The sequence below is a fragment of the Botryllus schlosseri genome, chromosome 15 (genome assembly GCF_051294905.1).
Source record: "Botryllus schlosseri isolate E-star chromosome 15, Bs_hap1, whole genome shotgun sequence".
In the NCBI taxonomy this organism is placed as follows: Eukaryota; Metazoa; Chordata; class Ascidiacea; order Stolidobranchia; family Styelidae; genus Botryllus; species Botryllus schlosseri.
In genome coordinates this window covers 3,323,148-3,384,095 of record NC_137250.1, presented here as the reverse complement: position 1 = coordinate 3,384,095, position 60,948 = coordinate 3,323,148, and the positions used below count along the sequence as shown (strand labels likewise).

The following is a 60,948-nucleotide window of genomic DNA, read 5'->3' as shown; positions in this document are numbered from 1 at the left end:
TTCGTTATACCTTTTTGCTTTGAGTGAACCTAGTCCAACTGGTTTCCCGGTACATTGGCAACCACTCGATGCTGAGTGCACTAAATTCAAACCTGTAAAGACCGCGCCGAAATGGGGGGAGACAGCAGCTCAATGGCTAAACTGGTATTCGCACATTCACAATGTACATGTCCACCATGCTTTTAATGGACCTGAAATCCGTGTAGGAGCTCGTAATTATCCGGCTGACGGGTTCTATCGTAATTCAGCTGGTCAAGGGGTAATCTTGTCTTTTCTTGGGTGTTATTTTCACGCGCATCAATGCAGATTTGGCTGTGATGACTTGGAACGGCGAGAACGAACTAAACGTGTTCATGATTATTACAAAAGCCTCAATTACCAAGTCATATGTAAATGGGAATGTGACTGGCGCACAGAGAAACAGGAAAATCCTGATATTGTGCGATATCTTAATGGTATTCAACCGCAATTGACTCGAACCAAGTCGGTCACCGCGCATAAATTGATGGAGATGGTAATGACCGGTACATTCTTTGGGTGTTTATCAGTCGATATTTTTACGCCAAAGCATTTGCAAAGGAAGTTTGTTGAACTATGTCCGATATTCAAAAATACGATGGTGTCTCGCGAGCATTTGTCAGGTCACATGAAACAGTTCGCCATTGATCGTAAATTACTCACCAAACCCACGCGCATGTTAGTTGCTTCATACTGGGGCAAGAAAATCTTGTTGACCTCTGACTTGATCAAGTGGTATGTTAAACACGGGTTGATTATATCAAAAATTCACGAAGCAGTCGAATTCACCAAAAAGACATGTTTTGACAACTTTGCGAAAAATGTCTCGGATTGTCGACGTGCTGGGGACCGTGACCCTAACCTTGAGATTATTGCCCTGACACAAAAATTAGCCGGAAACAGCAGCTATGGCCGCGTCTTGATGAATCCACGTAAATTCAAACGAACCTCCTTCTGTGATAAAAGTGAATTGGACGTCAACGTGAAGGATCGTTTTTTTGTGAAATATGATGAATTGCATGCTGATCTATTTGAAATAACGAAGCGGCCTAAAACGATCAAGTGGGGTAACTGTATTCAAGTGGGATTCTGGGTTTATAACAATGCTAAGCTCAAGATGCTCTCGTTTTTTTATGACTGCTTGTGTAAATATTTCCGTGACGAGTGCTTCATGCTATTAATGATGGACACAGACTCCCTCTATCTTTCGCATTCAGCCTCATTCGATGATATTCTTATCCCCGAGAAAAGGGATGAATTTTATCTTGAATACGAGAAATGGTTTCCGCGTTATTTTTGTGATGAGCACCGAACTGAGTTTTTGGCTGATCCGGTTTCTTTTGACCGATCGAGACAGTGTTGCAAAGACACGTATGCCTATTACCTTCGTCAACCGGGTTTGATGAAAGTGGAGTACGAAGGTGGTACATCCTTCTGCGGACTCCAATCCAAAAATTACTTTTGCGATGGGCCAAAGAAAAAACTGGCTTCCAAAGGCCTCCAGACATCCGCTCAAATCGACTTCAACACTTTTCTGGAAGTCTTGACATCTAAGGAAGCTGCGGGGGGAGTGAACAAGGGGTTTCGCTGCAGAGATGGGGGTGTCTATACGTACGAACAGCAGCGTAAAACATTATCCTATTTCTACGCCAAACGCCGAGTGCTTGAGGACGGTGTGTCGACCCTACCATTAAATGTGTAATTGTATATTTTGTGTGCTATTGTATTTTATCTGTGTCTGCTATTATTATGATTTATTTGTATTTTTTATGTGTTGATGTGTCTTTTGTTTTCCAGATGGATAACGCTATTTCATATATTGAGTCAGTAATGTCAGAATTGGATTTAAATAGTTTGCACAAAGAGACGCTTGAACTGGAGCAGGAATTAACACAGCTCTCGATTCACGGTACCGACGACAACTCACAAGACCGCACGATACCCGATCGATCCAAGGCGCGCCGTCGGGAACTTGACGAGAAATGGACCCGTGTCCGAGGTGTCTGCATAGAAGCGCTACTTCAACTACAATTTCCCGATCGAAAGATGCCGAGTGATAACCACATCCTATTCAACAGAGCAAAGCTGACAAATTATGTGGTCTTGGGAAAAAATTGTTCGTGGATACCGCTTTTCGGTCACGAAGAGAGACGAGCCTACTTGAGAACCCGCAAGCGACATCGAAAATTCCAATTTTTCCTTGATCAACATAGAGTCGCAAACAGTTTGAAACGACCTCGTTCTGACTCTGAAAGTAGCGATGCTACAACCGATGATTTTTGCAAGCATGATTCTCTTGGTCATTGTGAACATAATCTGTGGTGAACACTGATAGTTTTAGGTGAAACTTTGTTTACAATCTGTGGGTGTTTTCGAAATGTCAACTTGCAATGGAAACATTTTAGTAACAATATTTTCTGATATCTGTGTCTTGTTTTTACAGATGTCTAGTGATTACATAATAGCTGTTCTGGAACAAGCAGGTCTGACTCGGTTACACGAAAAGACGCTTGTACAACGCCGCGATCATGTACACCTCGTGGAGCTGTATTTGAATCGAGAGATATCGCATGAATTATACGAACAACGCGTATCGACACAACATGAAGATTTAAGAGAGTGTTCAAAAGGTGAGATCTATAGTAACACTGTTAGATTTTAAAGCGCTATGAACGTGTTATGAATCCTCTTATGTGATTTATTATTTTGCAGATTGGGATCAGCTGCTTGACAACCTGAATAAAGCGTTTGTAACACTACAACTTCCACTGACGAAATTACGAGGGACAGATGAAGATTTCATAACCCGGGGAAAATTGTTAAATCGAACTCTACTGGGTTTATATATTCCACTAGAGCAAGATGACTACAACAGCGGATATTCCCAACCTTGTTGATATATAAACACATGCACTTTATCGAGTTTTCAATAAACAACAAATGATGGAATTGATCCACCCATTCGCGTGTATTGTGAGTGGTCCTTCAAGAAGTGGGAAGACTACTTTTGTTGCAAAGCTGATTAGGCATGCGACATCAATGATTAAACCTAGTGTATCCAGGGTCGTATATTGTTACAATAATTATCAGGAGGTTTTCAAGACGATGCGTAATGTAGAATTCCACGCGGGTCTAGATATTTTAGAAGAGTTGAAGGTTTGTTCTGAAGACACCTTGATTATAGTGGACGATTTCATGACCGAGACCGCGAAAATTGCAGACTACTTTACAAGATTTTCTCATCATTCAGCCAAGTCAATTTGTTACGTCACACAGAACCTGTACCACAAGGGTAAAGGAGCACGTGACTTGAGTCTTTCAAGCTCGTATATGGTGATTTTCAAGAATCCGCGCGACCAACAGCAGATCAGTTTTCTTGGTCGACAAATGTACCCAAACTCTAGATTTTTAACAGAGGCTTATCGTGACGCTGCTAGACAACCTCATAGTTATTTATTCCTTGATCTCACGCAAGAAGCACCTGAAAATCGACGAGTTATGACCAATATATTTCCTGGTGAAACCATGGTGGTTTATAGCCCGATGGTATAAATAGCCAAGCGCAGAGACGACTTTAAACTCAAAATGACCAAGGTACCAGCTCGGACACGGCGGCATATACCCACACTAGAGTTCCTACATAAAAGTAAACCCGAGATACGCAAGCAAATTATATCGGGAGCCAGCAAAGAATTGATCGAGTGTATATGCGATTGTACAAAGAACATTTTAAACGGCAACATCCCTCTTTCAAAGTATAAAAGAAAGCGACTATCAGCTCATAAATGTAGTTTACGTCGACTTGTCAGGAAAGACATCCCTATTCGACATAAAAAACGTATGTTTAATCAGAATGGGGGTATGTTTATGACTCTATTATCAAGCATCCTACCCGTCGTCACTGGTTTACTTGGTAATCTTTTCAAAAAATGACTTCTTTTAAAAAAATCTTCATAAATCCGAGCCCGATCAACGGAGCTGACGTTCAGAAATTGAATTTGGATATCGACAAATGTATGAGTGACATATTACAGATGAACATACCCCAGGAACGAAAATTAGCCTTATATAACGACGCGCTAAATCGTTATCAAATAAAACACGACACGCTGAATCAACCGATGAAAATCGATATATCAGAACAAAGGAATCTATTTTCGGCTAGTGAGTTGGACGCGCTGCGACGTCTGATCAAGGGTGAACCATCAAGGATTCCTATACCATCACCGAGTAGCCAACGAAGCAAAGTAAAGACTCAGCATGCCCCGACGAAAAGTGGTCGTACACCCAAGACCCCGAGACGATACGGATGGGAGCCATACTAAGTATTTCACACCAGAGCTACCTGGTAGTTACCGCGGTGCATACGTATTCTCTAGAGGGCGGAATAGAGCCAAAGTCAAGGAGTTTCTTTCGAGCAAGGACGCGTACACGAAACATTTTCCATATCGAAAGAAATTTAAGAGACCTAGAGTGATTACGTCCGGTCTCGGTGTTCAGTATCAAACCGATCTCATGCATATGCAAAATCTTTCAAAAGAAAACGATAATTTTAAATATGTGTTGGTGACGATCGATTGTTTCAGTCGATTTTTATATCTGTATCCACTCAAGAACAAAACCTCGCAAGGTATTATTCGCGGATTCAAGGAAATATTTAAGGATCGTATACCTCATGTTATTCAAAGTGATCAGGGTTCTGAGTTTACTAATCGTGCGTTTCAGGCTTTCTTAAAAGAGAACAATGTGCGACATTTTCATACAAATAGTGAACTGAAAGCGTCGATATGCGAGCGTGTTATTCGTACTCTGAAGCAAGTGTTATACCGTTATTTCACGCATAATAAGACTTTGAATTATGTCAGTGTCCTGTCTGAGATATGCCAGGGGTATAACACTACTTTTCACGCGGCTATAGGGTGTCCTCCAGCGGATGTTAATTATTCGAACCAAGAACAAATTTTCCATAGGTTATACGGTGACATGACCCCCAAAAAACCCGAACTAGCTATAGGCACACCCGTCAGGATTTCGAAATCACGCGGTAATTTTGTAAAAAGTGCCTTGGCGAGTTGGACCGAAGAAATCTTTTTCGTATCTCAATGTCGTAAAGGTGACCCTCCTACTTATCAATTGAAAGACTACCACGGTGAAGTTATAGACGGTAGATTCCAACGTGAAGAGTTACAACCAATTACTAAAAATAATAATATTTACAATATCGAAAAAATCCTGTCTACTCGCAGAAAAGGAAGGAAAACGCAATATCTTGTAAAATGGTTGGGTTATCCGTCTAAATTTAATTCTTGGGTCTCGGATTTGTATAAATAGACACTGAAAATGTTGTTCAACCAAACTATGGATTCTGATTCCGTCTCATCTCGCATGGGTCAAGTCTCGAACAGTCTGAAAAACCAGATTGTGTTTATTGTACAGATTTGTATGTTAGTGTGTGTAATCGTGTTTTCATTATATCAAATTTCTGTCGGGGTGGATCGTGAAATATATTTAACGCTACTGTCTTCTTCACTTGGTTATTTATTACCGAATCCATCACCTCACCGTATATGTTGAAAGAAACAATAAAATGTTGTTGACTCTACCTTCGAATGCGAGTTTGGATAAATTTCCGAATACTAGCACAGATTTTCAAACAGAACTTTACAAAGAATTAGAAATGAATCGCCATGAGCTGGGATTATGTGAGCTGACCTTCCCCAATGACTTTCAGCCGCGAATTGAAGTGACAGCGAAAAGTATCGGTTTTGGATTTGTCGATGCAAATGGACACACCGAACGGTATTATATTCCCGAAGGCTCGTATTACAACATCGGTGAAATGTTAGAATCGTACGAGAAATATTACATGGGGGACATTTTCATTTTACAAGGATTCGGAGACTTTAGAATCACATTCAGAAGATTAGTCACGAGTAAAAAAAGACCCAAGCAGGGTGTACCCATAAATACCGACACCGCAGACTCTAGCGCCAGACACGTACCCCGTACCACACATGATTCACCCGAGCCTTACGGACTGACACCACTTGGTTCTGTGTTGGACACAATAACATTTAGACGCGTTGTATCTCGTCGCCGCGGTGTGGTAGAATTTATATTTACACCTGCGATAAAGTTGGAACGGATTGATAAGGTTTATGTGTATTGCGATCTGATACAACCAAGACCACATGGTAACAAGCTGCAACAACTTTTACGGGTGGTTACTGTAACCGCTAAACCGAATGAAAACCAAATCAACATATTCCCAAAACCATACTTCTTTGCTTTAGCGAGAAACAATTTTAGAACGATACGAATTTATCTACGTGATGCAGCTGGCAATCCTATTAAATTTCGAAAAGCACCAGTGACAGTAACCCTACGCTTCCGTCGTAGAGCTGTCGATTCAATATGAGTTACATCACGTTGTCTGGCACCCAAGGTGAATTCTCGGTGGTGTTACCGAATGAAATTATTTGTAATGAGCTTGCGCTGATGGATATGAGTTTTGTCAGTGAATCTCTTGATCGAATTATAATCAATCGTGATCAAGCACTCTGGGAGCTACATAATGAGAAAGATCGAATAGTAGAAGCGTACCTAACACCACTTGGGAATTATGCAAACAACCTCGAGTTGACGCGAAGAATATTATCTGACAGTTTCAAACACTGTTTCGCCGAAAGAATCAACGATGAACTTTTCCGAATTCGTTACTCGAAACGTATCACACTCCACCCCACGGATATATTCACGAATTATTTCAGTGTAGTTGATCAAGTGTCGACACCAGTATGTAATGTCACGTCGATCAAACCTAAACCAACTCAACCCCACCTCAGATATCTATTTGTGTATATGAATGTACTACGACATCATCCGGTGGGTGATTACATGAGTCAATTGCTTCGTGTGATCCAAGTAAATAACGAGACGTGTATGAGACAAGAAGTTGTATATGAAAAACCGTTTTATTTCCCAGTGTCGATTAACCACATCCGCGATATAAAAATCACCATCAGGGACCAATACGGTCAGTTAGTACATGATATAGAGACCACATTGACACTTCACGCGCGATGAAAATAGTGACGTTAACCACCTCTATGCTTGGTGCTGATTTTGAACACAGACTACTCACCATCAACAACATCCCGACGAGATATTGCGAATTAGCCCTCATGGAGATCGATTTCACTTTAACCGAACCGGCGATTGGGCAATATTTGTTTGTGTATTGTGATATTATTCACCCTCACTTACTTGGAGATGTGTTAGCGCGTTTATTACGAGTTATACCGCTGACACCTGGCGATGTCGCACATAATTGGATAGCGACAAATCCGTATTATTTCCCTGTTTCAAAAGATGTTGTAGATTCTGTCTGTCTTTACCTCAGGGATGAGTTTGGGGAGCCTATAAATATAATAAGTCGTTCATTGCAAGCTACATTTAACATTAGGAAGCGATTATGAAAGTTGTTTTCACGTGTGATCATCATTCTGTCCATCGTCATTATAACCAGACAGGTGATGGTTATGGATATTTTAGTGGTGGAGTTCAAGCCGGTTCCGGTATCGGGAGTTTGTTTAAATCACTTGGTCGTTTAGTGACACCTATTGCGAAATACGCTGGCGGTCAATTGTTACGGACTGGAGGTGAAATAGCGAGAGATCTATTACGGGGTAACTCGATCAAGTCTAGTGTTGTCAAGAGAAGTAAACAAGCTGGCGGTCGAGTGATTGATAAAATTTTAACCCCAAAAGCTATAAAAAGGAAAAAAACAAAGTCAAAGAACACTTCATCCAAACGTCGTCGTAAACAACAGGATATATTCGACTAAGAACTATGTTGATGCACGCGGGTTCCAGAGAATGTCATAACTCGGGATTAAACATATTTAGTATACCCCACACACAAACCAGTATTGAGGAATCGCAATATGTCGTCGTCAAACCCCATAGTTTAGGGAATGTCATGGAAGTACAATTACCAAGGACGGATCGATATATGGATCTACAAAACACGTTCTTGAGATTACGTTTGAAGCTCACTAAACGCGATGGAACTGATTTAGCAAACGATACACAAGTGGGTCTGGTCAATAACATGTTGGATTCTCTTTTCAAACAAATCGATGTAACAATTTCAAATGAGGTTATCACAAATTCGGATAATTGTCATGCGTACAAAGCTTATATCTCTCGGTTGTTGAATGATACACATGGTGCCTCGGAGAGTTTTGTGCAAGGACAAGGTTTTTATAAAGATGTCGCTGGATCTATGGATGTTCTTGGTGCAGCGAATACTGGATATGTTAAACGAAAAGACCTTACAAAAAACAGCACTCCGTTAGAGTTGATCGGAAAAATTCGAATGGGTCTTTTTGAACAGTCTAGATGTATGTTGGATAATGTCGACATGAAATTAAAATTTACACGTAACGAAGATAATTTCTGTCTGCTTGGTGACGCGGAAGATGTACAAATTGTTTTACTCGAAATGGAGGTGTATGTCAAACAGATGAAGATCGCTGAAAGTGTAAGCTTAGCACACAAGTCTGTATTACAGAAGAATACTGCCAAGTACCCCTGGATACGCTTACAAATGTCGACTCATACATTCGCCGCGGGTTTGTCGAAAATTGATAGAGAGTTAGTTAGCGGTACCATGCCAAAGAAGCTCGTAATTGGTTTAGTCGAGACCACGACATTTAACGGCGTTCGAGCCAAAAATCCATTCAACTTTAAACACTTTGATGTTCAAAATCTTTCGTTAAGTGTGGATGGGCGTCAAATTAACGGACGCGAATTTCATTTCGATTTTGATAAACATGGTGGACTCGAAGGTTATATGACACTATTCTCGCAGACAGGTCGCTGGGAATCCGAGGCACCTTTAAATATTTCTCGCAAAGATTATGTCAATGGGTACACTCTTTTTGTGTTTGATTTGACACCCGATAATAGTTTGGGATGTTATCAACTTCATAAGACAGGAACTGTGCATCTGGTTTTGACTACATCGAAGCCTTTACCAACCTCCGTAACCTTGTTATGTTTGAAGGAGTTTCAACATCTTCTACAGCTGAATCAAAAAAGACAAGTCGTCGAAATATGAATACGTCTGAGATCAACGATATTCTCTATAACCACCCTGACACACAAAGTCTATATCTAGGAACTTACCCAGTAGATCAGTTACCAAAGAAACCAACCAACGGAAAATTCGCTATCGTCATTAATTACGACGAATCGAGTTTGCCTGGATCTCACTGGGTGTGTATATACAGAGATGGCGATACTCATTTTCATGATTCGCTAGGTTTCGGACCACTAAAACCTCAGATAATCGAATTTCTGGAGCCGGATGAATTTTCCGTGACTGGGAAACAGCTACAGAGTAAAACTTCGGATGTGTGTGGAGATCATGCTATTGCATTTTTGATAAAAAGATCACAAGGATTTTCAGCCAAGGAATACTTGAATAATTTTGGGGCTGATAAAAAAGTGAATGATACGATTGTGCGTGCTTTTGTGAAGAGTTTGATTTCAGAGTAATAAATGAATGTATAATGTGTATACTTGTGATTCTTGTTGTAACTGTGAACAGCAGACTATTCTGTAGGTGCGAAACAGCGATATACAAGGTGTGAATAATCCGATCTGAAGTCTTATTCAGCTAGCGATCAATAGTGAGGAAAGACTTAGAACACGATCGGTCATTTGTCACGACTAAACTACATCATATATAATAATTTACGATATACACATTAACAAAGGTTCATTCACATGACTATTCATCTGGTACATATTCAACACCGTGCCACCGCAGCCTATACCCGAAAAGGTAACCATGCCACCACGAGTTTTCACGACACCGTGCCACCGCGGCCTATACCCGAAAAGGTAACCGTGCCACCGCGGCCTATACCCGAAAAGGTAACCGTGCCACCACGAGTTTTCACGACACCGTGCCACCGCGGCCTATACCCGAAAAGGTAACCGTGCCACCGCAGCCATAAGACACAATGGCACCGTGCGACCGCAGCCATAAGAGATAAGGGTCACCGTGCCACCACGAGTTTTCGCGGCACCGTGCCGCCGCACCCATAAGAGCCCATAGCCGCTCGCGACCGATCTATACTACTACTCACGACTCACACTATTTCACGATCCGACGTGATTGGTTGAACAAACGGAAGTTCTACTTCACTGCTCACGTGATTGCCGTACGCGTTACGATTGGTTTAAAAAACTTTCAGTGCTGGGAAGCCATTTCCCTCGGCGATCACTACGCGGCGAGCAAAGTTGGCGAAACTGAGTGTAGAGTTTATTACCGGCAGACGGTTATTGATCGGATTCGTCCAGTTAGTACAGGATGCATTTCACATCAGTTTTCACCGGGAAAAGTGTTTCCGATTCATATACGCGTCTACGGGGTGTGCATAGTTGGTGTGCTGCATTTGACTGCAGTACATGGTACCGTGTAGAAGCAGCAATCTACCAGTATCGTTTAGCACTTACCATACGGCTTCAGAGTGCATACAGTAACCAGTCGATTACAGTATATCATGTTGGGAATGTCTTCGCCTAACTATGTAAATGATGAACCCAAGAAAGTTGAGCCAGTTAACATATTGGGAGGATGTGTATACCAAGCCAATATGTTGCAGTTTGTCGAATGCAAGATATGGAAGGACAAGTTTGCTCTGTAAAATTATGTGACAAACACGGCAAAAGAGAATCTATGTTGTCAATCAGGATCAAGGTGGTCCAATATTTTTCTATGAAGATTTTGACGGGCACTGTCACATTTGTGGTATCCTCAAGACAGCAGGCTTTGGCCGATATTTACACTGTTATTCAGTGTGAGGCTGACAGAAACCGGTTTCCTTGGTGTTTTACAACCTGGTGAAATATTATACCAGAGACTCTTAAATTTACTGGTATACTGTATCGGTAAATTACATTATGGTGAGCAATGTTCCTCTAATTTTTGACGAGTCTGCTCAAAGCAGCACCCTAACAAACTCACTGTGCAGACCCTTAGACAACAGTGCGTAAAGACTAAAAAAAGGTCATCATATTGGATTTTTTGTGCACAACTTACATTTTCTGTGCGCAGAGACCGTGTTAGCCCTGCGCATTTGCGCATGGGCGCAGCTTAGAGGGAACATTGATGGTGAGATGGCTACATTAGACTGCATCATGGAATATGTTTCAAAGTTTATCAGGGAACTATATGCCGATGAAGAAAAGTACCAGTAATTAAAATTGCGTAGTTTTCAACATGGCGTTCTATTTTTCAGATTCATCAGACTGGTTAGCGATTTATTACTCTAGTCCTATTAAATATGAAAATGCTGATAATCCATGGTAATATTAGAAAGGTGATCACAGTTGATCACCTACCTGAGATTTATGATGTTGTGAGATGTGTAGTTCGTAGTACCATCCAGGACAGAAAATTCACTACGGAATATTACGACAAATCGCTTGAATGGAACGGCGATTTTTATGAATTGTCTGCCAAAGATATGGGAAAATATGACTGGTTTTGAAGATGTAAGTGAGTAATTATATTCTATGCATGACAACAGAATTATCATCGTAAAGCGATGACCATGGTGATCATACTGTACTAAAATTATCTTGTCTTGTTCGATATCTGTAATAGAAACGAATATAGATTTTTAGCCAAAATCACGCCGTGTTATATGCAGGGCTTTAGAGCAGCCGCAAATTTAAACTGCTCCTGCTCCAGCTGCTGCTCCGGCTCCGAAATTATCGCATTGGCCTGTATATATCAGGGGTGGCCAGCGAGAGGGTTTTGCGTGACCCGTTAGCTAATTTCCTATTATATTATCGAAAATGAATTGCTCTGATTGCGAACTTGCATTGCCAACAAAAAATTACAATTCTGACTGCGACGCTTGGGATGTTGATGACTAAAATATCAGTTCTGACGCATTGGCGGATCCAGGGTCCAGTCACATTTTCAGCAAACTGTCGTACATTACAATAAACTAGAATAGCAGCAAAATTTTTCTTCATGCTTCGCGTGTTTAATTGTCGCACGATTTCTTGCTTGGATAGCCTACCAGCTACTGAAAACGAAAAAAACGCCTAATTTATCCGATTGAGTCTAACTGTATTCGCAATTACGGGAGAAAGTCTGTTCGCGTTTGCGCTCGCATAAAGATCGTCAATGGTGAAATGCAGGCACAAAATGATTGTCGCATATCATTGGAGATCTTCGTTATCGATGTGGCCAGACGCCGAATAGTCGTGTCCTTGCAATCTGAGCCTAGCGGGTGGTATACAATAGACCCGCAATACTCCAGTAATAATATTATTGACCTTGTTCATTCAAAAACTTCGAAAATTTTACCCGCTTGGCGTGGCTAGTGGACCGCGCACTCGTTCGTCAATTGCATGTGGCCCTTCAGCCGAAAAGGTTGGCCATTCCTGGTCTACATAGATTACTAACCCACCATAGGTTACCGTGATTTTTCATGTTTAATGCGCAAAATTTTCACGATTTTTTGCCCTAAAATCGGGTGGTGCGTATTATACATTGGAACAACACGCTTGAAAAAAATCTCTCGATAAAAAACTTGAAATCACACTTATCCTCATTCTTATGTTTGTTTCCAATCGCGCGTCACTTTCAGCCATCGCGCGTAGTAATTAGTGGGAAGCGTGTATCCAATTAACGAGAGTCGTGTGCAAAAGCATGCCATCTCCTGCTGAGTTGGTTTGCCGTTTGAACGCAAGCGAAATTAGGTCACTAATAGACATCGCGTCAACGACAGGCCCGAACAATCGCATACGTGAATTATACATACACAAGAGGCCATGTGCGCAAGATATATAAACGCTTGCGTAATCGGTCGCATCTCCAACAGACCTGTTGCGCATGACATGACCGTTAGCCTAGGCGCAATCGCATCTATATTAGGCATCGTGAGCAAGATGTTGGATGTCGGTTCGTTGGCCTAAACTAAGTGGCCGCCGGCCTCGCAGTTTTTGGCTGCTATCTTTTATCGTTTAGAGACAATACCGGTAATTGTATAATTATTAGCAATCGCATCTGTAAAAGGTCTCCTCGTGCTCAAGGTGTCGTGTCGCTAGCCCGAACTATCGCGCCGCCCGCTTCGCAGGCCTTAACTGCTATCTACTATCGTTTAAAGACTATCCCGCTAATTCTATGATGATTACTTGATTAGCGATCGTTATGTAATGATTGTTCAAGAGTGACATCGCAAAATAGAATGACATCGTATATGAAATCGGAACTATTCATGTACTGAAATGCAGGGTGCGTACTATACATGGGTACAGACTTTTTCCCATATCCCATATTATACATGGGGGCGTGCTATACTTGGAAAATTACGGTAGTACTTTTTTGTTTCCCGAATTAAATATGTTAGAATATGTTGATATGAGTGATTTTATTTTTATCTAAAAACCGAAGATTTTGACCGATAAAATCTGACAATTTTGACATTTTTCACCCTGAAAATCTTAATTTTGATGAAATTGTGATCTTGTATATGTAAATTACCTGTTTCCTCTCCATTACCCTAGAATTTTAGGCTACTGCTTATCTTCATTTTTGGTCGGAACTGTCTGCTCTTACGAAATAGTTGGGCCTGAAAAAACTTTTGCTATTTCTGCAATAAACTGACTCAATATTACCGGCAAGGTGATAATTCGCTGGGCTTTGATGAAGATATTTATTACAGAGTCAACCTGCATCGGTATATTCTCCAGGAGACGAGCGCTGCATCGAGGTAAAGCAATAAGTGTCGAGTGGGTAAAAAGACTATACGTGACAAGAAAAGATTCAGGTTAGGATGAAAAAAAACATTCGAATCGTGTCATGAGGCCATTTTGAATGGGATATCAACACAAAGTCTATTCGAGATTTAGCCGATGTTGATCGATGCGCATTGGGTAGGTAAAAGGCAGTGTTGGGATCAAGTCACTGATAATGACAATCCCCCTGCCACGTTCATGCAATAGGCTAGTCCTACGACGTATGCACGCACCAATTATTGACGATTAATATCAATGTGTAATATCATACAGCAGAGGCTGCATTACATTCCAATTTTTCAATGTTGGTGACAGACATGTCAGAAGTTGGTCCAAACTAAATCCAAACCTTTCTTCAACTATGCCACATTGCAGGGATCATGGAAAGATAAGCTCTGCAACAAGTTGAGGGAATGACAAAGAAGTTCTCGTCTTGAACTTGAAATAGCAGAAGCATGGACGCTGCGACAAATGGAAATCTCTGCAGCTTGTGGAAAAATCTAGTCAACGCTGCAAGAATTCTCGAGTCTCAACATGCAATGTGAGCATTTTAGTATCATGCTTTCTTCATCTAGATATCCTCAATATGAATATTTTGATATGATACTGATAACACCAACAAACAATGTTACGTCTAATTTTTCTCGAGTCTGTGCGCATGCGAGCAGCTTAGAAGGAACATTGGCGAGGAGTAGCACCTTGCACCGATAATCGGTCATGTTTTAATTAAGATCTATTTTGTCCTACAGAGTCAACATGTATACTCTCCACAGACGACGAGCGCAGCATCGAGATACATTACAACGCAAGAAGAGGCAAGTGGACAGAACCGTAGGTATAAAGCAGTGTTATGATCAAGTCACCGATGGCACAAACCCTCGGCATTTGTAGCATGCGCAATCATTGTTCATGACACAAAAAATGACATATATTATAACTAGGGTCTTTTTTATATGACCTTAGAAAATCAATATTATGACTTTATTTTTTGGAAAATTTGAATTTATGTGAAAATGCTGTATTTTGACATGCAAACATCGGCACTGACGGAACTAAAAGAGTAAAACCTATGCAACAACAGGCATACACATCCACTTTTTATTCTAAATCACTGTTGTAGTACAGTAGTAGTGTGAAATGTTAAAGTCTTTGAAGTTAAGATTCGGACGTAAGATGACTTTGGTAAGGAAAGTGAGAGCTTCACAGACGCTGATGTGGGTTGCCACTTCTGCAGGTGTGCATAAAGCGCTGGTGAAATGTCTTGTATTTGCAGCTCCATTATTTGTTAAACCTCATTTTTGTGCAATCGCTTCTTGATGTAAATTTTGAGCTTCATGACCTAACCAGGAAAATGTGACTTCATAGCTTCAATATACCTCAAAGGGATACGGTTTTGTGTTGAAATTGATTTCACGACTTGCTGATGCATAGAACAAAATATGACTTTGAATGGCCCTAATTATAACCTTGGGTTAGCAAAAAGTGAAGTCAGTGTACAAAACTCGTAGGTGACCTAAAGATACTTTTTAAATTAACATACATTGTTCTTTTTGGCCAGATCTTAGTTATCTTGAATTTTTTAATCGCACATACTTCCAGACATAGACATTTCTTCCTTAGATATAAGGGCGACCAACCCTTGGGCTGCAAGGCGATTCTAGAAATTGAATATAATATTTATTAGTGCTCGCACAAATGAGCGGTGGAACCTTTGCACAACGCGATATACGCAGCCTCGTCGCAACCTTGATATTTATGTGTCCAAGCTTGGAATATTCGTTGTCAAATGAGCCCAGCGGTATACAAAGGCGACCTGCAAATCCTTGCAGGATATGACTGCACACTTGCTTGTCATAACATAATTGTCATCGAATTTGCTGCGTAGTAATATATGTCATGTTTTCACCATTGCCCAACCCTGTTCCCTCCTGTCGGATGACTGAAAATCTTCATCAACATTAGAGGGGCCCGCGAAAGGTTTCAAAGTCGCTGATTTACTTTACGATGTCGCAGTCGCGACAAAACATACTGTTAGTTGATTTCTGGCACTTCTCGTTCAGGTCAACAAAAACTGGGGTGGATGGTTGGGATCGCAACGATCTTCAATGACAACTATGACAGCTTCCTGTTTGTTGACAAAGTGAGTTGTTTGGTATATGTGAAAGCATTATGTCCTACTGTGTTGTGGACACAAGCAAATCGCTTGGCTCACTGCCATCGGGCTACATCATTCACATCATACAAAAAAAGGCAATTTATGGCACTATTAACACTGTATTGCCGTATTAAAGGGGCACTGCGCTCTAAAAATGATGTGGTCTCAAATTGAAGAACAAATAGAACAAAAATTTTTGTCCGCAGCCATTTCCTTCAGAACGCCACCGTAATGGAGCTGCAATTTATTGAAATTTCTACACGACCAGCTGCCGGGGCTGCTTAACCCGTTACATGGCACGATATCTTCACCGTCACACTTGCTCGACGTGATTAGGCAGTCACGCAGAGAACGAATTTTAGATAGTTGTCAGCCGATGTTATGTAGGAAATGTGTCTAAGTTTTGTTCTCTACGTGACTGCCTTATCGCGTCGAGAAAGTGCAACGATGAAGACATCGTGCCGTGTAACGGGTTAAGCAGCCGCGGCAGCTGGTCTTGTAAAAATTTCAATAAATTGCAGCTCCATTACGGTGGCGTTCTGAAGGAAATGGCTGCGGCCAAAAATTTTTGTTCTATTTGTTCTTCAATTTGAGACCACATCATTTTTAGAGCGCAGTGCCCCTTTAACACTGTATTTGTTAAGAATTGGTATCTCGACAGGTCACCTTAAATTGAAAGAATGATGTAATCCAATATCAGTAAATAACGAGAATTTCCCGTGTCCATGCTACTGTAGGACACTATGGTGAAATTCTCACTAGTATATGGTGTCCAATCGAAGAAGATGATGTGAAAATAATATTGGCCCCTCCTATTTCACTTGGAAAGTTGCAGTGTTACGACTGATGCTGAAATCATTCCACTCTGGGTACCATTATGGTCGCTTGATATCCTTAAAATCACCATCACATATGATCGTTTCCTTACCTCTTTGCATGACCCGGACTCACGCGGTAATGACTTATTAGGTAGGCTTACCATATTTTGGAAATCTAAAAAGAGGACACTTTTTCAGAAATTTGCGACTTGCAAATCCGGAGAAGGATTCTGAAAAATCGATGAATTTTCCCACTTAGTAACAGGTTTACTAAAAAAATAAATCACAGTTTTTCACTCCGAAATACCCGCCGTAGCGTCACTTCTGTGCTAATTTACGGCATATCACTCGCATAAATTTTCAAAAAAGAGGACAAAATCTCAAAAAAGAGGACAAAAGGGCGTCCTCCGAGGACACTTCTAAAAAAGTCAAAAAAAGAAGACAAATCCTATTAAAAGAGGACGTATGGTAACCCTATTATTAGGCCTAATACTTGATCAATTCTCAATCTCGGACCACATCGATAGTACTAAGCTAATATCATTTTCATTTATCAGGAGCCAAAGAATTATATCCGACGATCAAGTACAATACGATCCTGAATGAATGGAAAGTTCTCTTCTATGGCAAAGTTATCAAAGGGGTCAGAAGCTTCCATCATGCTATGGCCACAATACTGGCTGTTCAACATCAAGTTCGCACCATGAGCCTCTAATTCATGGTCCGTCGTCACGAACTCTCCGAACGTTAAGTACACTGCGGCTGTTCGTAGCAAATCAAATATTGTTTCTGTACATACGTCTCGAAACTTTGTAACGTTACGTAGACTTTGGCTATTCGTAATGAATTAATTTGAATAATTCACCAAGAACAGGTCCATATTTTTAGCGGTTATAATTCTTGTTTCATTACATTAGGTACTCGCCGACTTTTACTGTGACAATTTGTAAGCACTTGATTAATAGCGGGCCGGTCAATATTTCAAGCCGGTATATTAATTCTTGTTTCATTACATACGTTTCTAAACTTTCTAACGTTAGGTGTGTCTGACTGTGACTGTTCATTGTGAATTAATTTAATTAATTTATTGAGGACGGGTCAATACTTTTAGCCGTTATTATAATTCTGGTTTCATTACATATGTACAAAACTTCGAAACATTAGATACTAGGCGGCTTACACTGTAGCTTTTTGTAGTGAATTAATTCATTGATGACGGGCCAATATTTTTAGCCATTGTTGGAATAATTCTGGTTTCATTACGTATGTCCAAAACTTCAAAACATTAGGTACCGTACTATAGGCGGCTTACACTGTGGCTTTTTGTAGTAAATTAATTCATTGAGGACGGGTCAATATTTTTAGATGTTGTTGTAATAATTCTTCATTCATTGCATAAGTTCCAAAACTTCTTAACGTTAGGCACTCTGCGGCTTACACTCTGGCTTTTTGTAGTAAATTAATTAATTGATGACGAGCCAATATTTTTAGCGGTTGTAATAATTCTTCATTCATTGCATAAGCTCCAAAACTTCTTAACTTTAGGCACTCTTGCGGCTCACACTGTGGCTTTTTGTAGTAAATTAATTCATTGATGACTGGCCAATATTTATAGCCATTGTTGTATATAACTCTTCTTTCATTGCATAAGTTCCAAAACTTCTTAACGCACGGTACTCTTCGACTTACACTGTGGCTGTTGGTAGTAAATTAATTAGCCATGACATGTCAATATTTTTAGCCGTTATAGTAATTCTTATTGCATTACATATTATCCGAAACTCTCGCCATTTCAGAATTTTTCTTGTTTTGATGCATTTGTTCTCAATATACCATCATTTGATCCAACACTGAATTGCTTGTTTTAATTGATATCCTGGCTACAGATTTTGTGCCAGTCGGTCCAAGGTGAAAGGTCAATTGAAGTCTCAGGTCAGACGTGTTTTCGAGATTACATGACGGGCAGAAACATGTTAGGCAACAGGTGGAACTAAATCTGTTGTATGGTTTTACATGACGGACATGTATTAAGAGGTACCAGGTGTAAACATGTCTATGGACACCTTTATTTTTTACAGTGAAGTATCTATGCAAAACTCGGTTAAGTTGGCACACGGAACATACGTCAATCACAACACGAGTCAAGATTTAACCTATTCATATTCATGCACGATTAATAACAGTTCAATACTCCAAGGTGTGTTTACCCCATAAATGTGACGGTATTTCCTGCCGACAATATACATGCATATAATATACAATAAATATGCCAATCGATGCCACAAAAAAACAATACCACACAGAGTTCAAGTTGACCAATTTGCCGACCACCTTGTTTATAAGAGTTCCCCAATCTTCCAGATGCAGATATCAAACCGCAATTAGTCTAGGAACCGACCCCTTGTTTGAGTCGTTACTACTTAGGATCATCAAGTAGCCTACTTGCGTGCTGTCGATTTGGAGATCGGGCATTCCAAGTCCAACAGAACGCGGGGTTTGTTGAGGGTTCGTTGTAACGATATTCCGAATGCAATACCTCTATGTTCTTGGCTCTTTCCATCTTTAGCTCATCGGCTTTATGGAGCGATTCCAGCAAATTTAATCGAGCTTCTTCATTTATGTATACATTGCAATTTCGGTTAGCAGTCGCTCCCATTTCATCGCACTGCTTTATTTCTGTATCCTACTTTGCAACTGCAGCAAGCGGCCGATCCAATCAATAGCATGTCAAGATTTTTCAGAGGGACATCGGAACATCACCCTTCAATCTCAAAAGACGTCAAACCCTTCCGCAATGCCTCCGTCAATGTCCGGTTTTCCGGATATAGTCTGCTACTGGATGCTTCGTTTGGGGCTCTGTTTCAGACTGGCGGATTTACATTGGCATAGAGTCACAAGTTCGCCGAAACTAGCGGACGCACCGATGTCGTCCTTATGTGCAATAATTGGATACTACAACTGAGTGTACAATTCATGTGGACATCGTACATGGCATAGATATGCATACATATATCAGTCATACTTCGGCTCACTGTAAAAGCTCGCATACATGAAAAAATGGTGGCGCCATTTTTGGTGAAGCAAACTGATAGTATAGCTAACACTTAACATGCATACGACGACACAGTCCCAGATAAGCACAAAATGATACCATCTCACTTATAATAGTCATATGTGAGCCAATATCCTAATTGTAATCATGCTATTTTCCTTAATTTCCAGTATTGGTGTGCTTAAGCTTTTTTATTCATTCGTATATATCGTGCTTCATAGGCAATAGACAAGGCTTATCGCGAATTTCGAACTCATATATGCTCCAATGCGTTACCCCAAAAGGTCTTTAAATACCCATGTTTCTATTGTCCTATGGTCCATTACACATCAAATTTTCAAACTTTTGTCTCGTTGGGGTGAAGGGTCCTGACACTAGTAAAGGGGCGGGGTCAGTTATGACGCCTTATTAATACCTACAGTTGTAGTACTCGCTATTAAATTACTGCAGTAACAACCAACTATTCTCATATTAAATGTTCATAACTTATACCTATATCTAAGACATGTTAGCGTCATCTTAAAGCAATATGATGGTAGATGTCAAAGATTAGGTAAATGCAGTACTTGAACAATATAAGAAGGATAGGCGTCACGTTGCAATAATACGTCATAGTGAACCCTTACATGAAAATACCCCTTTGCAGATTGATTTTTGCCAATACAGTAAACTTTCGTAGTTCGTACACGTAATGATTGCAATGCGACAAAATGGCGTTCGTCAGGCGCATTCACTTCGTAAAGTGAATACGCGGACAAAGCGGGTTTTAGGCTAGTGTCATTTTCCATCATCGACACATCAGTTTCGAAAAACGAATGTGTGGATAAGTTCAACCATGGGTTACTTTTCTAAGGTCTTTATATTAGCAGTACTGACCTGAAGTATTCCTAATGTTATAGGCCTAGTAATTCCGGTTACATTATACTTCATTATTAATCCTAGTAAGTGACCAAGGTATCGATGTATATTAATTACAATAGTAGCCCTAAACTTTGGAATATTAGTCGGTCTTCTCCAGGGTCTACCACCAAGGTACCGATGTAGCAATTCGAAATCCGTTGACATTGTTGTTTGCGATTAGATAGCCGGCAACTATACTGGCGCTTCAGCGCTAGGACGTAAAATCGACACAAGGCCCCGATATACATGACAACACAAAAGGGACACAGTAGCCAACGAACTGGCTCGCTGCTCCGTGACCATTTACAGCGTCTCCACAGGGGCATTGACGTCCTGATCAGAATGGTATTGAGTGTATTGACCTTGCCGGAATAGTAGCGCTTGTGACGTTCAGATATAGGTAAATATATTTTCATTTCGAGTCAGACCCAGACAACTAGAAAATTTTCAGCTTTTCCGAATTAGATGAGATTTAGAGCTACACAGCTTTTCCAGATTATGTTAAAATTAGAATTAGAGCTACGCAGCTTTTTCCAAATTAGATTAGAATTATATTACTGGCATTTCGCTCTAATTCCGTGAGATTAGACGACTAGAATTATTTAGTTGTCCAAGCCTGGTTCGAGTCGCCTGCTTGCAGTACCAATAATAAATCCAATTTGACTTTGTCCTTGTTATTACTTAATGCGACAAGTGGGTATATTTCTGAAGCTATTTTTGAGTTAGTGCGTTTCATCTTACGTCAGCGAGGTAAATTGTCCTCAAAAACACTAAACAAGAATGCTCTAAAATGCTGACAAAACCATGGAATATCTAGGTACAAAGGCACCCGCCTTATTGTCGGCATGAATATGCACAGCGAACGGCACATATTTATTGACGCACTGCGATACTACACATTTACAACGCCGCAACATACCCTACGGAAACTTTATCGCTGCTAGTGATTATTTTTCATCCTCACTAATTCTTGGTCCTAGTTCGGCCCATGTAGGCTTACACGAAATAATAGAGTGTTTTTCGGCATATTCAAATCTTGACTGGAGTCAGGCTCACTTTCAACTAGACACTTTCATCTCGCCAAATCTGTCGCAGCCAATTACTACACGCGACAGGATAGTTAGTACGACTGCCCTGGATCGCAGTTTCGTGGTGTTTTGAAATGATGAAAATATTATTAAAACTGATTGACTAAACGCGGCATAAGCACTCGTCATTTCCTGCTTTTATATCTCTAGACCAGTGGTTCCCAACCTTTTTCCACCCATGTACCATTTCGAGGTTTTATGCAGTGCTCGCGTACCACCTACATCCACCATTTATGACGTCATAATCACGTATTTGACCCATGCGAGGTGTAATAACAAATTCTATTAAACTAGGCATTATCAGCAAGGGTTGATGATGAGATGCATGGAATTGTTTTTTCACCACCAGTCACAAGAAGAACAACAACATAATGAAATAAAAAGAAACAACATAAGTTCATTTGTTTAATGCAGGGGTGGCCAACCTTTTTGCTATTCACAGACGCATTTCGAGTAGTCATGTAGCCTACGGCCGCACGTGCCGCATAGCTCAATTCGCAGCTTTTGACAGTCCATGCGAACGAATTAAGGCTGTTTTCAAAACTACTTACTTACTTGAGTAGATATAAAGCCAGTTAATTATACTTCTACTTCAAGTAGTTTTAGGTGGCTTATTGAAGAAGTACTTCTACTTGTACTTGAGTAGATTTTTCCGTCGCTACTTCTACTTCTACTTGAGTAGCTTTCTTGACTACTCTGACCACCTCTGCTGATATCATCCATAAGTCAGTTTTTCTTTTCTTTAGCAATTGTCATATAATTCGGACCCTCTCTGTCCTTCAGCGTTCCCTTCATTTGAATTCAAAACGACTAGCACTTTTTATACAGTTGCACTGTGTTCCAGAATAGCTATAACCATCACATTCTGTGGGATCCGTTTTTGACCACAATTCCTAATTTAAGAAATTACGTCGCGGGCCATTCAAAACCTTCCCGCGGCCACGGGTTGGCTGGCCCTGACCTAGCTCAATCAGGGGTGTGCAAATATTTTCAGGTTAGTCAATTGTGAACTAGCGGGACGAAAACTTGGCCCATATTACAAGTCGTATTATTTTTCCAAATAAAGATCCGAAAATTACATCCTCAATGCAGGCCATTGCAGGTCTACCCCTTTTTTGCCTCCCCCATCCAGCATAAATTTTGATGGTGGACTCAACAAATTTTGGTCCAAAAGTGCAGAGTCGCAATGCCTCGAATCAAGTCAAATGACCCTTACAGCAGGGGTCGGCAACCTTTTGCTAGCCGCGGGCCAAATTTCAGGTGTACAACTTTTTGGCGGGCCGAAATTTTCCCCAGTACTATATTCTACGCTCACTTCGGTATATTATCCTACATTGCTGCGATCCCAATCATATCAATCAGAAGACAGACGTATTTTACACCTCAACAGCCCAGAACAGTTGTGACAATTGACGCGGCTTGCTCTGAGAAAGGTTTTCAACTTCTGGTAACAAGTCAAATGAAACAAGAATCAGACCCTTATTCAAAATGGACGTCAAAAATACGTGATCTTAACTTGCTCTTCGTGAATTTTATTGTTTGCAACTACTCGTCACAGGCGTACGAGCTTCCAAAATTTGATGCAATTCCTTTTGCATTACTATTCAAGCTGGGATAAAGACCAATTTCAAGAACGTACTCTTTGTCGATATGCTCTTTGTATAAATTTTGTCATTCAATTCAACTGCATCGCATTTCAGAAAGGCCTATTTGAAATTTTCTGGCAATGGTATTGGCGTCCGCATCAAACAGAGCACTGAATAGTCAGAAATCATTTTGTAGAGAAAGAATGTCGGAAAAAGCGGGTGACTATTCAGTCATTAAATTTCGCATCACAGTACAAGTGTAGTGACTAGTACTAGATTTTCTCCAGTACAGGAAAGTGAGCATAATTTTCTTTGTACTGTGGACATTTCCAGAGTCATCGATTTGTTTTGAATGTGCCTCAATATCCCACGCGTTTAGTTGTTTCCCCCCTGGAGTTGCAAATTAAACTTTTTCAGATGTGGCGTTAAATATACCAGGAAAGCAAGATGAGATACCCATTTTCGATTGCGGGACTATGCGCCGGCGATATTGAAAGGGATGGACTATTCGGCGCCTGGACATATTATTATCGAAAGCTTCGACCAGGCCTAGGTTATAGCCGACGGCCCTTTTGTGAGCGAAAACGGCGGGGAACACTCTATCTCGTAATCGCAAATGCAGTTCGGCTCAATTCGATACATTAGGCGTTCTTTCATTTTTACAAAGAGGTAACCTTATTAAAAGCAAAAAATCGAGCAACAACATGTTGCGCAAAGCGAGTAGTAAATTTTTACTTTTGATAAACCTATCACAAATTATTCTACTTTAGTGTACGGAGATCTACCAAAATATGATCGGCTAACTGATACCTCAATCATTACATATCAACAGTTGCGGCCAGACTAGTCAATTTCAGTTGGCCTAGTAAGTTTACAATCTGTGCAGTTATTACTGATTTCGCAAATCACCTCACGGGTCACTCAAAACCCCATCGCGGGCCACGGATTGGCCGGCCCTGTGTTACTAGGTTGCTATTCCACCCTTGTGGATTTTAGGGTTCGTATCGAACTTGGGGCGTTACATTCCTTGATTTCGCCTATCTATACTATCTCCGCTCTCCTCCGTAGCCTAGAACTCGCTCGGTATGTACAATAGTCCTGCGAGCGGCTATGCAATGCCAGCTCTGTGGATCCTGCTGTACCTATTTGCGGTAGGCGTAAGGCTTCCCGCTACCGAGGCGAGTTACTGTTCCTGGGCCCACGAATTACCATAAAAGCAATCGTCTAATTTGGGTCTACCCCTACCTAACTTATTCGCTAACTAACTACGCTTTGGAACAAAGCCCATCTTGAACTCGAGACAATAAGGGCCCAGCCCATCGTGCCACTCGAATTTGTCCTCAAGCTCGCAATGAAGGCTTTGCTCCAGGGACTAATCGCCCGTCTGGAGGTTGCCAGCTACCAAAACGTGCCGTAAGTATTTTACTCAACCTGACTTACTTCCCGATTTGAAGCTATACGAACCCACCGGGTGGCAGGTTCATAATCCTTACTTAGTGTAAGGTCTGCTCGGCAGCGCTCGTAAATCGCCGTAGTTAACGCAACACCTCTAAGCGGGACCCCGCGCATTTCCCAGCCTAGTCTTCCAGGATAGGCCTACATAGTATTATTCGTACATTGCTGATCCCGCGGGTACCTGTTGAACTGTAATCGTCTAAAAAGGTTATTGAAAAGCAATAATTAGCATGCACTAAATCAGACACATTCCCACACTTGCCAAACGGCAACCTACCTTGAGCAAATAAATATTTTATCATTTCACGCCTCCCTATTCTATCCAGAGGCTCCAATTCGGACATGCTCGCGGGCCCCTCTACCAAGCCTTAGAGGTGCTGCAGGCGCGGTATTAAAAATAGAGATATTGAATATATTAATTTCAAGCAGGTCCCCTTCGACGAGTTTACATAATCGAGAATTTTACAATCTTAGAAAAAATCCAAATTATACTTACATGCCAACCGGATCGCTTTTATGCCGGCCATAATTTGTAGTTTTAAAATCTTGATATGGCGAAACTTGCCGGGATTTCTACAGCGACCTCAGAGTGAACCATGGGTAGGTATGGCCCGCAAGCTGTGCCCGTAGCCTCTATCATGGGCCGCTCGTATCGGCGAGCCCAGGGGCTCGAATTCAAATTGAAAGGTTCATCATGAATGACAATCGAAATGGCACCCAAAGAAAACACAGGACAGCTTTTTACAATCTGGAACATATTCGGTGTACTAAATTTTCTCTTTACAGGGTGCAAGCACAAGGCAAATTGGTGCGCACTACTTCAAGCGCGTATCTAACCGAGCAAAGCCCCAACCTTCCACATCTGCAACTACGTTTGGCTACCGCTACATGGGACACGAAATATTTATAAAGTACTCAACCCGGCGCTTCGATCCTCGATGTAACCCTGGTGCAAGAACGCTGGCTGCAGTCCTGCGCGTAGCATGCGTTTCTTTCTAATCTTCAACTCATCTGCGTCGCGTTGGAGTCCAAAATTCGGACTGAATTAGGCTGTGTTGCGCAACGGTTTATATGGGTTTCTGATTCCAAAAACAAACCAATGCTTCCTTTACTTAATAGCCGGTGATTAATTTCGGGCCTAGCTCGTGGCAAGTTATTCTCTTTTTATTTTTTTATGAATCTTAGTCCGTGCACTAACCGTGCCCACGGACCAATTGTTTTTTTGCTCCAAAAGCTGTCAGATGTCACGACTCGCACACGAGCTGGCCTTTGTTTAGCTTTATTAATGACTACGAGTCACTCAAATGATGATGATGTCGATGATGATGATGATAACTTCGTGCGCAGGTTGTTTTGGTCAGTTTCGACAGGTGCCATTTTGATTGAAAACTTTAGCAGCCATTTGATCCCGCGACAATTCATTGCAGTTTAACAGTATACTATCCCGCACGCGGCAATTCACGATAGTATCTATCATTTTTTCTCCGTCTAGGGAAATACATTACCTTCTGGTTGTCAATCAGGTGTACAAAGTTATTTAGCAACCCTAACTTCACAACGTCTAAATACAAGAATTCTTCACTTCGGACTCCCATGCGAAGCGCAGTATTTTTTAGGCATCAGAGGCATACCCTTTACGAATCAAGCTCCGTCGACCCATAATCGGCTGAAGCGCCGATTTTGAGATTCATATTTAGCCCCCCTTTTTATCAAAACAACCCCTATTTCTTTAGGCCGCCAGCGGGCGCTGTTGCTTCACTATGCGCATACAAAGTGCAACCGAGCTTTTCACAAACTGGATTATGGTACGCAAATTTACAGCATACGTCTTAACAATTGGTCTCTTTTAACGTTACATTGAGGCCTAACCAGCTCATGGATCTTTTATCTACAACTGGGTCTTTCCTTACACTTTTCTCAGGATATAACTAAACCGAGCGCCATTCGTAAATCATGTCATTTGAGATTGTTCGCTCGCACCACTAACGGTGCGCAAGGTTCACGTCAGATCAATGTTGCAATGCTAAGATCAGATTACTTGCATTCGTCCCAGTTTTACGAAACACCCCAGTTTTCATGATGAAGAGTATCGCCTTACAGTTGACATTTCTGGTTATTGGAGCAAGGGTTACATTCCTTTCGGTTTGCCTCGAAGGAATAAACTAATACAATATAGTCCCTTATAAATCATATCGGCCGCATGAGCGTATATCTCAGTTACTTAGATCGTTCGTTCCCGAGTTCCCCGGTCAAAAGCGGTTGATTCACGCGGGTTCATTAAACGACCACCATATGGCAATGCCTCGTTATTTCATGTTGCGCAACCAATCAGCAAACCAGCTAAGCTGACGCACATCAGAACTCAACGGCCTATTTCGCACACAAATAATCCTTGATAATTCGCAGTGATTCGAAGTTCAAGGTTGTCGCTTCTAAATATAGTCACATTGTCGCGTCCTCGTCACCAGGATTACAAATCCCGATGTTTCGAAATTCTGTCCGTGATGTGATCACGCCCAAAAATGGTCCGCTGAGCAAATCTACTTGATTTCAACCTACTTGAACAAATTCAGAACTCGCACCGCCGCGTAATGCACCTCCGCTCAGTATTAATTACAGAGCAAACGCTTACCATACTGACCAAGCGATCAAGTGTTCAAGGCAGACCAGAATTAACATCAATCATGTGGTGTGTACGGGAGGGCACAGATTATCATTATTATTATTATTAAAGGTTTTCAGTGGCACTTATCACCTGTTAAGGCCTTGTGTGCCACGGGCGCAAATAAGATCAGGAGAAATTCAAGAAAAAGGCACTCAAGAAAATTCAAGAAAAGGGCACTCAGCATGACAACGGCACTCAGATGTATCTTCCACTTGATAGCACAAATTCAGCAACAGCGGGCGATAAGGTTGGGCTAGACAAACGTGACACAAAGTGAAATGAAGATTGAGCCTAGTACACTCATCGCGCAGAAATCTGTGATAAGATTGATATTCCGAACATACGATAACAGAATGGTACACCGTTTCAGGTACGTGACAACGGGAGGACACAGATAATACTGCGCGGATGATCAGGCTGTTATTGTATCTTCCTTATGAAGATGAAATCATAACTCACATTTTCCTACGCGCTGTGTTAAACAACCTTGACAACGCATGCTCACAATCGCCAGCACACGGCGTTTTTCACCCGCGTGAATGAAGATTCAAATTGAGTGCGATTTTAGGATCACGTACAATTGTCGTTTTTTCTAACGTGAGTTTATCGAACTCATTTCTACAGCAATTCCAAAGGTCATGTATTCCCGCATGTATTGGGTAAAAGCGCAACTACAGGTCACATTACTTTGGTAAATTAATAGTCGGCCGCACGCCGTCATATTAACCTTGCTGTAACGATAGTTCGTCGCTTCTCATCCGAGTTACCAGCTGGCATCGATTATGAAATTTGACTCCTTATATCTTCCTGAGTTTGCCTCGCTCATTAAGCGCTAACTATTAGTTTGAAATATGTGGTTGCCGTGGATCGCTAACTGAAGCTGGCGAGTTCAAATTTCGTTTTGATCAAAATGGCCGACAACTTATTCCAATCGTCATTTTTGGTATCTCCCAGCCAATATCCTTGGTTCACGTATGATACATCAATAATTTCAAGTTCAGATTACTCCATCCTACACTTCCACCATTTTTTTACGCTTACACGTCAAATTTTATTGGTGTTAAATTCATCAGTTCCATATGAGATCAAGTAAACTTTAATAAAATTTATGCTTCGTCATATTACACTTTTTTGACTACCATTCTCTCGAATTACAATCAGTGTTCTCCGTGTAGAGCTGGGTATTAAACGTACTTGTACCAACAATCGTATCAAAAATATGACGTGACCAGAATGAAATTTCGAATACGAGAGCGTTCAATGTATTATTTTTATATCGTACAAGAACTGCTTTTATTGAGACAGCCTTTGCTGATTCGGGTTCTTTTCAGTTTGAATATATAAGTCTGTTATATTGATGCCAACTCCCCAAAACGGGTGATAATTAACATGGAGATCAAATAGAATATGCTAGTTATTTTGAGGCGATAACTCAAATTGTGAGCCATTGTATTGAAGTTGCTGTACTCAAAATAATAGAATGCCATTATTTGTGGTCGCACTACTACACAACTTTTGAATGAATGATTGGTAACCATTTGATCTAAATTCTATCCATCACAAATATGAACTATGAAATGATTTCTCTTCATGGTGTGTTTTAGGGTGGTGGTCAGTGCGGCGATTCCATCAACTTTTCATCCGTTGCGCCCATCGTGCCCGTTAAAATACAAATTGGGGTGGGATAATAATGAATCAAATTTCACAGACTTTGCATCTATAGCTACATATCGACATATAATTTTGAAGTTACACGATCTATGGCGTGGTTCCCTCAGTGCGGCAGTTGACGTAACATTTTTCGGCCATGGCTCAAAATAGTAAGTGTCTGTGGAATTAATTACCCAAATTAAAATTGTCCACGTTCAAAAGTAAATCTCTTAAATTCTTGACTACGCATACCCCAATCGAACACCGCAACTCGAGCGAAAAAGAAGTAAATCTTGCAATATGCCTACTTCATTTTGGTAGCCGTTGGTTTGTAACCATGTCCAATCAGTTAATTCTAGTGTTTGTTTATGAATGAAGATATTGCTAGAACTCATCCATATGGTGATCGATAGAATATCGATTACGCACATATTTTCATTTCAACAGAACATATTGGTATCATTGGACTGGCCTTTCCCGCAAACGATTAACAGGCCTAGTCCGGTCCGCAACGTAAATTGAGTTTGATATACTGATATACGTAACATCGACCTCGCCCTCCGCCACATACCACCTCATTTTGTCGCTTGCGTCTTATATTCTCTGCATTACTTTGCATTCAGTGTGTATGCCTCTTATTTATTTCGCCTAGGCTAAGGTGGGTGTCTGATCTTAAAGGCTACTCCAAGTTGTTTCGACACCTTCCTATCTTTTCCTTGTATCGCAGTCTTGTGATGTTTTTGAAACGATGAAAATGTTAATAAACCATATTGATTGATTGATTGATACTATATAGTAGGGATGGTGAAAACCCTTGAAAGGTCTGAGTCGTGTGAACGCGAACGTGAAGACGAGCCTATTACGTCACGACACGCCGTAATGCTAATTCCATCCTATAATTCCGTAACGTCACTTAGCGATGATTCCGGCCACATTATGCCACAATTTTTAGGTAAATGCTGACTTTTTAAACATCACCAAATGTACCAATTGCTACATAATAATTTCAAAAAATCAATATTTTCCGTCGCTTTGGCAACAGTTTTGACTGGGAAATGCACTGTAATATGAGCTTGCGTCTTATCAGACTAGGCTAGACCGGAAAATGTATTCAAGGCGTCAGAATATTGATACATTGATATTGTTCAGAGTGAAAAACAGGTTTCCAAACTTGCTACAGATATCAACTTCAAAAACAAGTTATGCCAACACTCAAATGGGCAAGGTGCATGCTAGTTTTGTGCTGAATTTCTTTTCATGTTGCCAGCGCCGTGCGGAGAGTGGTCTGAACTCTGCAGTTGATATGGAAAGAATTTTAACCGAATATGCTATATTGACGTTATCAATTGTATCACATGAAAAAGATCACATTGCAGAACCTACCAAGGTTCGTTTGCGAACGCGAACCTCTAACTTTCTTAGGGTCCACATCATTCCTAGCCTACTAGATACAATGTGTATTCGCCCAGCAAACACGAAACAGCCCATTGAGGTTAAAAAAACGTTTTTATTTGGTTCATATTAAAGACTAGCAGGATAGTTTTAAGTCGGTTTTTGTGTCGACGCGTTTTAACGCGTTCTTCACGCAAATCGGGTTCGTTAATAAAACGTAGATAAAACTGTGTATCTACAATGCTTTAGAACGTACAATCGATGGTCAGAAAAACATCCTGAGATACTAACATCCCTGTATTCCCATATTTAGGCATACCTGAGGGTGGCTGCGGACACATACACGTATCACAGTACACATTGCCTTTGATGAGCTTATAATTCATACAGAAAACAGTGTCAACGAAACTCAAAGAAAATAATTCAGAACGAAACGATGTCAAAGAAGCCAATGAAAAAATAATCAAGCCAACTGATTATGTGTCTTCTTCATCTTCTGATGACGAGGATAAGACGCTGCTTTCTGCCTTTTTCCCCATAGAACCCTACAGAGAAACAACAACATTGAATGTTAAAGACATGCTCGATCCTGTTTAGATAGCTCTTAGTACTACGCAGTGTTGGGATGACTCGAGTCACTTTGCAAAAATGACTTGACTCGACTCGGCGCTCGAGATGTATGGATTGACTCGTGACTCGGAGTAAAATTCACGAGTCAATTTCAAGTAATCAAGTAAACGGTGTCAATTAAATCACCCTATTATGTACGTTCGGATTTTTTGCGATATGCCGGTATCACTTGTGAGAGCAAACAGCCATTCACTGATCGCACCTTTCACTGATCCTGTTGTTACATCATAATTTAATTGACCGCAAACGAAACGGTCACAGCTTATGCTTGCGTTGTCGTCGTAGTAGTAGTTTATTCTGTTAGCAAGGTATCTTTGTTTCTCAGACAGCACAGTGGTTAAATTGCGCGGGGCTATCTTTTACCAACTTTCCTGTATAATTTAAATCGAACGAATATTGTCTATGCGTCCCTATTCTCACGGAAGGGTAGTATATTGTCCCTTATCAATTTATTGCAACTTCTCGAGGCTTCGTATTCGATCCTCTATTTCGGCTGATAATAGAACGTAGCGTGTAGCTATAAAGTTACTCACATATGCTATTAGCAGCTCTACGTGTGAGTGATAAAACGCCTTTTGCATTTATATTTAACTTTATATTATTTGATTGAAGATAAATGACCGATTAATCCATCTTTTACCCAGCAAAATGGAATGCGAGAACGTGTCGTCCGACATCCGACTTCGCGCCTGCACTCGCGAAGAGATCGTCGGCGATGAAACCTTTGCACAAAGTGATAGACGCGCTTTCACTGAACTCTTCGATATTGATATCTCCAAGCGTTGATTAATCATGTCCTGGTCAAATAAGCCCAGCGGTATACAGCGACGGCCCACAATATATGTAACTAACATTATTTCATTGACCTAATTGTTTCGTGAACTTTGAAAAAATTTGAAAAGGTTGGCCACCCCTGCACAAACCATAATAGACTTTTGAAAACGATTGGCCACCCCTGCACTAACCATAATAGACTTGCAATGTTAAATTACATAACATTCTGTTGAATAACATTACATCGTATTACATTTGAATAACTGAACCATGACACTGAATTGGTTAATCGATTGAATAATGATTGATAAAAATTTATTGATACCGTACATCAGGGGTGGCTAACCTTTTCGGCCAAAGGGCCACATGAGATTTCCAAACCATTGCGTGGGCCACTTGAATGTTGATGTGCTTTTTTAGTCGTTCGATAGGAACGAACCGGATTATAGGTGACGGTAAAAAAGGACTCATATTACCACACATCAAAATCGTTAACAATTATGTCATGAAAACATGTCCTAGTCGCGCAAAGCGCGAAAATATTATTAAAGTTAATGAAAGAATTAGGTCAATAAAACATTGTTAGTTGCATATATTGTGGGTCGACGCTGTAAACTGCTGGGCTCATTTGGCCAGGACATGATTAATCAACGCTTGGACGTATCAATATCGAAGAGTTCAGTGAAAGTGCGTCTATCACTTTGTGCAAAGGTTTCATCGCCGACGATCTTTTCGCGAGTGCAGACGCGAAGTCGTATGTCGGACGACACGTTCTCGCATAATTGCCAATATAGCTAATATCAATTCCGTAAATAAGACGTTTCAGGAGGAGACACCAATACTAAAAGCAAGAAATCGATTGGCAATAAATCGAGCACAGCGCTAAAAAAATATCAAGACAAATAAATCCTTTACGAGATATTCTAGTTTATGGTCATATACAAAGATGGCTCCTGGCTACGCCAACATGTCGGAACTGATATTTTAGTCATCAACAGCCTAAAGTCCGCGGTCAGGCTAACATTCGCACACGCTGCGCACACACGACAGTCCTGCTGGAGACGCGATAGTTCAGGCTGGTAACATAGTGTAGCCAGAATACCCTGCATGCCGCCAAATAATGTGTTGGGGTCGCTAATATTCTGGCTGCTCGTTTTAATATTTTTGATATGACGATAAAGGGGTGGTGGCGAAAATTTTAGCTATTGTCAAGGTAGCTTGTCAAAAAAGTTCGAGAACCACTGAGCTAGCTCAACATTTACATGGGGTGTAAGGTAGGCTACTGAACACATATAGATAGGTTCGAAGGTAAACATAAATGTTGCTCACTATATATGATCTTGTACAACGCGAGCTTGTTAAAAGCCTCCTTCCCAGATTTTCCAACACGGCTGTAACTGCTCCACACACGGGTAGTAGCGACCTTTTTCATGATGGATCTGACAGATTGGCCAATTGTGTCGCATCCAACTGAGCTAAATCCAGCTATCTGAAATCATAATATACAAACAGAATTATTCAAGTGCAACGATCATACCCGACAAGGACTTCACAAAAAGACTTGGACAATTAGAAATATTTTAGCTTTTCCTGATTAGATTGGAATTACAGTTAGATATATTTCCGAATCAGAGTAGAATAAGGATTATAGCTACACAGCAGTTGTCTGCAAATTAGATTTAAATTAGAATTATAGCTACAGTTTGTATACAAATTAGATTAAAATGACTAAATTCGAGAAAACTCGGACATCGCATCAAGTTCCAAATCATGGTCCATTCTTATTAAGGATATGAGAATAGCTAATGTCTGTACCGTACAGCAAGCTTGGCTTGTTTCACACAATAGGCCTACAGTCGCCTTTACAGGAAAACCAGGAATTGGATTAGAAGTAAAACAAAAATGCATAATCATGCATCCAAGCCTCTTGCTTTGAGTCTGGAGTTTTAACTAGGATTGCAGAAAAGTTGTGAGAAGACTGCTAACGTTACGTCACTGCTATTTCAATGCAATGTGCTGTGTAACTTTCCAGTTGACCGAACATTAGCTATAGATATAGGTATTGATTACTAATCTACGGATAGATGTGCAACATGTGGCTGACGGTTGAATGCTGAAATAGATGTCAGTTTCAAATTATTGTTTTTTTTTTCAAAATAAGCTATTCGCCTGTGTGCAACAACACTATTCCGCACTAGCAGAAACGGCTTCGTCGTTGTACTAACGCATGGTGTATCATATCTGTTTGTAAAAGGGTAATGTATTGCATCTTATCAATTTATTTCTCTATTCTCTATTTTGGCTGGTAAAGTTACCAGTTCTAGAAGTTCTATAAACTGAGGCTGTGCAATAACTTACGCAGTTTAACAGTTCTGCGTATATGTGAGCGATACAGCGTCTTCTTGCGCGTATATTTAACTCTATATTCGTTCATTGGCTCAGAGTCAATTACCGCTCAATCTGTTTCAGACAGCTAGCAAAATGCAATGACATAATCATGCCTCATACGACGAAAAGGCACCTTGACTTGAATTTTGACTCAACTCGAGTCACATACAAAAATCGAGTGATTTGACTCGAGTCACCTTCGAAAATCGATTAACCTGACTTGACGCGAGTCAAAATATACAATATGGCGGTATCGTATCTACAGGGGTTCTTAAATACTTTTGGTCATGAAACTAAAATGCGAATATTCGACCCCCACATTGTTTTCAGAATATTAAAATGAATCTAGTGCACATAACTATCCCCGCAAAGCATGAAAATATAGTCTCAAGTTACTGAAGATACCTCATTACTCTAAAGAACCCTATTGAGGGATTCTGGGTACAGCAGTTGCAGTTATTGCTTCACATCCACGAATCAAACATTGATACTTGGTTTGAGATTGAGTTTTTGATATCATTATAATTATCAAAGTCAGTCCGGTTAAAAATTCTAGACATACCGAGGGAATAATCCACTTTTGCGATCGTCTCAGTGTGATATTGTGACAGTCCGGTCTGCCAAGTGGGAAGTTGCTTCTGCGTTGGATGAACTTTAAACTGCAATTGTATATCATGTTTTGCTAGCCATAAGTCTCAGAAGTATTAGAAATATTTAGCCTCATACCTGCAGTACAATCTTTTTGTAGAACAGTTTAATTCACTTTCCGGTCAAGAAGTTTACCAATTTTGCCAGCTCTTACGCATCTGCTTGCTCTTCCGAAAAAAATCAGTGCTGCTGTTTCTGAAATCGAAAGCAGTAGGTGGTAATCTTAGCGCTGGCAACTCGAGCTCAAAATTTTGCTTAACCGGTCTCAATCGAAAGCTACTGTCACATTGATTTCGAAAATATAAATTAAAATTTGGTCCGGCCACTGGAAGCCCCCGAAAATAACCCTCAATGTCCGAATCTACATTGTTTCTAACAATTGTATCGCCCGTAGACAATAGTCGAATAAAGTCTCTTTTCGACTGTGACGCCAACAAGCGTCTCGGCAAAGTCGAGCTGTGTTCCCCATGATTGTCAGAGTATTTTGCGACATATAATTCAATGTGACCCGAATACGTCGAGTAGTTTTTGCATTTCGCATCATCGCGCATCCACGAATTTTGATTATACAAATGCAGCCTACCTACGCACCTGATTGGAATCGCTGGCCTTTTGGCCTGATATATCAGGTGAGCAGCGATGATTTTCCAAGTTAAAGTAATTTATTAAAAAATAATATAAAATTGAAACATAGTGTGAGCAAAGGACACAGATTCCAAACAGGCCTACGCATATCACTGCGGAATTCGATATAGATGCGTACTTCCTTGCACGTAGCAGATGAATCCATTCGGCTCTTTGTGGGTCATAAATTTCATCAGAACTGACAATATTATAACATAGTTCTAATGTGAATGAGACACCAGTGCGATAACACACTAGGTGTTCTCTGCGCATAACAGGCTAATTAACGAAACAGTGTTTATAGTGCATCATAGATAGATAAATTGTACCTATAATTGGGATGTTCGGCAGTTTGAAATCATACATTTGCGATATCTGCGACGCCGATCAAAACATGGCGGCCAAAAACCACTTAGATCACACACCACTGTTTATGCCATTTTTGGTTTGGTTGGGATGCCGTTTAGGACTAAGCTGAATGAATTATGAGGATAAGCCGTTTTGTTAATCAGTCGGTTAATCGCAGAGAATAACTGGTGTGTTCTCATTTCTATTTGTCCAAATTTTTATATGTGCGACAAAAAATATGAAAGTAGGCTACTTGCATTTAAGGACGTATTCGCGTTTACAGTGATTGATGCGATGCAACCAACTCAAAGTAGCTGCAACCAATGTTCCCTCCAATTTTTCAAGAGTCTGCACGCACTCAACTTGGACAACAGTGCGTAGCGACTGAAAAAAGGTCATCACTTTGATGTTTTGTGCGCAGCTTAAATTTTCTGTGCCCAGATACGGTGTCAGCATGTCGCAATTGCACACTTGAGCAGCTTACAGGGAACATTGGTTGCAACACCTAAAACTACGTTCCAATATTGCCAATTCAAATAAAATTTAGGAACCATCAAGACCCGAATGGAACTATATAATTGTTTTGTAAATTGGCCAGCTAGCTTCAAATAAGTACACGTTGATGTTGATAGTAAATTCTACAATATGCGTTGGCTTCAGTGCTATCATTTGTATTCTCAAATTTGTAAATGCGCTACGACGCGAAATACTAAAACTACTCGAATAGGACGTATATTGGCATCACATCAATCTCTAGCAACATACTCAGAGGGTCACGGCCTCACCGGGAGCACGGCTTGACTTCGCCGAGACGCTCAATGGCATGGCGTTACAATCGGTACCGTGCGTACCAAATGTTAATCGGCATTCAGCTCGGGCGCCCCTATTGTTCAGTAAAATGAAAATTTCCAACTTTGTGGGAGATTTTAGGGGGTTTCAGTGCCCGGACGAGATTTTAATTAGTATTTTAGGAATCAGTGAAAAAGTAGTTGGTACAGCTGGTCGCCAGCGCTAAGATTATACCCAGTAGGCCGTGTCATATAATCTCCTACATGTTACATTATGTTATCATAATATGATACGAAAATGACTCATATAAGCATAATTTTAGAAACTTACGTGGATAACTGCAGACGACCAAGCCATTGAGCAACCCATATAGTATGCAGTCCGGTACGGTGATTGTCCCTGATAACATGCTACATTATAATGTTATAAATAGCTGAAAATGCTTGTATTATTATTATTACTGCCACCGAAATAGACGTAATTTTCGAACTGTTTGCAGCAAGTCAAACAGCTCTCGGAGTCATACACTACAGGGTATTCCTTCAAAATAGCATATTACTCGCTCAACTATGTACCGTGCAGCTGTTGTTCGTAACACGTTGCAGGGAACACTAGGGATAACCTAATTAAGTTAACGAGGTGCAGCTGTGCAGCTGTGCAGCTGTTGTTCGTAACACGTTGCAGGGAACACTAGGGATAACCTAATTAAGTTAACGAGGTTCCCTTGACGTCAAGACACACTGCCATCTCATGCATATGATTTGTGATGTCACGCCCGACTTGGCCATCATCGGTTGTAGGCAATCAGGCATTGGTTAGTAGTCAAATTGTGACCGTTTTGGTGGTACGTGTCATGTGCAGTGGTTCAAGCAGGGAGGATGTGGTTCGAAACTCCGTCCTGGCAACTTAATTATATCTCCAATATATAATCCTTGAAACTCCGTCCTGGCAACTTCATTATATCTCCAATATATATAATCCTTGTTGCAATCACGGAATTTGAGATGTCGTATTTGGACACACGTTCAGGCTTCAACAGCATCATTGTAACTAATATTTTTTGGAATTCTTCTACATTATGATAATAAAAATGCAAAGGGTGATGCGAAATTATGAGGTTTAATAGACTCATGTGTGGATCAAGAACTTTATATCCATGATGTGCACGGCGTCATTGTGCTCAGAGATAAAAGATGGAAGTTTACCCGAATAATAAAATGCCTGATATAACAACACGTGTAAAACATGAATGTTTCAGTAAATCGAATAGACGTCAATGATTGAAAACAGGCAGAAACAATCGGATGATGCTCGGATCAGAAAGGGTGAATTTTCTTCAGGTTCGTTCAAGCCGTAAAGTGATCGAAATCACAGGAATATTACAGGAACAAGCTGTTGCAGGTCATCATCGTTTTCAAAAATCTCCCGAACATCAGCTGGAATATAATAATCAAAAAATATTAGAAGTAGTTTTAGTTAACAGGAGACACATTTTCTGCTAAATAGACACATTTTCTACTAAATAAAGAAGGAATAAATGAATACATTATTTTAAAAACCAAAGGTTCGAGTTACTAGCTAAAATATCGGTGTCACATTAAGTAAATATCCGTAAGCTGTAAAAAATGACATACCATTTCTACTAATTGCTTGACTTATTTTCAGTAAATTTTTACTTGACAAATTGAGCAAGTTCCTTTTCAGTGCAGGCTCGTCAGCGATATTCCAAAGAATCTTGCCATCTCGCGACAACCCGGAGCGTCTGTATAGGCACGGTCTTCGACGTGCAGATTCTTCCCCCTTCTTTGCACTTAATGTCGTCAAGCGGTTCCGTATGCTACTCTGTTGAAAAGATATAGACTTGATAATAATTGGATACAAAACATGTTCTGCTACGCTTACAGTCACCGACTTTCAAGTCATCAATTGGAGAGCGAATCATATTTGCCACAAATAAATGAATAAAACAAATTAGAGTTCCTGCATATGCATTGGTTACAATTACACATCAATATAATAATTTCCATATACCTTAAATGTTTTTTTGTTCGAAGCTTGATAATACGGAAATATATCTTTGATAATTCCGTATATGTCCTTGTTCCGCAAGTCCTGGCATTCGACCTTTTTGAAGGCAAGGTAGATGGCCACATCGAATTTTCTTGGGGGCTTGGGAGCACTGTTGAGAGCTTCCTGCCACGCCGTTGTTCCAAGTTCGATGTGCAAAATCCCGTTCTCGCCAATGCTGTATGCGATCCTTGGCGTATAATTCCGTCTTCCCTTCCTGTTACCGTATTGAATAACTTTATTTTGATGAAGTCGTATCGATGTTACTTTTCCTTCGAAATTAGTTCAACAAGAAAAATGCAGAACTCAATAATATAAATGACTAACAAGCTTATTCGTTCGATGCGTGGAAATCTATTTCTACTGTACCTGTTGTTCGATTGAGGCTGCATTTCACGTCGGATGCAATCCTCGTGAGTTCGTTCCGTGGCATCGATTCTCCGAAGTATTTCACGTAGAATGGCTTCGGAGTTGGGCCCCTCCTCAAGCTGAAGTATCTTCTGGCCCGTTTTTTATACTTCATAAACATTGAATCGCATGCTGCTTGCGGGTGAGACCTGCATGGAAGAAGCAATATTACCCGGAATCAATATCACTAGTTGATGCTCAAATCTCACTTTTGGTTTGCCGATGTTAACATGAGCAGGTAACTGTTTTCCTCATTGCCTCGAATAATCTGAAAAACAATTTACCTTCCTTCAGAAGACAATATTGAATTGTCCTATATAATCGACGATAAGAACATATATGATGTGGTAATTATATCTTTGACATCTGTACATACATAGTCTGTTTTAGATTACAAAAGAACATTACCATTATTAATTTGGAGGCGACTAACATACGATACGGAGATTTATACAATCTATATGAAGGCGGTGTCAAAAGGTATTTATAATCTGCGGCGCTAATGATAACTCTGTAAGCACCGAAAGTATGAAGTATGACTTTTCTGTCCAAACGTGAAAGCGAAATGTATCTGAGTGGAATCGGCTTCATGCACAAACACCCTCAGTACACGTATTACTGAAGCAAATGTTTTACAAAGGAATATTCCCTGTTTCATCGCAGTCACGAGACCAGGGGTTCTTAAACTTGGGGTCCACGGACCCCATAGTGGTTCGTATACTAGTATTAGCGGGTCCGTGAAAAGGCAGTACGTCATTAAGCAACTATACAAACAGATTTTCTTTCGATAACGATGTCGTGAGTAGGACTTTGATATATTGTCAAGTCTTATTTTAGCCATGAAATCACCGAAATACAGTTGACCTTGTTGCAATGACCCTTCTGTCATCGGTTTCTGAAATTTCGGCGGTACGCAGAACCGACCAGATAACCTGAAGTTCCGCTAGCAAAAAAGTTAAAGAACGCCTGAACAAGACTGACTAGAGGCGTCGACATCACGATTGCTCCGCATGCAGCATTGAAGGAATAATCTATTTTACCTATTGCTTCTGTGTGAACCATACATATTATTTGTTTCCAAGATCAAACACTTATCATTCGGTGTCCATCCCCAATTTTATGGCTTGCGTTTCATTGAACAACTTCATCAAGTTCACACGAGTCCTTTCCACCTCCTGATTCTAATGCAATCTAGTTTTGTAACGGCTCAAATATTGGATAACGAAAGGCAGGAAGCCTCGCAATTGTTTCTAACCCAGTTTAGAGATCAGCATGGCGCACTTATCTTTATTTGACTAGTCGCGCAGTTGACTGCATATTTCCAAGTGCGACAGGCTAAACTTTACACCCACCGAGACTCTCCGAAACAATTGAATCCCGTGATTGACCAAGCTCGATTTGAGCAAAATAAAGGATTTCAATACCTAGCGTGTAGCTTATCTAAATAAAAAAGGGTTTTCTTACATGTCGGTACGCTCTTGATTTCGATTCACTACTGTTGGAACCTGATTAGCAGATTGCTGCCAGACAACAGGTGCTGCTTGCTCGCCGCTGAATTCCGGTCCCGCTCCTTGGTTTCCTGTAGGTAATGACAGAAATAATAGTAAGGTAAATCGGAGCGGCCAGGAAGATTGGATCGGGTAATGTTGACAGGACTATGAAAAATGTTCAAAGACAATCAATCAACAGGCCGATATATATCGGGACAGTAAATACATTTATATAAATAACAAGGGATGTATTATGATTATACTGGAGTTCATTTCTTACTTATATTTAAATAGTGTTAGCAGGGAAATAGCTAAATTTACTTGTAGGTGAGTAGAAATTTTCATGATCAATTTTACTTCTACTTGAGCAGCAGTGCTGACTACTTTGACAACCTCCGGTATATAACAAGGGATCGAACACGATTGTAATTCCACATTCAATATCACTTGTAGCATTAAGCGTGGTGAACGTAGTCAATGCTGGAATGCAAAATTGAAATTAGGAACTTCTAAGATTGATTCTCTTACCTTGTTCCGAAGAATTGTCTAGTATTGTATAATCGACGTCTCCTATTTTTTCCAACGCTTTGAACAATTTAATCGCATTTTGTGGTACTTCCACAATGACTTGGCTGCGACTTTGCATCTGCAATAAGTTGTCATTCCGTTCAACATTGTGTTTGTTCCATTTCGACTGGTGTTTGATCAACGGCTTGCTGTCGATGAACTGGTGCTGATTGGTTGTCGCTGGTTTTCGGATCCGCTGCTTGGTTTCCTATAGGATATGAAAGAACAATAAGCTGGGCAGATTCGATTGGTCCGGCAGATTTGATCGGTCAGGATGAACATGGTGTTAAAGACTATCGATATCCCCTTTAACATCTTTTACTGTATTGAATATCACTGTAATGAATTTTACTAGGAAGTATATATAGATGATGTCATTCAACATTGCGATGAACATCGAGCCTTCATTTCTGAGTTATAACTGAAAATTCAAAACGGGATCGAATATGATTTTAGTTTATTTTCTGATTATACTTGAAGTTTTAACTTCCCAAGGACATCGCTACTTCCACTTGCATTTGAGTAGAAATTAATGGCATTACTTCTACTCAGCGTATGCACAAGAATATTCACCTAGCACTCGTCGAGCAAAATATCACGAATCCTAGGGAGTTGGCCAAGCGAGCCGACTTGCTATGGCACGCACGTAGCACACACGCAGAATATGCGATTAACATATCAAAAAAGCGCCCTAAACAAGTTCATACAGATAGCAGCAGTACTCATGCGGACATGTGCTACTATCACAAGACTTTCGGCGACAACGTACGCAACTGCTCTCCTCCTTGTTCCCCTCAGGGAACACCATGGCCGGTTGCCCTTGATGGCTAGAGCAACCGGTCAACATTCTAGCCTTTTTTTAGTGCACGATCTCGTCTCCCGGAAAAATTTCCTCATCGACACCGGCGCGGAAGTTATAGTGTACTACCGCCTACAAATTATGAACGCCGATTCAACGAGAAACGCGCTCCGTTGCAAACGGCTAACGGCAGCATAATAAACACATACGGTCACAGAAACGTGACGCTCAACATCCCCGCGGGGACATTCACATGGAAGTTTGTCCTGGCCGACGTCTCCCGACAACTCATCGGAGCCGACTTCCTGCGCCCTCATCATTTGCTGATCGGCATGCAGAAGCAGCTTCTTATTAACCCAAATCAGCGCATAACCTACCCAGTGAGCAGGTACGCTCAGCCTGCACCACAGCTGAACACGATAGCTTCTCCGTATGACAATAGTTCCTTGCCACGCACCCTCAACCGTCAGTCCCTAAGTTCTCTTCGTCGACAACGAGACATGGAGTGGAACACCACATAGTGACTTTAGGACAACCAGTGCACGCACGGGCAAGACGTCTTTCACCAGACAGATTAGCTATTGCCAAAGCGGAGTTCCAACGAATGATAAGTTTGGGAATTGTCCGGAGATCATCCAGTCCTCATCATGACATCATGAGACCCCTTTATCGTGCGCTGGCCGGCAAGCCACGAAACATAGTCTGGGGACCCCGAGCTAGAAAAAGCTTTCAATGCAGCGAAAGAAGCGTTAGCCAACGCAACAATGTTGCACCATCCAGTATGCGCTGCCAAAACCGTCCTCATTGTCGACGCTTCACAAACGGCAGTTGGGGGAGTCCTAGAACAACTGGTCGACAGGGAATGGTGTCCCCTTGCCTTTTTCAGTCGGCAGCTTCGCAAACCGGAGACAAAATACAGTGCTTTCGACCGAGAACTTTTGGCACTACATTTGTGCATCAGGCATTTCCGATATTTCCTAGAGGGACGCCCTTTTACAGCTTTTACCGACCACAAGCCACTCACCTACGCATTCACAAAACCTTCGGAGCCTTGGTAAGCACGACAACAGCGGCACCGTTGCGTGATTTCCGAATATACCACTGATGTCCAACACATCAAAGGAAAAAACAACACAACACGGTCGCGGAAGCACTTTCGAGACCAACGATCGCTACTACCGGCCAACAGCCGACGCTTTTGTCCTAAACCTCGAAAACTTGGCTAAAGCCCAAGAAACCGACGAGGTACGGGCTTATCGCACTGCGGTCACAAACCTACAACTCAGAGACATTCCTATCGGAAACTCGGCAGTCACGCTGCTATGCGATATCTCCTGCGGACAACCTCGTCCTGTGGTTCCCAAACCTTGGAGAAGGAAAGTTTTCGAAACAATTAACAACGAAAAAACTCGTGAGCTCGAAATTCGTTTGGCACGGTATCCAGAAAGAAGTGGGGTTGTGAGCCAAGCAATGCCTGGCGTGCCAGCGTTCAAAAATACATCAGCATGTCTCTTCGCCGGGTCAAGATTACCCAACACCTTCAGCGCGCTTCAGCCATATAAACATTCATCTGGTGGGCCCTTTGCCTCAATGCCAAGGCAAAACCTACTTACTTACAATAGTCGACCGCTACATGCGTTGGCCGGAAGCGATCCCAATCGAAAACTCCACAACTATCACGTGCGCCAAGGCGTTCATATTTCATTGGATTCCTATCTAGGTTTGGTGTTCCTTACCAATCTGTCTTCCGATCGTGGGCCCTAATTTACATCGGAATTGTGGTCAGTAATCAACCAACTTTTAGGTATCGAACTTCACCGCACTACTTCTTGGGTTCACCGACACCTGAAAAGCGCGTTAATAGCTCGTTTGACCGATGCAAACTGGGTGGACCACCTTCCGTGGGTTTTGCTTGGGATCCGGACCGCTCCCAAGGAAGATCTTATAGACCACATCAGCCGAACTGGCTCACGGGACTACACTCAACGTACATGGCCAGTTTATCTCCCCGGAAGTCACACAAGAAGCAGGAAGTTTATGCCGACGCTGCGAGAAACGCTTCGCAAGTTACTGCCTACGTCGATGTCCAGGCACAGCAATACACGAGTAATAATTCCAAATTGTTTGACAGATTGCAGTTACGCGTTCGTGCGGCGAGATACACACCGACCTCCACTGACGAAACCGTACGACGGTCCCTTCAAGATCCGGACCGCTCCCAAGGAAGATCTTAAAGACCACATAAGCCGAACTGGTTCACGGGACTATACACTCAACGCACCTGGCCAGTTTATATCTCCCCGGAAGTCACACAAGAAGCAGGAAGTTTATGCCGACGCTGCGAGAAACGCTTCGCAAGTTACTGCCTACGTCGATGTCCAGGCACGGCAATACACGAGTAATAATTACAAATTGTATGACAGATTGCAGTTACGTGTTCGTGCGGCGAGATACACACCGACCTCCACTGACGAAACCGTACGACGGTCCCTTCAAGGTCCTCGAAAGGACCACAAAGACATTCAATTCAAGCTTCAAGTTAAGGGAAGGGAAGAGACGATTTCTATCGACCGTTTAAAACCGGCACACGTGGACCCTCTCCATGCCAGTTCCGGTGGCTCAACCGAAGCCACGAGGAAGACCACGACTGAACTGCCCGCTTCTGGAGGGGGCTATGTGGCGACACCATGCGGCACCACCACTGCGATTATCGAAGCGTACAGTGCTTTCTCTCATGTCGCTTTATATATAAAGCCATTGATTGTGCTTTTGTTCAGTTCGCTCAAGTGCTGCTTTTGTTGAGTTCGCTCAAGTGCTGCTTACAATAAACTTGTTACCCGCTTAAATCCTCTAAAATCGGGACAATTCTTAAACATTTGAGCGATTTTCTAAACATATAGTATAAACTATGTCTATCCAGTGTATACCGAAGTGGATCGGATATCTGGTGATCTACAGGATATTGATATTATATTTGGAAACGCGCAATCCATAACGAATTGATCTCGGTTACATTGATCAAAATATTACCAAACTACATGACCGTAATTAAGTTTTTTTTATATTGTGAAAAAAAGATAAACACGGAACTATATACACCAACGTTACTTAAACTATAAAATGCAACGCCCTAATCAGAGCTTACTAGATATCTCGTCACCCAAGCCTCCCATATTAAAATGGGTAGCCATAATAAATTTGCTCAATGCAGTAACAAGCAATCACGCGAACTTGGAGAAAATGCCTAATTGTATGAATCTATCCAATGCCTAATTGTATGAATCTAGAGACACAATGCTCTATTTCAGGAGTCTCAAATACGCGGCCCGCGTCGGCATTTTCGAAATTTTTATAATCGGTAATATTCAACTGTCTGGTATCTTGTTTAGATCTGAGAAAATGAAATTGGACGTGAGCACATTTGCGTTCGAGATGCCAGCTCTAGTTGATGTTGATTTCCGAAACATATTCGGGCCACTTCGACCCTACTTCTCCAAATCAGGGCTCTGGTGTGGCAGATAAGACCCAGCCCTCTGCCTTACACCCTAATTTGATTTTGCTATCGCATGTTCAAGCTTTTCAGAGATCAAATCAACTATGACATCAATCCAACTTTGGTAATACAATGGTTGTCACATTTTATTGATCAAGCTATATTGGCGTGACAATTTTTAACATGTTTCGCTTCTTGGCTATTTATACTGCCCAATTACAATGGATGTGACAAAATAATGCACTGGATATTGCGCGATACGCGACGTAAATGATTCGCTGGTGGACTGGATATGCTCCTGGTATATTTATTTTTGGCCTGAACTGGATAGGCGCAGTCAGAGTAATACGAAGTAGTGTGCAGGATTAAGACAGATCTTGGGTGGATGTTGGCAGTATTATCTCATTTTTGACTGGAGCCGGATTGGAGCCAAATAAATATTTTTATTGATACGGCTCAGTTCAATCGGAGCCTTAATCCATTTTTGAAGGAACGGGATCGAAGTTGTACTACCAAATTGTGCGATCTGCCTCTTACTAGTACTCAACATTGCAACTCAAGTAGGAGTAATGCCATCAATTTCTAGTTAAGAACAAGTCGAAGTAGCGATGTGCTTAGGAAGTTAAAAAAAACTTCAAGTATAATCAGAAAATAAACTAAAATCATTTTCAATTTTTCGATCCCGTTTTTAATTTTCAGTTATCACTTCTATCTAGTTTCCTTGTAAAATTCACTACAGTGATATTCAATACAGTAAAGATGCTCAAGGGGATATCGATAGTCTTTAACATCATTTTCATCCTCCTAACCGATCAAATCTGCCTGACCATTCATATCTGCCTAACTATTTTGTTCTGTCATATCCTACACGAAACCAAGCAGTGTATCCGCAAACCAGCAGCGACAACCAATCAGCACCAGTTCATCGACAGCAAGCCGTTGATCAAACACCAGTCGAAATGCAACACAATTTTGAACAGAACGACAACACATTGCAGATTCAGCTCCGCAAAAAGTCATTGATGTGGAATTACCACTAAATGTATCATTGATGTGGAATTACCACTAAATGTAATCAACTTGTTCGAAGCGATGGAAAAATAGGAGGCGACGATTATACAATACTGGGCAGTTCCCCATTTCTATTTTAAAATCCAGTATTGACTACGTTCACCATGCTTAATGCTACAAGTGATAATGAATGTGGAATTACAACTGTATTCGATCCCTTGTTATATACATGGGTTGTCAAAAGTAGCCAGCACAATTGCTCAAGTAGAAGTAAAATTCTCACCTACAAGTAAATTTAGCTGTTTTCATGCTTAGACTATTTAAATCAGACCTGGGCAAAGTGCGGCCCGCGAAGCACCTACAAGTAAATTTAGCTGTTTTCATGCTTAGACTATTCAAATCAGACCTGGGCAAAGTGTGGCCCGCGAAGCCATTCTGTGCGGCCCGCGAAATGTTGCTTGGAATTCATAACATTAAACCTGCTTTTTGGGTGTTGATGAGTGCTTTTTGGATGTTGATGAGTGGACTAAAACCATATAGGCTGCCTCGCAAGCGTAATCCAGATTCAAAATGAAGGCAATGTGGCAAAGTATGAGTAACAATTCAATTCACAAGAACACACTTTTTCCTCATGGTGTAGCTCAAACCTTCTTTATCACATTACGCATTCACCTCGCCACCTCATCCGCGTCAGCGGTGTCTTACAATAGCCTAGAGGTGGGCCGTGCTAAAAGTCGGCAGTTTTTGAAAATATGAAGAATATCGGCCTGGTGTAAATGTCCATAGTAGTCGACAAACACCAGGAATACCACAAAAAAAAACATTACGCATTATACAGTACGTGTTTTACGCATTATACAGTACGTGTTTCATATTGTTACGTGAGGCGTTTCCAAATCCCTGATTCGTAAAACAAATCAATCGGTACTCGCGATTATCATATGACTCATCATATCTATCAACCATAAAAGATGGCCGGGCATGTCAAAAAGAGAAAGCCGAAAGGTGAAATTCTGGAAAGGTTTAGAGCACTAGATATTTTTATACTGGAGTAAAGGGTAAACCCGTCTTTTTAGTTTCTAGCGAGTATGCTGACGAAATTAAGGATTTTAATTATGACAAAAAGATGAACACTCTCCCAAGGGCGGGCGAATTTCAGAAAACTGCAAACTTCGCTGTAAACATCAAGGCTATTTGAGCTGGGCACTGCTCGGAATGCATCCCATATACATTTAAGGGCAGTGTTTCTCGAACCTGGAGGGGAGTGAAAACATCTGGAGGGGGCGTGACGACGAAGTTAAATGAAAATTTTTTCGCCCTTCGCGCGATTTACCTCCTGCTTATAGTATAGCTATCGCTCTGTGTATTGTCCGACTTTGATATTACAGAATTCTGTCATCAACAACCATAACCATCCATGCCATCAAACTGTCCGTTGGGATTGCTCTTTTTAACATGATGTGATATCATGATAGGGGGGACACGAAATTGTTCACTATCATACAGGGCGCGTGCTAACAACGCCCACCCCTGATTTAAATAAAAATAGGAAATGAAGTGCAGTATGATCATGTTCTATCCCTTGTTATTTATGTAAATATATTTGGTATCCCGATATATATCGGTCTGTTGATTGTCTTTGAACAATTTTCATATTCCTGTCAACCTTACCCTATCCAATCTTCCTGACCGTTCCGATTTACCTGACTATTATTTTCGTCATTACCTGCAGGAAACCAAGGAGCGGGTCCGGAATCCAGCGGCCAGCAAGCAGTATACCAGTTGGTTGGCAGCAATCTGCTAATCGGGTTCTAACCGAAATGAAACGCAAGAAACCCCTTTTTACGTAGATAAGCTACACGTTAGGTATTGAAATTCTTCTGATTTCGCTCAAATCGGGCTTGGTCAATCACTAGATTCCATTCTTTCGACGTGTCTCGGCAGGTGTAAAGTTTTGCGTGTTGGCGGGTGTGTTTGGCGTTATTCAATATTTGAGCCTTTACAAAACTCTATTGCGTTAGAATCAGGAGATAGAAATGACTCATTAGTGACTCATGTGAACTTGATGAAGTTGGTCAATAACACTGAAACCCATAAAATTAGGGATATATACTGTATGATACGTGTTTGATCGATTGACTCACCAAGGCAAAGTAAAGGCTATAAATTTAAATCTACTCATTTTTGCTGCTTCACCTGTTGAAAAAATGATTGAGGTTCGGTTTCACAAATTTAATCTCCTTATGAAATTTTTATTCTGTTTCACTGCATATTTCAAATTTCGGCTGCTTCGCAGAAAACGGTTTCGTCTTCTGTCCCTGAAGACGAGATGAGCATGATTCCCCATTAACGCGGAATTGGTTGAAAATATGATTGATAGGATGAAGCGCAGAAGCTGACATCGATGTCTCGAAGACAAAATGATGGATTGTGATTGGTGTTTTTCTCGTTCTGCTATTATATCTATTAACTTTGTTGTAATAAAGCTGTTGATTTTGACATAAGCAGTGATTGATCTCTTCAAATATTTGTATTGAGTACGTAATGTCCATCTATCAATTGCCTCTCATGATATAGGCCTATATAGCATTCTTCAGTCATGTTGCAATTGCACGGCATCAATTTTCGCACTGTTTTTAATCAATAATGATACGTCATTATGAAGCGATGCGTTGACGCAATCCACTATGCTGTCTTGTAGACGCAATCCACTATGCTGTCTTGTAATGAGTTAATGTTGACCTGTATGTATTCCGTGATCAACTTGAACTTATAATTTTGTTTTACAGCATCTCACAATCTAGACCGGATTGTTTCTATACCTACAAATTCTTCCGGGTTGAACAGGTACGGATTTTTATCAATATCATACGTACGTGTTTGATTAAAATTTGGGATGGGAAAAACTATTCCACTACTGGCACAAAAATCGAGCTTTAACTGTAGCTGAGTCGTTGAGATACGGAGACTATTTTACCTACTGAAAATTACGTTTCATAATATCAATTATTGAATTATAGTTTCAATACATTTCTCTCAATGTGGTGTATTGGACCTTTTTTAGTGAGGTGCAAACCTAAAACCGGTGTTACAAGCCCATGCTCCCTTTTCAGCTCGTTCCCACTAAACCCGCAGTTCTAACTCGGGATCCGTGAAGCACACATCTTTATGGTGTTCTTAGACCTCTAAATTTTCAACCTGAATGATAGTATAATTTGTGATTATCTTAGCTCGGGGTAAAGCATCACTTCGGAAATTTCTAGTCTAGTACAGTGTAGAAGTAGTGATTTCAAATCCATGTCAAAGCTACTTCAAGCGGAAGTAGGAAATGAAGGTCTGTGAAGTACTCAAGATAGTTTCAAAAAATAGATATCCGCAGTTATCCGAGGTTGTTACTTCAAACTCGCCAAGATGTACCTTCTCGACTTGCAAAAAAGGACTATTAACAAGAGGTGAATGTTGGTTGCCATATAATTGAGGATGCCGTGATGGTTAAAAAAAGGGGTCCGCGCCGACAAAAAATTGAAAGCCACTCTACTAAATGTTACTGCTCACATTAGCTGATGACTCAAAATGGTCATCACTTCCGCCTGGCCAAGTCCGCATATACATCGGCCTATTTGCTATTTAATGTCATATGTTGACTGAAAATAAGATCCGCAATGCCCTGTTGCCGGTATATATCATAAGCTGATTACTGAAAGAACATCAATGTGTGTGTGTGTATAGAGTATGTTCGACCTGATACTTCTTTCACATAATAATTCATTTCTTTAAGACACCCAACTCCGCGTGTCCTACAATTTGCTTCGATACAATGAAGAGAGACTGGACCGTCTGGTTTGATGTTGAAAAGGTGAAGAATATCGAGAGCTTCAATGACGCATTTGCAGTCATGCTAATATTCATTGGATCTTCGAAATGCAGTTTCTGATTGTCAAGTCATTTTTCTGGCGCGTTTGCCAGGTGTAAAAGACATCGGTACTGCAGCTTACGCCAAACTGGATCACATTCATGACTAATTTGCAAAAATACAGTAATTGGAATGAAGGTGATTTAGTGTTTTGTGAATGCTCAAAGTATGGTTATATGCTGTACCCAGTGGTGGCTTTTGGGGTAGGCGAGGTAGGCGGTCGCCTAGGGCCCCCCTGGTTGATTTACGCGCTTTCGAGGGCCCCCCCCCTCCTCGGTTTACGCGCTTTTTCCAACTATTTCTCCGGTTTACGCGCTTTTTTCAAGTATTACCATTTTCTAAATAACCGCGGAATCCTTGTATCCATAAAGAATATGGTATTGTACCGTAAAGACAGGTCAATCATCAAATCTCATTTTTTAGTAATCATTTTACGACTAACCACAAAAATCCATGCACCAATTTAGAATATGGTACCATAAGCAGTAGTCGATCATTAAATTTGTGCGCTAGTTGCAAGAGCTCACTTTGATTTGATGATCTCTATCTATTTTGCCATTAGCTAAAGGGCCCCCCTCCTACATTTACGCAAATGTTATCATTTTGCAAATAACTGTGAAAATACATGTACCCATGTAGAATGTAATACCGCACACAGAAGTCAATCATTAAATTACTGCACCTGCTAAAAGCTTACTTTGATTTTATGAGGGGGGGCCCCTTCTTCATTTACGCGATTTTTGGTTAACATTTTACGAATAACCGTGAAAATACATGTACCCATGTTGCATATGGTACCGTAAACAGTAGTCGATCATTGAATTTCTGCATCCGCTTAAAGAGCTTACTTCGATTTTATTATCCCCCCCCCCCCCACATTTATGCGAATTTTAGTTATCATTTTGCGAATAACCGTGAAAATGTATGTACCGATGTAGAATATGGTACTGTAAACCGTCGATCATTAAATTTCTGCATCTGCTAAAAGAGCTTACTTTGATTTTATGAGCCCCCCCCTTACATTTATGCGAATTTTAGTTGTCATTTTACTAGTAACCGTGAAAATATATGTACCCATGTAGAATATGGTACCATAAACAGTAGTCGATCATTAAATTTCTGCACCTGCTAATAGAGCTTACTTTGATTTTATGAGCCCCCCTCCATTTATGCCAATTTTAGTTGATCATTTTGCGAATAACCGTGAAAATACATTTAGGCCTACCCATGTAGAATATTGTCTTGTAAACGGTGTTCGATAATTGAATTTCTGTGCTTGTTAAAAGAGCCTACTTCGATTTTATGTTAATGAGGTCATATTGTAACATGGAATGAATTATTATTGAGTATATATTTCCTAGTGGCAGCAGTGTATATTTCAGTGCATCAAAATTTTCCAGTATAAGTTAGTGAGATTCTACTTGCTAGCTCTTGATGCCAGCTTTCATATGATACCGTATGTTAATTGATAATGAACCGTGTTCACACTGAGCCTGAATATCCAAAATATCAAAGGAAATAGTCATTTGAAACCCAATGAAAGCATAGGCTATTATAGCCTATATATTGTTGTTTACTGAGCCATTCTCTTGACTCAACATATAAGTTGTGAATTGGGCCTTTTCTGAATGGAAATCCATTCTCAGGGTTGTCATGATGGTAAATTTGTTCATTTCTTGTCTGCGGATTAGCAGCGTACTTTCAAAGCTTTACCATGCTCAATGTGCACCCGGTACAGTCAACTGCAACCAAAATTTGCCCTAAGATCAGGTGTTGCATAAGAAAATTTTGACCATTACACTCTTGAAATGGGCTACCAGTTCAATATAAATGTGACTCGGTAAACAGCATATTTAGTAAGGCGCACTCGTCAGTTGACAACCGTACCTTTCATTAGCTACAATGAGTTTGGTATCACTCAGTTATATGTTATGTTGTAATTGGTAGCATCAATATCTCCTAATTACTGCAGTCAAGTATCTGTTACAATGCCGCGAGTACATGCTAAATGTAAGTCAGGATCTCAGAAAAAGGAAGTGGTTCAGATTTGGAAAGAAAGTGACAATGCAAATTTTGAACTGCGACACAAATATTTAACCATCTATTTCAGCTCAGGAATGTTCTGCACAAATTGAGGATGATGCTGTTTTTCCACCAACTATATTGCCTTGTAGACTTGAATGATGTAACAGTGCTTTCAAATACGTATATTGTATTTGATTGTAGTGGTCTTTTGTCTATGCTAGTTGTGGCGTTTTAGGTTTAATCCAACCAGGCAAGTTCTTACAGACAAAAAATTTTTTTCTATAACTTACAATTTTTTCATTATTAGTGCGTGTTGTTTCGTGTGTGTAACTGTTTATTTACAAATTGCGCTGCTACTATAGTACCGTATGTCCGTATACTTCAAAGTTTGTTGTTGTTGTCATTGTTACAATGCGAATATCATGGTTTGTGATTTTGATTGTTGCGTCATACTTTGCCGTTTTGATTTTGCTTTTAAATCTATTTAAATCCCTTAGGTGTGCAGTTAACTCTTGAAGAGAGGCACCCAAAAATTATCCGAGTTCAATAAATATTATATTACATTGGATGTTGTATTGAAAGCTATATTCTTACAGATCATGGAACTAGCTCTTCACAGGTGATACCAGTACTGATGTGTTCCTGTGGTATTACTGGTGTTGTACCACATTGCCGCACATTTTGCTTTTATGCCTTATCATGCAACAAAATCTTCTTTGTAGCAAAAAGATAGGCCCAATCCAGCACCAGGCTGAAACCTTGACGTGGTGTGCTGGCTTATTACTAATGTCAGCCGACAGCTTTCTGGAATTATGTGGTATATTTGGCGTGCAGTTGCTACATCCCATAATTCTTCTACATAGGTGGGTCTGGACACGCGCTGTAGTTAACTTGAGTCACTTGTTTTTGAATATGCCAAGTCGTTTATTGTACTGTGGCATGACATTATAATTATTTTATATGCTGAAAGTTTCAACATGATGTACAGACAAAGCACTACCGGAACAGTGTATACGTGGTGTAGAACAATAAAAGTATCATTAAGCGCTAGTGTGGGGGGTCTGGGGGGCGTAGCCCCCCAGAAGTTGCGATAATATAGATAAGGAGGGCCCCCCCGGAAGTTTCGCCTAGGGCCCCCCCAATCGTAAGGCCACCACTGGCTGTACCTATAGGGCGTTCCTCGAGGATATCGGGGTAGGATGAAGTGGAATCCGGATAGGACAAGGTGGAAAGTTGCCCACCTCATGATGAGGTGGAAAAACAACCACCAGTTAGAATTAGGTAGAAAATTTCCCTCCTCTTTGAAGGTGATTTTTGAAACACCTTAAATGTGGGCACAGTGTATGTGTCGTATGTTCTTCGTCCTCAAATTAATTTCAGTAATATTCTTTTGTAATCTAACACGGACAATATACGGATGTGAACCAGATCATATATGATCTTATCGTCGATTATATACTACAATTCAGTATTGTTTTCTGAAGGAAAGTATCTTCTCATTCAGATTATTGGAGGCGATGAGGAAAACACTCGGAGAACAAGATGTGCGACTTGAACCTAAACCAGAAGTAACAGTTCCGGGTCATAATGATTTTCCGGCCAATATGCGGTTTAACGTGTATGAAGTTTTACGAACCGGTCAGAGGATCCGTCGCCATCTGGAGATCCATCTAAAAGAAATACTCCGAAGAATGGACGCCACGGAACAAACTTACGAAGAATGCATCCGTCGAGCAAGGCAGCCCAAATCAAACAAATGGTATTGTAGAAATAGGTTCCCACTCATCGAACGAATAAGCGTATTGGTCATCTACATTACTGAATTCTGCATTAATTCTGCATTTTTTCCTGTTTAACTAATATTGTAGGAAAAGTAACATCAATATGACTTCATAAAAATAAAATTATTCAATATGGTAACAGGGAAGGAAAGAGAAATTACACGGCAAGGCTCGCATATTCCATTGGCGAAGACGGGATTTTGAACGTGGAACTTGGTGGATCAACGGTGTGGAAGGATGCTCTGAACAGTGCACCTAAGCCACCAAAAAAATGACGTGGCGATAATACCTCGCATTTAAAATGGGTAATTTGCAGGATCTTGAAAACAAGGATATATACGGAATTATAGAAGATATATTTCCGTATTACCAAGGACCAAACAACGGACAATACAAACGGACAATACATGGTATATATTTCTATATATACCATGTGTTATTATATTCTTCATTCACAGTAAAACTGGTAAATACACTCATAATCAGGGAAGCAACCTGACCCCAAAGGAAAATGGCGAGATTTGAGTAGATTTTTAAAATTTCAGTAATACATTCAAATTGTTATTCCTATGCAATACACGGAGAAGTCAGATTACAGAATTGCAGCAGATGAAGAATTGGCAAGGGTTACAGAGCAGAAGTAGAGATGATCGAAGAACAAGAATCGAAATTACACAAATTATGCTGTGATTCACAATGTAATTTTAGTCCACTGGTGCATTCAAGGCCTTCCGAAGAATGTGCACAGTGCCGAATAATGTGATCTTTTGGATCATGTCGAATCGAACGTTACCCGGAATTTGTTGGATATGTCTCATGAGTTTTTTGCTTATGACCCCGGCCAGTAGCGCCAACGACTATCGGAACAATGTTTATTTTGAATCGCCACATTTTCTCACATTCCATTCTGAGATCTGCGTATTTGAAGTGTTTTTCTGATGTCTTTTGCAATATATTTAATGATCAGCTGGGACAGCCAGTTCAATGAATAAGCATTCTCTTTTTTTTTAGTTTGACGATTATATCCGGGCGGTTGCTCCTGATTTCGCGGTCAGTTATAACTGGTATACATCCCACAGAATTTTTACTTGTTCGTTTTCTGTCACTGGTGGTGGGCTGTAATCGTACCAATCTTTTGTCGAAGTGGTGATGTTAAAATGTTTGCATAATTCAAGATGAATGTAGTGACCAATCCTGTTGTGTCTCCATGTGTATTCGGTAGCTGCAAGTGCACCACAGCCGGACATGAGATGTGCTACAGTTTCATTTTGGTTGTGGCACATTCTGCATTTGCCGTCCGTGTTTTGCTTCTGAATTATTTTGCGATAGTATTTTGTAGGAAGCGATTGGTCTTGTGCTGCGAAAATGAATTCTTCGCTTGCCGGTTTCAGGCCCCAAAGCTGGATAGCCAGGTCCATGAAAGCTCGTCTATATGGGGCTGTGAAGTTAACTTCTCGAGCTGTCCATGAAGAGGCATCGACTCCCATATCGTTTCTCTCATTTTGAGCGCTGCATTTTTGTATTGAACTCGTTCCGCTTTTGCTACTGTTGTGGGTTTCGCAACAGTGTTTTCAGCAGTGTATAGGTTAGCTGTTTCCATGTTGACTTGTTTGTTACGTGATAATGTGTCCAGTATTTGTCCAACTTACGGAATCATTTATCGTACCCACCTATTTGCATTCTTGCCTCGTCCGTAACTGCCGCACCTCGAACTCCCCAATAGGGTGTATGTAGTGAGCGAGAGTAGTAGTTATGATCGCTCGTGTCGCGCCATTGTGGCTTATGGGCGGGGTGGCGAGCGGCTGGAAAACCGGGGGTGGCGAGCGGCTCTTATTTCTTATGGCGGGGGTGGCGAGCGGCTATTGCGTCTTATGGCGGGGGTGGCGAGCGGCTCTTATTTCTTACGGCGGGGGTGGCGAGCGGCTGGGAAACCGGGGGTGGCGAGCGGCTTTTTTGTCTTATGGCGGGGGTGGCGAGCGGCTATTGCGTCTTATGGCGGGGGTGGCAAGCGGCTATTGTGTCTTGTGGTCGCACGGTAACCCTTTTCAGTATAGGGATCGGTCGCACGCCGCTTCGTTGTTGGCATGTCGTACTCTCAGGTATAGGCTGCGTTGACATGTCGTAATTTCAGTAAAAGGTGTGAAATAGTCAGCCGCATGGTAATGTTTTGGTAATTGGTTTGTCACAGAACCGGCGTAGTTGGTGATTCGAATATCAACAATACCAACGGACACAAATTAACACTTCAAATAGGTGTGATGAGTGCTCACAAGATAACACATCAGACAGACATCTCTCGTGGTTTGGTGTTACAGAGGCAGGAATCACGCACAAGTAATATTTTGTCACAGAACCGACGTAGACGGTGATTCCAATACCAACAATAGCCGCGTTCACTTGCTAACACTCCAAATAGGTGTGAAATATTGGTAAAATCCCGCGATCGCTGACAAGATAATACCTAAGACATAACCATCTTTCGCGGCTTCGTGTTACAGACATATCAATCGCTCACGCGGTGAAATTTTCGTAAGCAGTTTGTCACAGAACTTGATTTCGCTCGTAAGATTTAATAAGTGACGAATAACAGACTGCCAGTGTCGGTAACTTGAATAGCGACAAATTGTCACTTATTTCTACTCTAACCCTAATCCTTCGTGAAGCGTACGCTTATTCAAAAAAGGTGCGAAATAATTCTAAAATCCTACGATCGCTCACAAGATAACACCTATAAGACATAACCCTCTCTCGTGACTTGTGGCTACATACATCCCAATCGCTACAATGTAATATGTTGGTAGTTTGGTACAGAACTGGATTTCACGAGTCTGATATAATAAGAATATTACCTATTAAGTAATAAGCACCGAATAACAGAACCGGCGCAGACGGCGACTTGAATATCCAAGATTTGATACTTTCCGCGATCGCTATATGTTTCGCGTTGACTTTGGTTGCGTGATGCGAATCATGAGAATATTCAATCAATGTGTCAATTTGTCAACTTGAAATGAAACTCACTACACAAACCAAGTTGATTCGTATTTGTATGTGTTGATCCGGTACAACTCTAAGCCTTTGAGAAATCCATTTACCGCGATCAGTTGATTCGAACGTAACCTGAATATTGCTGACTCCAACTTCAGTCGCATCGGATTATTCGCACATTCCGCGCTGCTGTTTCACACCTATAGAATCAATACAATCTAGCTTAATGAGAATCGGGAATCGTAAGTATGCACATACAATCGTTGTATTTATTACTGGGGAAATCAAACGCCTAACAAAAACACGCAACTTACCATTCGGCCAACCCTAGCATTACCAAAAAATCTAGATATTGTTGATTGAAAATCTTGGAGTCCTTATTATCCCAAATGTTATGGTACCGCATCCGAATCCATTCGCGGGATGTACTAAAGGTAAATCCAAATAATCCAGAATGAAATGAAATATTTGGACTTTGACATAGTCTGAATTGAAATAGATTAACAAACATAGTCTGAATTGAAATAGATTAACAAACATAACTACCAACTTTCACCCAGTCACATTTCGAAATTATATGCATATTGATTTGAAACAAGTAATGAAATATTACAACTATATTCGCGATCGAACTTTTCGTTTGGCAAAGATAGTTTCAGAAATACTATCACTATGATATCTCAACATTTTAACATCTTGCCATACACAAAAGAGCAAAATACAAAAACCTTGTCAAGTCAACCCGTTTGTAACTTACCCAACCAACTCAACAGTATCCTTATGAAAAGTAGACAAGACTACGCGAGTAATCACCACAATCCGAAATCCATAACAAGTTCGGTTGTATTCATAGTCCGCCAACTCGTATTTTTTTTATTCAACTGTAAAAGTCGTTACTATTCTGTAACCTGAAGTAATTACTACTCGGTGTGCACAGCTTGAGATTAACATATGTTTAGAGTATATGATATTTGAATGTCTGACCAACGTAGTTAATAATTCATTTCTTACGATCAAACGCCGGTGTTACATTGAAAGTTATCATACTGCAAACATAGGGATTGACACGGTGATTTGCCATATGACGTATATTTTGTAATGCTCGACCATGACTTGATTATTAAATTATTCACGGTAATTAGACTTGGTGTTTTGGTAAAGGTTATTATGACAGCAACAAACTTTTCACTATCATGATTATTAAAACATCAATTTGTATTATTAAAACATCAATTTGTAAAGCCAGACTTACATGTGCGAAATGTTCTTGATTCGGATATTATTCCGGATTGGTACAAAACAATCGTTGTATTGCAGACAACCGAAAATACTTTAAAAAAATGCAATCGTTCACAATAATTAGGACTAAAGATGAAACAACAATATCGGTATAATTACATTCAACAACCAGTACAATTATTAAAATCCATCGTTTGCGATAACCGGTGCTAAATCTGTAATAATTCCATTATTCATACATTGAACACCCGATACAAAATGCTTTATTATCGCAATTCGTAACGAGTAATTGAAACGACTACGTGTGGAGTTAGTATATCACAATATCGTTACTATTGAATCCAACGATTGATACGATTTATTGGTGGAATTTGTGACAGCGAATTGAAACATCCATACCTTACAGAGTGTGAAATATCACTTTTGGTATCGAGTACCAGTAGAAGCGGGTGAACAATACTTGATTCGTGACTCGTCGTTGTACTTGCTGAATGTAAAAAATTACAAGGTTACACTCTAAGACCTTGATCAGCACAAGAGCAATTTGGAATATCATTACTGACTGCAGCCTATTCTACTAGACAAAACTCACGACAATAATAGAATCAAAATATGTGCTACACTGAAATCTACAAATGTGTTTGTATTGTTGTTAGTGATCATACATTATCATTTGAATCTTCTAAAGTAATTGTAATCATAAAACCAAACTACTGAAAGTCATTACCAACACAAAAACAGTTTGCATGATATTCACCAAACACATCCTTACTCAGTATGCATAAATTATTTGTAGAGTGCATACCATCAAAGAAATCTGGAACACAACCAACACCGAAAATGATAAATGCGTTTCGCGTTACTATTGACACAAGTTCATTTCTATCAAGCGAAATAAACGCCATCACAAAACTCAGAGCATGCAAAGGTCTTGATTGATGTGAATTTCGATTTGTGTCTTATGATACCAGCAAGCATTTTAGAAATATTATGATTCGTTAAACCAAAGTCGTACGCCCGATTAATAGTTGATTGGAAACTTGATCACGTACCTCAATCACTACAGAAGGGTATAACACCATTGTCCGACAATCTTTTGCAAAAAGGATCGAGACCAAGTCACTCAAAGTCGTTGCCGTCACATAAACAATTTGTACGACGTCTGATAAATGTATCCTATAGTTAGGTGTACTAGAAATATTTGTAAAACACACTCCGGTAAAGAAATCGACGAAAAGATATCCTACACCTAGATCTGGTAAAACTATTTTGCACTTTTTGTTCGTTAGTATAGTATCCATTTGAATTTTTCCATTTCCTCTCGTCAAAGTAGATGTAATCATAGTCACGAAAGAACTTACTAGGACGTGCTTGAATTCTAGACATAGTTCTGATTTACCCGACACAAGACCCAAGGGCAACCCTAGTTTCAACCGAGCACACATATCCAAAATATCACACACTTCGCTATTCCTAAAGCACAAACACCCGATACAAAATATTACTTGTTGTGTTTTTGCGGTCTCATCTTCACAATATCACACACAATACGAACGATGGGTATGTGAAACATGGCGTCGACTTGAATCACACCAACCTGGAAGATTATTTACTCACTTTTTACATAACGGAAATTGATCAACATCACGTCATCGGTGTGTATCGGTTTTTCTAGATACAAACTATATGCTAGTGTAGCGGAAAATAATTTAGTGTAAGAAAAACAATTTTCACTCTCTTGACTCATGAAAACAACAGACGAGTCTTCCTTCAATATTTTTTTTGTGTCAACTAGTTGCTTTGTATGATACGATCGATATCCCCGCGACTTTTTCAGATCGCAATATGAAAGATATTTACATCACTCAAAATATTACTCCACTCGATATCCCCATACTATACTAAACCGCGGAATGATTGGCCAGACTCTACAAAGTGTTTTGATATCGTTTTTACACGAAAGGTTACGTATGTAAATATTCAAATAATCCAAAACGCAACTATGGTACTTACAGAAATATCATATAGTTGTTGTAACAAAGTTGTATGAATATACTATTGAATTGCATACTAAAGTTTTGTACCTTCAAGAACCTCTTCAAAGTTGTATGTGTACAATGTTTATCGTGAGTCCTACACATTCATGATACCCGTCCGAGTTTGACTTTTAGAAAATATTATGTCGACATACGGACTCAGAGTCATTGCAATGTGGCTTATTGGTATTGTTATCGGGTGACATTCGATCTACATCAAAACTACCGGCTATGATAATGTCTGTGGATCGATGTTTGTATACCAACACATTGCATGCAATGTCACACACCTCCATTTGCGCGTATACTGATGTGGGCAAAC

At 40.5% G+C, this 60,948-nt stretch overlaps 1 protein-coding gene and 2 long non-coding RNA genes across 6 annotated transcripts; 1 reads left to right on the top strand and 2 right to left on the bottom strand.

Annotated features, from left to right (window-relative positions):
- The first annotated feature begins 11,071 nt into the window (after positions 1–11,071).
- LOC145457357 (uncharacterized) lies at positions 11,072–17,723 on the top strand. 3 transcript variants are annotated; one of them, XR_013920855.1, is made up of 5 exons: positions 11,072–11,588; positions 13,775–14,388; positions 14,597–14,678; positions 15,908–15,987; positions 17,378–17,723. It is a non-coding gene; the product is annotated as an uncharacterized LOC145457357 (long non-coding RNA). The 3 variants fall into 3 exon arrangements; XR_013920854.1 differs by having other exon boundaries at positions 14,597–14,682; positions 17,378–17,431; XR_013920856.1 differs by having other exon boundaries at positions 11,072–11,592; positions 14,597–14,682; positions 17,378–17,431.
- A 13,245-nt stretch (positions 17,724–30,968) lies between these two features.
- LOC145457317 (uncharacterized) lies at positions 30,969–37,319 on the bottom strand. Of its 2 annotated transcripts, XR_013920836.1 has the most exons (5): positions 37,140–37,319; positions 35,127–35,243; positions 34,963–35,059; positions 33,342–33,501; positions 30,969–31,153 (listed from the first exon to the last, which is right to left on the bottom strand). XR_013920836.1 is itself a non-coding variant. In XM_080335515.1 (3 exons), the coding sequence occupies exons 1-3, from the start codon at positions 35,074–35,076 to the stop codon at positions 31,098–31,100; spliced, it is 330 nt and encodes a 109-aa protein (XP_080191641.1). In that variant the 5' UTR covers positions 35,077–35,111; the 3' UTR covers positions 30,969–31,097. The 2 variants fall into 2 exon arrangements, 1 of the variants encoding a protein (XP_080191641.1); XM_080335515.1 differs by lacking the exons at positions 35,127–35,243; positions 37,140–37,319 and having other exon boundaries at positions 34,963–35,111.
- A 3,357-nt stretch (positions 37,320–40,676) lies between these two features.
- Positions 40,677–41,593, bottom strand: LOC145457209 (uncharacterized). Its single transcript, XR_013920806.1, has 2 exons — positions 41,303–41,593; positions 40,677–40,863 (listed from the first exon to the last, which is right to left on the bottom strand). It is a non-coding gene; the product is annotated as an uncharacterized LOC145457209 (long non-coding RNA).
- Between the last annotated feature and the right edge of the window lie 19,355 nt (positions 41,594–60,948).

Excerpts from the sequence above, each read along its gene's own strand:
- LOC145457317 (XM_080335515.1), bottom strand. The coding sequence starts at position 35,076 with ATGATATACAATTGCAGTTTAAAGTTCATCCAACGCAGAAGCAACTTC. Across the intron at positions 33,502-34,962 it reads AAAAGTGGATTATTCCCTCG|ATAGCTGGATTTAGCTCAGT; the intron begins GTATGTCTAGAA and ends TTATGATTTCAG. Across the intron at positions 31,154-33,341 it reads GTTGTACAAGATCATATATA|GGTTCTATGGGGAAAAAGGC; the intron begins GTGAGCAACATT and ends GTTTCTCTGTAG.